This window comes from Nuphar pumila, chromosome 5 (assembly GCF_984573655.1).
Source record: "Nuphar pumila chromosome 5, dmNupPumi1.hap1.1, whole genome shotgun sequence".
In the NCBI taxonomy this organism is placed as follows: Eukaryota; Viridiplantae; Streptophyta; class Magnoliopsida; order Nymphaeales; family Nymphaeaceae; genus Nuphar; species Nuphar pumila.
The window spans coordinates 73,790,470-73,862,558 of NC_143253.1; positions in this window are offsets into that span (position 1 = coordinate 73,790,470).

The following is a 72,089-nucleotide window of genomic DNA, read 5'->3' on the forward strand; positions in this document are numbered from 1 at the left end:
GGGTCAATGCGTATGTGCATTGACTATAGGATGCTGAATCAGGTAACAATCAAAAACAAATATCCTCTTCCCAGGATCGATGATTTGTTTGATCAACTTCGAGAGGCCAAGGTCTTCTCTAAGATTGATCTTCGATCAGGGTACCATCAACTGAAGATCAAAGAATCTGATGTGCAAAAGACAACATTCAGGACGCGATACGGCCATTACGAGTTTTTGGTGATGCCTTTCGGGTTAACAAATGCCCCTGTGGCATTTATGGACCTGATGAATCGGATCTTTCGGCCTTACCTAGACCTTTTCGTGATCGTATTTATAGATGATATCCTAATTTACTCCGAGAGCGAGGAAGATCATAGGGAGCATCTAAGGATTGTCCTCGAAGCACTTCGACAACATCAACTATATGCTAAGTTCTCGAAGTGTGAGTTTTGGCTGAATCAAGTTATGTTCTTGGGTCACGTAATCTTTAAAGATGGGGTGTCAGTCGACCCTGCCAAGGTGGAAGCAGTCATAGATTGGAGACAACCTAAGAGTGTCTCAGATATACGCAGTTTTCTCAGGCTTGCAGGCTATTATCGTCGTTTCATTCAGGATTTTTTGAAGATCGCTTCACCTATGACGAAACTACTTCGTAAAGGAATTAAGTTTGTCTGGACCCAGCAATGTGAAGAAAGCTTTCAAGAGCTGAAGAAGAGGCTTACTACAACCCCTATACTCACATTGCCTTCTGGGCAAGGAGGCTTTGTGATTTATAGTGATGCATCAGGTACTGGTTTGGGATGCGTTTTGATGCAGCACGGCAAGGTGATCGCCTACGCATCACGTCAGCTAAAGGTGCATGAGCGAAACTACCCCACTCACGACTTGGAGCTTGCTGCGGTAGTCTTTGCACTAAAGGTATGGCGACATTATTTATACGGTGAGCAATTTGAGGTCTTCTCAGATCATAAGAGTCTCAAATATATCTTCTCACAAAAGGATTTGAACATGAGGCAGAGATGATGGTTAGAATTTCTAAAAGATTACGACTTCTCCATTTCTTATCATCCAGGCAAAGCCAATATAGTGGTTGATGCTTTGAGTAGAAAGGCAGGGAGCCTTGCGAGTTTTATCAGCAGTGAGTGGAGATTACTCGAAGACCTGATAGACTGGAAGCCTTTTGAAGCAGAACCGGGTCAGATTCAGATTGCTAGCACGGCAGTGCGGACAGAACTCATGGACCGGATCATCGCCCAACAGAAGGATAACCCTGAATTCAATAAGATGATTGCAGCATACAAGCAAGATCAGTCAGCATTGCACTTAGAAGGGGATGGAAGCATTTGGTACGGCAAGAGGCTCTGGGTGCCCGCAGAGCCCCAGTTGAGGAAAGAGTTATTGGATGAGGCGCATCGTACCGAATTCACTATACATCTCGGAAGCACCAAGATGTATAAGGATCTTCAGAGGAATTACTGGTGGCCCGGCATGAAGATAGACGTCGCTGAATACGTGTCGAGATGCTTAATCTGTCAGCAGGTCAAGATAGAGCACCAGAGACCAAGCGGTATGATGCAGTCGATTGAGATTCCGCAGTGGAAGTGGGAAGACATTACCATGGACTTTGTGGTAGGTCTACCCAAGACACGCCAGCAGTATGACACCATTTAGGTGATTGTGGATCGCCTTACAAAGTCGGCACACTTCTTACCGACCAGGGCGAATCAAACCTTTGAGAGTTTGGCGGATTTATATGTCGACGAGATTGTCAGATTACATGGGATACTTGTTTCGATTATCTCAGACAGGGATCCTAGATTCACGTCAAAGTTTTGGGGACAACTTCAGAAAGCTTTGGGGACAACGCTTAAGTTTAGCACAACTTTTCACCCCCAGACGGATGGTCAGTCAGAGAGGACTATTCAAACACTCGAGGATATGTTGCGAGCGTGTGCATTGGAGTGGAAAGGTGACTGGAGTAAGCACCTAAAGTTAGCTGAGTTTGCCTACAATAACAGTTATCATTCGAGTATCGGCATGGCTCCATATGAGGCATTGTACGGGCAACCCTATAGGTCCCCTGATTGTTGGAGCGAGGTAGGTGATCAAACTGTTGAATCGCCTATAGTTTTGCAGCATTATACGGATCAAGTACAGTTGATTCGTAAGAGGCTTTTGACAGCGCAAAGCCGTCAGAAGAGTTATGCAGATCCAAAGAGGCGAGAGGTTTCTTTTGAGGTTGGTAAACATGTGTTTGTCAAAGTATCGCCAACCAAGAGTGTATTTCGGTTCGGTAAGAAAGGGAAATTGAGTCCGAGGTATGTAGGACCGTTCCTCATCCTTGAGAGGATAGGAGGCACCGTGTAAAGATTGGCACTTCCCCTTCAGTTTTCCAACATCCATGATGTTTTCCATGTGTCAATGTTGAGGAAATATGTACCAGATCCTACTCATGTTATTCAGTATGACAAGGTCGAGGTTCAGAGAGATCTCACGTTTGAGGAACGGCCGGTAGAGATAGTAGATCGACAAGAACAAGTGTTGCGACATAAGTCAATTCCACTTGTTAAAGTACGATGGCAGCACCACGAGCTTGAGGAGTTTTCTTGGGAGCCCGAGGCTGATATGAGAGCTAAATATCCAGGCTTGTTCGGTACGTAATGTTAACCAAATTTCGATGACGAATTTTTTTTTAAGGGGGATTGGATGTAATATCCGAAAATTTCTAAGTTCTTTTCTATAGCATTGTGAAATGTCCTGAATTTCGTGCCAATATCAAACCCTAATTTCTTTAAAAATTAATGTTTGAGTATATTCGTAAGGATTAAGGGGTTTAATTATATTGAATTGTAGTAAATATAAACCCTACATGGTTTGGATATCTGAGAAAATTCTAAGTGATGTCTAATTGAAAACGTCTTACATAAAAAGAAAATGTTGATTTTTTTTTAGTAAAATTATTTAAATAAAGTAAATTAACAAAAGTAGATTTTAAAAATATACATATTAATATGCTTAATAAGATGGAATTAACTTATATTCAATTCCTATACATTTTCACATGAGTTGTGGTTATATAAAACAAAAACGATTTTTAATTAGAATTCTATGATTATTCAATAATAGTTTTCCTTTTTATAAATTAAAATCCATTTTTATTAGTTTAGTAGGAGCCCATAGGTGGGCCGTCCCATCCTATGTGGCATCTTACTTCAAATTCAAATTGAAAATAAAGGTATAGTGATTTTCAAGGTTATTTAAAGTCTGAAAAGTCAAAGTGGAGATCAAGGGCTCCAAATGAATTTCATTAATGAGATCAACGGCTGGAATTAATTCCAGCACATAACCTAGTTTAAGAAGGGTTATAAAACCCTCCCATAGCCCTTGCCCTCCTCATTTGTGCTGGAAAAAAAAAGGAGAGCTTCTCTCTCCCCCAAAAACCCTCTTCTCTCTCTCCTCTATTTCCCTTCTCTATTCTCTTCTTTTAGGGTTTCTTTTGGTTCTTGAGTGCAAGATCCAGGCCTCAAGGGGTATGGAGAGGAGATCTAAGGTCCTCACCTTGCTGGAAGGAGGAGCTGATCGGTGGATCGAGCAAAAAGAGTATTCATCTATCAAGAAATACATTTTTTTCAACAAAAGGTAGGGTTTCTATGCTTTTCTTGCAAGAACGGAGTTCTTGGCATGGATTTTGATGTTTTTTCATGAGTTTAGATCATAATCAAACCCTCCTAACCGTGGGTTTGACTCAGATCTAATGATCCATGGCAAAAACACGTTTTCCCCTAAAGAAAACCATTTTTGAAATCGGGTTTCTTATAAAATTCGGTTTCTTAGAAATAGATTCGTAAAATATATTTGTATTTGATTTATTCCATGATTTTTATGCAAATATTAGTTTGGATTGATAGATTATGAAGTGTTTCATCTACTGTAAATATTTTAGAATTTTCAGAATTTTATTTCATGCGTATTCCCTATTTCTTTTAATTTTTCTTGGGATTCGGGTGACTCGGTTTGATTCACCCAAATGCAAATCTCGGAATTTCAGGTTTTCCACTTGACCTCCGTTCAGTAAAATGGTTGTTTCTCCCTCGTCCGGAGAAGTTTTGATGAACGGATTATTGCGTTGGAAAGCTAACTCCATTGTGCATCTACTGTAGAAATTTGGGTTTTGTTTATGGACCGAGCACATCTCTGTGACAGTCAAAACAAAAACAAATAGGTCTGTAGTAAAACATGCATAACTCTCTCATACAGAAGAGTTTTTACGAACGGTTTGCGGCTATAGATAGCTGACAACAATTCCTATATACTGTAAAAATTTCAGCTCTGTTCATCTAGCCAAAAAAATTTGCTGTGAGCTCTGTACCAGTCGGACAGAGTTAAGAAATTGGAAAAATTTAGGGCAAATTCATAAATCAAGTCTCAAAGGGTGCATAGTATATATGTTTTTAATCAAATTTTTTATAGAATTAGTATGCATTATGTGAATGATTATGTAGGTCTGATTGTATGCAATCTTATATGATTATGGCATGAATTGTAAATGGAAGGTTACACATTAAAGATTTAGGATCAAAAGGTCCAATGAATACAAGTTTATGTTTTAAATTCTAAAAATGTGTTGCCTACATGTATGTTCATGATATCGTGATGATATGATTGTTTCATTGATACGGATGTTCATATATATTCTCCTTGTTGCATTGGCCATGTACATGCATATGCATTATATTGTGTGAAAGTGAATAAGATATTTATGCTACGCATGTGCTCTAGTGTCTGTTATAAGTTTAATTATATGACTTTGTCCAATGCTTTATAAGAATGCATCCATGACCATAAAGTGGTTTAAGTTTGATGTTGTATAAAAAGTATGACTGTAAACAAGTAATCATGTGACATTAAACTCAAGATACTTGCTTGGAGAGTAGCAGGTGATACAAAACTTTGTGGGGCAAGTTCTGTTACGGGCACGGAAGGTTGCTCCTCCCCTCCCACGATTTTAGGGGAAAAAACTCTGCATTACACTGCAGCGTAGAGGTTATAGTACTCATGAGGAAAAACTGATGCATCGGGTTGAAAGGTGTTGGGAATCTTTCTCGTATTAACGTCTCTCACCCCGTCTTAGTGAATGGACCTTGCCAGACTAAAGTCACCCCTGTATGTAAAACACGTCATGTGTCATGGTCCTGATCTGAGAATGTCTGCCTGTGTCGTATCAGCAGGGCTAAGAAGTGATAACTTAAATGGTGTGTGCATTAATTTGGCATCGCATGCATCATCTAACTAAGAAAATGCAACTAAAGATAAGAAAATATGCATGCATTGAAAGAGCTTCTGCATATGGTAAGTCATGCATTTTAATGGTTCATGCATTTTGTATTTTGAATATATGAATTTATGTCTTTCTGTTAAATATGAAACTTCTAAACATGCATGATTGTTGTATGATTTTTTTTAAGTTAAATTAAATGTTAAACCATGAAATTTCTATTGAAATCCTTGTCTTGTTATTCTGTCTTACAAGTTTAGCATAATTACTCTACTGAGACATGTTGTCTGACCCTATATGGTTTAAAAATTTTCAGGTAATGAGTAGGTACTTACGTGCGAAGGCAGAAGGTTGTGACGGGGACTGAGCCCACCTTTCCTCTGCTTCATGAATTCTGAACTCTGATTTTACTTTAATTCAATTCAATGACAAATGTGATAAATTTTGGATATTATGGAACTTGATTTTATTTCATGCATGGTTAATTAGTTGTTAAAGTTTAAATTCCATAAGTATATGTTTGCAAGCATTCATCTGAAGTAGCACGCCAAGTTTTATGCCCAATGTGTTTTTTCGCTGTTAACTGCTAAAAGATTTAAATGTATTTCAAAAAAAAAAAAAAAATTCCACCAATTTCGGGTTATAAAAATTGAGGTGTTACAACTTAAGTATTTGCGATGGCACCAAATTACGATGCTATGTGATGCGAACACACATGGGGATACTAGTCGGTCTGCATCTTATACGTGGCGCTCTTTGGGAATCCCCGAACATGAGATGGAGCTACCGACCCTGTTCGGGGGGTAACATATAACCTGCTTCGCCCATGGTGTGTTTAGTTAATTTCTTGAGCAATGTAGTGCAATTGAAAATTCTTTATCCAAAGCTTTCCCATAATTAGATAATCCTAGTGTTTGGGTTTTATTGGAATTCCATTGCAAACAACATTACAAGCAAGCCCATCTGATTGCACATTGGCTGGCCTCCGGTTGGTAAAACCCTTGATGTCCCCCTGTCCACCGGGGAGTTGTACACTCAGCTTCGACACATCCGATAACGATAGTGAAGAAGAGCATGGCTCTTGCACCAAAGAGCGAGTTAGTCGTTACTTTGTGGTGCATCACCAATCCCACGACAGAACAAGAGCAGATTCAGTACTCTGCCAAATACCTTTACAAGGTACTTGGACCAGTGAATTGGATGTCATGCATCCATTCATGGGGAAGCCGAGTCCCAGTGATTATTGGACCGAGTACATTGCAATGTACTCAGTCGGGTCACTGGATCTCCTATTCTAGAGGGCATGCACAAATTATGGTTTTATTATTGATATGGCCTACATATATAACATATTTTTGTGGACCGGAAGTGTTGAAGATGAATTTAAATACAATTTTTATCCATTGTTTCTATATTCCATTCAATCCCATTCTCGCTTCTTTGCTTATCCTTATCCTTACCGTTTGGATGACTCCTAAAACCCAGTTGTAAACTGAGTTTTGGGCATAAACTCAATTTTGAGGGTAAAACAAAGTTTTGGTGCCCGTGGCTGACCGAAAAACTTTCTTTTTCTTTTTTTAACATTTCATCGCCATCCGGTCATTTTTTCAGCCACCCAATGAATGTCGCCTGCCATGGGAAGCACCATCTCGGCCATTTTCGATCAGGTGGCTGGCCGAAAAATGGCCAGCCATATTTTCTTTTTTCTTTAGTTCTTTTTTTTTTAGTTATTGTGCTAGCAGGATATTTCCAGCCAGCAACTAGTGGGAAAATGGCTGGGCCAGTGCCACCCGGCAAGGGCAACCAATCCATTTTCTGACCAGAAAATGACCGACATTTGTTTTTCTTGATTTTTTTTATTTTGGTTTTGGTGACCAAAAACCTGAAAACCAGATTTTGGTCACCCAAACAGCTTAAGAACCTGGTGTTTTCAAAACCAGGTTTTGCCCCCCTCTCATCTAAAAGTACTTCAAGTTTCACATGTTAAGGCATTTTTCAAACATTCACTTGTTGCTTCTCGAATTACATATCACAATCAGTATTACTTTGGCTTTAAGTGCAACTAAAAAAGTAAAAACTTTTCTCATGAAAAAAAAAATTAGCATAGTGTAGACATACTTAAAGGTTATATCATAGCACTTACATTGGGAATAGAGTTTGTTAATGGGTACCATCAGGTGCAATTAGGGGTGGGCAATGGGCCAGACAGCTCGGTGGGCCAAGCCGACCTGGCCCACCATGGGCCGGGTTTGGGTCAAAGTTTTGGGCCCTGACTTGTTAGCTATTGGGCCAAAACCTGACCCGTTATATACATGGGCTGGGCCCAGGTCAGCCCATGAGCTACCAGCCCGACCCAATGGACCAGAGCTACTTAATTATTTTTTTAGTAGTTGGTTGCATACTAACTTGCTAACTATTACTGTTTACTTAATTATTGCATTGATTGAATGGGAAATAAAAAAGATAATTAGATGGATGCATTAATCTTTTATTTAATTCATTACTTTTAGAATTATAAGAATTAATTTATGAACTTCATTCGAAAATAACCTACAAATGGGTTTGAGCTGAACTGGATCGACCCACTGAACATTGGCCCATGAGCTGTTGTTCAAACCTGAGCCCATTAAGAAATGCACCATCTTCAGGCCTGGTTGCACTTAAAACCTGATGAGCTGAGCTCTTAACGAGTTTGGGCCGGCCCGATGCCCACCCCTAAGAGAAATGTGATTGCACACTTTTAATGTGCTACTGCACGATCACCCACCATCTTTAGGATGTAGACTGTCAATTGTGATGCCCAATAGTGGATGGTGGGTAATGGGGTGCAGTGTGCAATCACCTTGCACTTGATCTCGATTTGTTTCGCTGTGTAATATATATTTTTTACAATAATCAAACGGTTAAACAATTTAAAAATCTTTGAAATGTCCAGCTTAGTGTCATGTCATTTTTATTTTTAAAAAAAAATTGCAAAGGCATTAATTTTTTTAATTGGTGAAAGAACATGAATGATATATATAGGCCTATAAAGATAAAGGAGATTGGGTTCGTGAGAAATATTTGAGGTTGGACGTTGGTAAGTTCATCGAAGGGTGAGAAGTACATTATAGAGTGTTACACAAAATTGATCTCTACCTAATAATTGTTTCAAATACAAAGTTGAGAAACAGTTTTTAATTGCTTCAGGAGTGATAATTATCAAACTTATTTCTTTTCTTGAGACGAACAATATTTGTTTATCGTTTTCGTCTCCCTCTCGCTTTCTCCCTTTATCTGTCTTCTTTTATTGATACGAGCAATATTTGTTTGTCTGTCTCTCTGTTTAATTAGCTATCATCAACGTATCGAAGCAGTATCGAAGTAGGTTGTATGTTCTCCCCGAAGATTCACTGTTTGCTACCGTGCGTGTTCGGAGTCTGAATGAGCGCAACGTATATATGCACGTGGGGCTCGTATCTCCGTGTGTGTCGGTATCACTTAGCATTGGAGTCTGGTGCGGTTGCAAAGACTTAAGTACCTTTTCCTGCCATGAAATGATGGTTCGAGAAAAGGACAAAAATGTCCTCCATTCAAAAAAGGGAAAGGACGGTTCGAGATCCTCCATCTAGAAAAGTGAAACGCCGGTTCGAGAATGATGCTAACTCTTCAAAGTCCAAACATTTCATTTTCGCCCTAAGCAGTAAACTTTTGCGCTATTTGCTGTAACAGGAGCTCCTTTTGATGACATACTCTGTCTTCGTCTGCTACCACCGGACCTTCCTTTGCAGTCGTTTGCTTCCACCGGAGCACCCTTGGAACTACTCTCAATCGACTAGAGTAATTCTAGTCAATTAGAGGGATTTACACTAAACAAATGCTAAAAAAATTGCTAACACTCACTAACCCAAATTATCTAAATTACTTGATGTACTGCCTACTAACTAATGACGACCTAACCATGTGCTGCAAGTATAAATCTAAAAGAAAGTTAAGAGGACTACTTAACTACACATGGCTAATCATCAATTAATATGTAATGAATTCTAACACTTCCTAACACCTTAGCTAATTAAGCCAAAATGAAGCGAAGCTAAGCAATTATGTCACCTGTTAAATTACTGCAAAAGCTTACAGAAAAACTACTAAAATTTTGTTGCTAGATACAATCTACCCAAGTATCCCTAAGTACACTAACTGCCTAACTCGGCTAGATGGAAATTAATTCGATTAGTACTAAGACACTAATCAACTACTCTATATAAGTAAAACTCAATAACTTAAACTTATTAACAACAATTCTACAGAAATTGCACACCTAAATCTACTGCTCAAGGTAATCAAATCATCTACGGAAGGCTAATTTGTACAAGAAGCAAGGTACAAAAATCGGGTAATAGGGAAACAACACAAGTGAATTCTGAACCCAATCAAACTAAGTATCTCAACAGAACATAGTGAAACAAACCTAATAACACCTATTGATTACAGAAAAAGTAGCAAAATCTAATGCTATAAACAAATTTCAGCAAATTAAGATATGTTAATATAAAACTCATAAACCGCAATACGTCTAAAACCTATCAAAACAGCCTTAAACTAACATTTAGTTAATGTTATACTAATTTAACCTAACTAAACTCATTAATCAACAGTGCAATACCAGCATAAAAACTGTTAACACCGCTAATAACCAAACATTGCTAACAATGAAACTAATTAACTATACCCTATAAACTATTTGAAAAATCTACTCAAATCAGTTAGAGGACTGCTAACCGATTATGAGCATGATGAATGGAACAAATCTGAGCATGGATTTCAAATTAAACCATAGCAAATTAGCTAAATCTAACTTTTACTAAATGCTTAGAACAACACTACTTTACGCCTAATAGACAGAACTAAATGCCTATGTTAATCACACCACGACCGGCTAGAGTTCTAACCGGTTTAGAGCAAATAGCTAAATTGATTCAAATGAATCCCAAAAGTGCAAAACAATCCAAAATATCAAAAGACAATCTACTTAAACTCGATCTAAGTTGTTGTTCTAAGCACGAACAGAGTTATACTAAGGCTGGAAAACAGAATAAAACGCAGACAGTAAAAGTAAAAACAGAAAATCACACACACTATGGGTTTTAACTAAATGAAGGGAAAAGGAAAACAAACATCGTGAGGCCGTTCGACGAGTGAGGGGGTAGAGGGTGAGCGGTTCAAGATCCAAAAAATGTGTTTCCCAGGCTGCTAAGGGTGTTGCTATCCCTGTTTATGGCTACATGATGCTGGAGTTGCTGCTTAAGAGGGCAATGCCGAAGATAGAGAGTGATCCAAGCCTATTTCGGTTGGGGAAGGAAACCAGCAAGAAGAGACCGGTCTTCTTTGTGATGCAGTGTAAAACCAAGAAAAAAAAATCTGGACCCGGGACGGATTCGGATCCGACCTGGATCCGAGCCCCGTAAAGAGGAGGGCTATCGGTGGGTCGTAAGGGCCTACCGAGCAGCGCCCGCCCCCTTTGCTGCTTATAAATGAAGCAGGGGGGAGCGGGGGGAAGCATCAAATGCTTTCCCCTCCCCATCACCTCTCTGTAAACACCCCAAATTTTCACTCACCAACCTGACACTTACACCAGTCATCATGATCTATCCTCTAAGGTCATCAGGAGGGCAAAATGGTCATTTTCTGAGATGAGACCTTGCAAAAATTTATTCTCAATTCTCAAAATTTCTCTATTTAGGCTCAGAAATATCTTCAAATCGCAAATTTTCAAAATCCTACATTTGACAAGAAGCTAGAATTTCCAATTCCTGATTCAGAGTGGCATTTCATGAGATATGTCTTTGCATATCATCACATGAACATTTCATATCATTCCACTGCACAGCATGTCATCTCGAGATCCAGAATTTCTGATTTTCAAAATTATCAATCCAAATTTGAATTTTAACTCTTTCAAAATTGATTTCAAATCCTTGGAATTTTCAAAATTGTCAGTTTCCCTCGTTTTAACCACCAGGGCTCTGAATTACAAAAGTTTTCTCAATAAAACAATCTGGATGGTTTTTTATATTGATTTTAAAATTTCGTCAATTGGAAATAAGGGGACATAATTTTAAATTTAGAAGATTTTATTTCAAACTTTTACAAAAAGACTTTGATTTTCTTTACAAAATCTCTGCATTTTTTTATGTATTTTGCCCGAAAGGACCATCTTCCTTCTAAATTTTTGAAAAATTTTACTTCGTATTTTTTTTAACTAGCCTACTGTTATAAAAATCTCAAAAAGAATTTATTTATTTTTATTTTGATTTTTATTTCAAATAAATGATGTGGGACCCACCCTGAAGTGGCGTCACACTTAAATTCCCAGACATTTCTCTTATTTTCAAGAAGGGCTCGCCCTGGGGTGGCACAAATTTACAAATCCTTTTTATTTATTTTACAAAATAAGATCAGTGAGCCCACGCATAGGTGGCGCCTCACTATGGCTCCCTGTAGAGAAAAAGCAAATAAAATTTTATTTCAAAAAGTTTTTTTTTAATCCGACTGAGGTGGCACCACCTTAAAAAAAAAAGGAGAACCTGTTTTACCCATTTTTTTCTGTTTTTTCAGCACCCAAGTGGCGCCATAGCCGAATCCCCCTCTAAAATGTTCAGTTTACCTAAATTATAGGTAAATGAACCAAAGTTTTCAAATAGGCTAGGAGCCGTCCCCTTCTCAAGAGGCGCATTTTCAAAATATTTCAAAGTTTCAGTTTTAAAACACTTTCAAAAAATTTCAAAAACCAGTTACGAAGCCTCAAAAAGCTCTGATCTCTTCGATGAAAATCTTTAAAAAGAGGGTTTCTCGCTGGCTATGGAGGCCCGTTGGCTCTTCGATCGCCTCCCCATTTTTTTCTCATCCACTCTCCCCTCACAGTTTCCTATCTTCCATCTTCTTTAAGCCAAAGAATCGGGCGATCTTCAACTTCTTCTCTCCCCATCCCTCGAATTCCACCAGCTTTTTCCTCTTCTTTTCCAGTTCTAGTCCCTTCCCCTGGGACCTTCCTCTCTCCATCGTCCTTCAGTGGATCATTCAAGGATAGTCAAAGAGAGTGTGATCCCCCGCTCCCCTTGAAGATTTGATCCACCACAGAAAGGATCACTTCTCTCAATCGATTAACGATATGTTTCTTTCTCTATTCCTCTTTGCTTTTTCTTACTCTCTTTCCCTTCTCTGCTTTCTCCGTTCACCCCTTCTTCATTTCTTATTGATGCAATAGAAAGCATCTTCTGTAATATCGAACTGCTTATATAGCAGCCTCGAATTACAGATGCTATATATCAAGGGAATGAGCACATTCCAACATCCGAGTTTCCTCTCATATTAGTCCATGTGTCCAATTGACCTCTCACATGTCTCGGATTTCATATTTCATATTTCATATTTCATTCTGCTCATCATCTTATATCCATTGAGCCAACATTGGATTTGTTGGTTCAAAGTTCCTGAAAGATGATATTTAAACCCCTTTATGAGTGGTTTTTTTTTTGTTCTGTGTATAACTGCTATATGGACATTCGGTGATGCTAATGCAGTTTTGCAATGCCGGATTGGGTTAAAACCATATCATCACTGTGTAAATGTTCTCTCTATATCGTGAAAGTATGTTATTAGTGGACCAAAAGGGTGAATTATTGAACAGAGGTCGATTCGGACCTCTGTCACTAGCAGCTTGTTATTAATCTTCCATGAGAATTGGCTCAATTTTATAGTGGTTGATATACCAAGTTTAATTTTGTTTTGTTTTGTTTTGTTTTGTCTGGAAGTAATTTAGGATTGATTGAGATACAGAAATTCAGTCTCTCTAGGTTATGTAGCCTTCCCATTATTCATTTTACCTTTTTCTAAGCACCCATCACATGTCTCTTTAATCTCTGCATTTAGTCATTTTCATTAAATTTGGCTGATAAGGTAAGATTTATCTTTCCATTAATAACAATTCCTTTACATTAACATATAGTTCATCTATGCATCTTCGTTGTTTATTTATTTTTATCTAACTGAATTAAATTCATGATGTATACCTATTGTTTGTATGTTGTTATTCAAGTAATAGAGATTTATGAGTGGCTAAGCTAAATATTCCATTCCTTTGCATCCTGTTTTTGTCATTTCAGTTTACTGTCATACCACAGTATCAACATTTTTCATATCTTGTATTCATTAAGTTCTCTTTCTTATGCATCTGCAAAATCACATACATTTTTTTCTGTGTTTCATTATCAACATTTAGCCTCTATCCCATCCTCATTCCTAATACATCATGGATGTATTGTAGGAACCCATTGGTGATTCCCTACCTTATTTGTGCTTTTCCTACTCTTAAACCTATGCCATCATAAACCAGTGTCAGCAGTATCGTCTAAATTTTTATTGATAACCTAGGGTGGCAGTGATCATTCATACTGAAAATAGTTTACATGAAAGGGCACTATGGGCACTAACAGTTCATCAGTTGATTGTGTTTAAAAACCACCTTGATTGAAATTAGTCTGATATGATGTCATCATCCATCAATCAACTTCATTGACTACTGTTGAATGTTTTGTTGTAGCTTCGCTTGTTATGGCCTAAGATTGACTGTTCTGAGAGGTTTGTATCGGTTTGCATCTGCTGCAGTTTATGTCCAATATTGCATTATTTTTTTATTTTTTTTGTTTGTTTGATCCATTCATCACAGCCCCTTGCCATTTGATTTTTTTCTTTCATCTACCTTATCTAGCTATGTATTAGTGTATCATCCAACATAAACATTCATTTCCATTCAGGCAGTGCGTATGGCGCATGCCTATCATATATGCATATTTAATTCTCAGAGGGGTTTTCAGGAATATATATATATATATATATATTCCTCTCATACACATCCAGGTAAATGCACTCTCCTATATATTTTCATTTTCCAATCATTTAGGCCTACATATGTATATTTCCCATTTAGCTTAAGCATTGCATATAGGCATTTTCACATGCATTCCATTCATGCTTTAGACATTAAATTGTGCATTTCTATTGTAACCTATACATAATCGTAGGTGTTTTGCCATTAATGTGAGACCTTACATTCTCTATATATTGTATTTCTTGTGCCAGATCTCACTCGCAGGGAAAATCTAGAGGATGTTGATTCTTTTAGCTCTATATTTATTTATTTATTTATTTTGCTTTATGTCAGCAATGTAACAATTAGGTGTAATCTTGGAATAAGAGATTTAATTTCTTGCTTAGATTAGGATGCATATCATATAGTTTGAGTTTCGGCAATATCCTGATTATGTGATTCATGCATTTTATTTAGAAAATCACTGTGTATGAACACAAATGGCATGTGCACCAACTCTTAGGGAGTTGATGAACTCGGTGGAGTCCATATTTACGGCCCTAGTCGGAATATGGACGAGACCCAGATTCAACATCTTTCTACTAGTCACACCAAGCCTACACTCTTAGGCTATCTTCAAAATTGCACATCATATTTTACAAAATATTGTGAATTAAATCAATTAAATTCTAAACATATCCACGGCCACAGTCAGAATATGTGAAGAATTTATTTTGGTTTTTAATACACATTTTCCAACAAATTCTTCAGAAGATCTTCTAGATATCTTTATCAAAGTGCATTCATCCCTTCAAATCATTTGCATCATGAAATTACCTGCATTTTCACACTTCTCTCAAGAAATTTTCATTCTAAGGAAATCAATTCTTCAAGAGACTCTGAAAATTTTCAAAGTCAGATTTTCTCAAGTTATGTTTCTTGCGATTTTCTTGGAAAATATTCTTTTCTTAAAATTCATTTTCAATTATTCAAAAGGAGTTCTTCATCATTCTCAAACACTCAAAATCGATTTTCAAAAATTTCAAGGCTAAGATTTTCATAATTTCAATTTCCTGAGTTTTGATTTCCCTTCCTCAAAGAGTTCTCCTATGAATTTTCAATCATTTTCCAAAGAAAATTTTCAAAGCTGGAGTTCTCCTTGCAAACATTTTCTCTTTCATTATTTATCTTTTCTCAAGAATTCTCTCTGATTTCCTAGGATTTTCTCACATCCTTATAAACTTTCTTATGATTTTCAAATCCTTTTATCTGAGTTTTCCTAAGAATTTGATTTTCATCTTTTGCCTTAGAAATATTTTCCAACTCCAAAGCATTCTCTAAGCATACATCATGTTTTCCAACCTACATTTTACAAAGTTTCATAGCACATGCCTGAATTCTCTGTGCATTTAGGATAAAACACAATTTTGATGATTTAACTAAGTCCAGCACACATTTGATCCTTGGTTCAATTACCCCTGTTAAAGGTGGCAGGAATGGTCGAACCTCGTACTGACAGGTCAAGCCAAATCCTATGGATTTTCCCATTATTTTCAAAAACAGAGGCGAGTATTTCAAAACAATTTTCAAACTCTGGTCAAGTTTGACTCGCGAAATCGTTTCCACATCTCTCCCGTAGGGAAGGGAAAAATTTTGCGACGATAACAGGTTTGGTGACTGAGATGGGACCTGTCCTTGTCTGATCAAAAGTGTACTTGACATACTTTAATTATCAAAACTGTGTTTTCAAAATGTCAGCTCTTTTACTTTCTGATATCATGCGAACCTAGGAGCCTAGATTCTGACCTAGCTGACATTGATTGCATATAGCTTAGGCATGGTTTGGTAGGACCAGATTGAGGAGATATTTTCATGCTCACATAGACTTAGGTCTAAACACAACTCTCCTCAATTTAGGATCTGAATACAAACAATGTATGCTTCTTCAAAAGTTTTCAAAAATCTATCTCTCTAGGACTTAGAGCCCTCTATTTCTTGCATGTGATCATTTTTTTAAAAAAAAAACTTTTACCTATCTTTACCCGGTCTTCACGTTGTTGGGCTCTCTTCCAGAACCCTAGTTTGGGACAGAGCCTCACAACTAGGCCACTTATTTGGGTTGACGCCCCCCTACCACGTACTAAGGGTCACAGTCCGAAGTATATCGGTAGGCACTCAAGGATGTTGAAAAACCTTACCTTAGAACTGGAGTTGAAATTCTATGCCCCATACTTCGAGTCTCAACTAGAGTATATCGGCATAACCAGATTGAACAAAGATGATCTGAACCTAGAGTTAGGATTAGGATCCTACAACTATTTTCAAAATGATGCATCTAGAATCAGCCTTTTGGGGAGTGTTGTATGTGCATAAATGTTTGTGCAAGATGTGACTGTTTGTATTATCGTATTTTCCCCAAAAATATTTTTCTAAATATCCCTATTCTCATATTTTCCTTTTTTCTCAAACCCTGGACGATTTTCCCAAACATCTAATTTCTTTCAAAACTCCAAGTGATTTTACATTCTCCCGTTCTACTGGATCTCAAATTTTCAACTGCATTTTCTATCCTGCCTGCAAATTTTTCAAAATTTCCATATTTTTCCTAAGTTTGATTCTAAATCTCTCTTTATTTTCAGTTCGATAGCATCCAGTCAAATCGATCCTATTTTTTCTGAAGGTCACATCTCCTACGAGGTGTGACAAGGTCATCCTGAACATCGAGCCCTTAGCACCAGAATTTGCATTCCTCGGTGGTATTATTCATGGCTCAAACGCTTTTCTCGCATGTTCCCAGACCATTTGAGCGAGTGCGGATTAGAATTGGCATAAGCAGACCATCAACGACAACCTGATCCACGCAATGGCAGAGCGATGAAATCTACGAACCTGTACCTTCTAATTCCCATGGGGAGAGATGACCATTTTAATGGATAAATTTTCAGAGATTATGGGATTACCAGAACCAGCCGGTCAACCAGGAGATTTGTTGGAGCATCAGTTTCTGATCAATGTTAAGGGTTTGGACCCCCGAGATTCCTTAGCTCCTATGACAGGCCACCAATCTTGGCCCCTGATTCAAATGGATGGAAATGAATATGTCAATCAGCTTGAGTTATACCGTCAGTACGGGACATTCGTCGAAGTCGACTCACTATCAAGGACAGCCAGAAAAAGAATCCAGAATGCAATGGTTCTATGCACTGTAGGATTAGCCCTTTTCTCAAAAGGACAAAACTACATGGATATTGGAATAATCTAGCTCATGAGAAGATGGGGAAGTCAACAGACCAACCGTCTCTCCATAGCTATGGCAGCACTCGCTTTCCTATATCGGGGTTTGACCGTTTTTCAGTTAGAGAGTCTATTCTCGTCGAAGGATGCATCTACGCGCTTCAATCTTGGTTCTTCCAGCACGTTCCAGCCCGAGTGAATTCTTTCATATACAATGGTCAAGAACTCCTTCCAGTGATACAGTATCAGTCCATGATCAACAACATTCAAGAAGATGACATCGTCTGGGACTACTTTGATCGACAATTGTCTCCTCCCAGATACACGTACGCTTATGGCAAGCAATTCAAGTTACTGGGACCATTCTTCTGCACTTACTACCAACCAGAGCGATATGTTTGGCAGTTTTCCCAAAGATAGCAGTACATTGAAGCTCGACTACTATCAGGGGCTATGGAAAAATTCGATCTCACTTCCGCACAATGGTCTGGGGCATATCACTCTGCCCGCTACGGCTGGGATTCCTTTGTTACTCTTAAATTCTTTTTTGGTCCTAAAGTGTCTACCGACTATCATGAATGGTGGCGAATTGTTTGTCCTCCACCTCTTTGTCAAGATCAATAAAATCATATTTTTCTCATTCCAATAAAATTTTCTCTCTTTTATCATGGTTTGACGACCTTGCCTAGGTAACAAGGCACATTTTCCGTTGTTTATTTCTCTTGCAAAGGAATGACAACATAATTGTCGTGATTCCGCGACGACTCAATCCCTAGTAATGAGATACTTTTTTCAATTGTCTACCATATTTTCAGCAAATATTTCTTCCAAGAAACAAATTCCTTCATAATCTAATCGAGTCTTTGTCCTGCAGAGAGCATTTGTAGCATTTAATGGTTCAGACAAGATCAGGAAGAAAAACAATATCATCTCATTACTCATCGGCTTCAGAAGAAGAGATGGACTCTGCGCGTTCAGTCAGGAGCCAGGGTCAACAAGAGGACAATGGCATAGATCCGCAGATGTATGCCATGTTTTAGAAGATGATGAACAAAATGATGAGCGAGCAGGCCGGGACCAGTTCTGAGAAGAATCCATTTAGGCAGAAGTTCCATGGTCACAATGCTAAGAAATCCATAAAGACTTCCAAGAAGCAGGTTCAGCTAGAAGAAATCTCAGATGGAACAGAATCAGCGGAAGACACCGACAAAGAATATGAGGTGCCCCCAACATTTCATAAATATGGCCGGGAGCAAAGGGGTGCCTGCAAACTAAAAAGTCGGGTCATAGAAGATCCACTGCAAGCACAGTTCAGGGAAATAGATAGAGTTGTCAAAGATTTACAAGCCCGGGACAAAGGCAAGAAAGTCTTCACTAGCGAGGACTTTTATGATGGCCTAGAAGGGGATGATGATCTCGAAAATCTTTCTCGTAAATTCATCAAGTTTGATGGTTCTGGCGACCCCAAAGCACATCTCCCCATGTTCTTTGCTGAATGTTCTAAGTTCAAGAGGGACAACAGAGCACTATTTTTATGCTTCCCTCGCAGCTTGGAAGGAGTTGCAGCTAAATGGTATGCTGAACATATCAATCCCATCGAGCTCAAAGAATTCGATAAAGTTGTGAATTTGTTTATTGAACGCTTCATGTTCAATACGAAGGCGCTCCCAACATTAAGCCATCTCTGCAATCTAAGGCAGAATAAAAATGAAAAGACAAGGGATTTCATTCATAGATGGAGGTTAGTTTGCAACAAAATGAGGGACCCTATATCAGAAAGGCATGCCTTATCCCTGATCCTCAACAATTTTTCGCAGCCTCTGTGAGGATTAATCTCCACTGCACCATCCAAAACTTTTATTGAGCTGACTGAACGAGCCGAATGGCTCAAGCTAAGCGTGGAGAATGGAGTCTATGAGGGCTTCACATTTTCCAAGAATAACCCCCAAGGTGAGCAGAAAAGGAAAACTCACTTCACCTACTCTGCCAACAACAACAACAATAGTTGAAATCATTACAAAGGGCAGAAGAAAGATTACTGCTATGGCACAGGAAATTCAAACAACAAAGGTGATCAGAAAGAAAAGTCGGCTCCTCAATACAACAAGCCCCCTTAGCAAGATCAAGGGTCGAAACTGCGTGAAAAGACTAAACATGAAGGATGTAGATACGACAGGAAATTCACTCCTCTTGAACAATCACTCGAAGACGTGCTCGAGTATATGCTGTCGAAGGAAATGATCAAATTGCCTAGACTGGTCGATCCCCATGTGCCTATGGGGAAGTGGAAAGACCAATTTTTCAAGTTCCACAGGACAGTGGGACACAAGACTGAGAACTGTTTCGTTCTTAAGAATATTATGCAGGATTACATTGACAAAAATCTCTTGGTGGAAGGAGATGAAGAAAAAAAAATGAACATTCTTAATCAGTCATTTTCTTCGCACACCATAGCAGTAATATATGAACAGCCATTCCTACCTCAAGAACATATCAAGTCATGTTCCCTTCAAGATCTCCAAGTTCAGCATCAGGTGTTAGTGCTACGTCAAGCAGCCGCCACCACTAAGAAGATGGATATAATTTCAGCATTTGACAAACTGAAAGTATCTGAAGAACCTATAAGGTTATCCCCTAAGAAAGTAAACGGAATTCCCGAATTCCTTAATCAGTTCATCAAGCCCATGCCAAAAAAGGGAGAAATGTCAACTCAAAAGCCACTAACTGTTTTGTCCAATGTTTCAATTTTGGACTTAGCTAAAAGTTCTTGCAAGCACCAACAAGTACTAGACGATTTGCTCAGAAAAAATAAAGTTAAGCCCAGTATCACACTCGAAGACATGGAACAAATTGTGAATTCAGCCATGACTAATGCACCAATCACCTTCTCGGACGAAGACCTTTCAAAGCCTCACGCCTTCCATAACAATGCCCTATACATTGTTGTTCGAGCAAGGGGAATGATAGTCCATGTGTTGGTTGATGGAGGCAGTAGCCTCAACATATGTCCTGAGATGACAGCAAAGGCGCTAGGCATCAAAGAGGAGGAGTGTATTCCAGATCCTATCACCATATATGGATTTGACAACCATGGTCAGATGGCGAAAGGAAAGATCTTCTTAGAAGTATTCATCAATTACTCAGTGCATTCAGTGCTCTTTCATGTGGTTAATGTACCACCCACCTATAATCTGCTTCTTGGGAGACCCTGGATCCATAATACAAATGTGATGTCTTCCACTCTTCACCAGTGTATAAAGTGGTCCAAAGGTGGGATGATCACAACGGTATTGGGAGAGGACCCAGAAGAAAGGCTCTCACAACCCATGATTCCTAGACTCGCATTCACTGCAGATATCCCTAGCATCAGGGAAAGAGAAGAAGTCAATCTCGGAGAAAGTCTAGAAATACTCCAGACATTAGAATCATCTCTGCACACTGTAGTCATGACCCGATGGAGAGGTCCTAAATTCTTTATGATTGGAGGTCGGATCGACTACAACACTCTCAAAGATCATTCATTGTTTCCTTAGTTCATGAAAGCAAAGAAAGGATTTGTTCTGCTTCTAAAGAATGGTTATCAACCCTTCAAAGGACTGGGCAAAAATGAAGACGGTCGCATTGAACCTATGATTCAAGAGCATCTTCCCGACAGAGCAGGATTAGGGTTTTTCGGCGAAAGCCAATAAAAGAAGACTGTTTTCGTTAAAGGAGCACATTGAGAACCATTTTTTTATTTCCTTTTTTATTCTCTCCAAAATAAATGTCTCATTCTATCAATGTCTTTGATCAAGTCAAAATCAATAAAATTTCAAGTTTCTTTGCCTATCTGGATGCCATCTATTTCCTTTCTCTATCTCCTCATTTTATAATTCCAATGTCATTTTATGCATGATTCTTTTCAAATGTTGTTTGTCTTATGATGGGCGATTTTACCTGAATCAAATTTCTTATCCAAAATTTCAGAATGTCTTCCCGAGCAATCAAGAAGTTCATTCTCAATTCAAAAGCTTTCCAGAAATCGACAACAATTCACCGAGTCAAAGCGAGCACAGAAGATGGCGAAATTGCAAAATAGCCAGATGAATATGCAGAATTCGATCAGTCTCTTCAGGAATTACCAGAGTTCACCTCAGTTCAGAGGCAGGATGAACCATCAGCTATAGTTCAAGATCCGACTGAAGATGTCAATATCGGTTCAGAAGACAACCCCAAAATTCTCAAGATCGGAATCAGTTTGAGTCCGAAAGAAAAGAAAAGACTCACTAATTTTCTCAAGCAACATGAAGAAATATTCGCATGGACATATGAGGATATGCCAGGTTTAGATCCCAAATTAGTCGAACACTGTCTCATTTTGAAGCCAGATGCTAAGCCAGTTAAGCAGAAATTAAGAAAAATGGATCCCAGAATAGAACAACAAGTCAAAGAAGGACTCAAAGATTTGCTCAAAGCAGGGTTCATCCGAACTATTGACTACCCAGATTGGTTAGCCAATATTATCGTTGTTCCAAAGAAAAGTGACAAAGTGAGGATTTGTATAGACTTCAGAGATCTCAATAAAGCAACTCCTAAGGATGATTATATGCTTCCTAATATTGATCTTTTGATCGATAGCACGGTAGGACATTGTGAACACCCCAAATTTTTCAAAATGTTGTAAATATCCCCTTTCTGCCCTTTGCCCCCATTTTCTGGGTAATTGAGTCAGTTTTAAATCTAAACTCCATTTTGTTTCTCAAAATTTGGTTGAAATTAAATTCATTTTCCATATCTGACTCAATTTCAGATCCGGAACCATTATCCAAATCCAAATCTGAGCTTCATTGTCCAAATGTTTATCAAATTCTCGGAATTTCCAAAATAACTTTTGAAAAGCTCAGACAGTTCGCTCGGTATCCGTTTGGATCCATCAAATTGTATTTCTCGATTTGAGGTTTAAAACTCGAATATTTTCTCAACATCTAGGTCCAAACCCATTTTTTAAAGAAATCAAACCCAAACTTTCAAAAACTTCTCTTTTTGTAAGTTTTTATTAAGAAAATGCAAAAAAAAAAAAATAGTTTCATCTCTCATGCTGCTTAGGTTTTCTTTCCAAAAGTAACAAAAAAAAAATCAGAAAATATAGAAAAGAAAGATATATATATAGTCTTTTTTTTTTTTTGAAAGGCCTCTTTCTGAAGAACCTTTTTTTAGAAAATCGGGTAAGGACCCCCCGCTTTATTTAAAATCTTGAAACTAAGGGGCCCTTTGGCGGAAATTTTCTCTTAGGGTTTTCAAGGAAACCCTTGGCAAAAAAAAAGGGGGGGGACGGAGGCGGCACCTCTCGCCTCTCCCACAAAAAACCCGCCACAAACCCTCCAATCGCCTGAGCTCCTCCTCCTTCGTTCATCACCAACAAACTCGCACGCTTCCATCGCCCGAGCTCATCCACCCTCCGATGACTGGCCTCTCACGCGAACCATCGATCGGCAACAGAATCCTTCCCTCTCGAAGTTTCTCCTTTCCTCTATAAAGGAAGGCCAACAAGAAGCGAAAAAGGGGGATCCACTGGCCAGATAACCATTTCTCTTTCAGTATCATTCATTTTTTTTCTTTCTTCTCCATTTTCTTGGTAAACAATCGTCCATCTCCTTTCAGCTGGACTCCCTCGGTAAAGTGCCAAAGCTTCAAGCAGTCTGGGGGGAGGAGGTTTGATCCAATCGATTTCCTATTCCGGAGTCTACACAGTACGAAGAGAGGAAAAGTTTCCTTTCTTCTCGAGGCCATCGCAGCCGCCCGCTGCACGCATCGTTTCCCCCCCCCCCCCCCCCATTTCGGGTTTCTGCAGAGTTGATGGGATCAGTCAAGTATCGGCAGAATCACCAAACTTCGGTGGGCAAGGAGTTTTAGGCAAGTCGGTAAGATCCCTTTTCTATATTTTCTTTTGATTTTCTTGCCTTCCCTTAGTTTTTTTTTTTATCGATTGTCCCATTATAGCATCCACGCGGCATCGATCTTGCATATAGCAAGTACCGATCTGTGTAAGTATGCAAGAATAAAAGGAATGAAAATGTTCCAACACGTCTTTTCTTTCTTTCTTTCTTTTTTTTTCTTTCTCTTTCTCTTTTTCTCTCCATATTATATCGATTTAGTTTCCATCTCTCGGTTCAGTGTAGTATCATCGATCCTTCGTCTGATTTTGGCTTTGTCAGGCCCTTCCTAATTCAATGGATGGAAGTAGCGTCATCTTTTATCATATTTTAGGTTTCGTCTGTTACATAATGAATGATTTCTCTAGTTGAATACTGATTTGTCGCTGTCTTCTTCAATCTCTGATTTGCTTTGAAATATGATTATTTCCTATGCTGTTTGTTATTTCATATCACCTCAGATTATCAATCTAGTCTCGTGATCGCATCAGTAGCTAATGTTCTCTTTCTCTCCCTCTCTCGGTGACGTGATTCTGTGGCTACATTATATCTGAGCCTGATACTCTCCGATTTGTCGTATGTTTTGATCTGTATTTCATTAAGATATTAAACATCTCGTATATGATAAATCTTGCGCATGGACCCACATTTGTGCATCATAGCAAGGACCCCAAAAAATTTTTTTTCTCAAAATCGCATGATCAGAGGATATTCGAAAAATCAGGCCTCTTGGTGACTTGTCTCAGCTATCTATTGAGGGGTCTCAAAGAGATGCTATCTGCTGGAACGAAGTGGACACGCAGCTCTGTCTGATCCAAGTTTAGCCCTTCGGCGTTTCTGAGCTTCCCATTCGTGATTTAGCGAGGCACAGTTGTTTGATCTCAGGTAAGCTTGCAGATGATTCCTACTTTGGATCCCTTCTGTTGGGCTTCTACATCGGATTTTGCGAGTTCAACAAAGATGCCCAGCCCTTGAATCGACTGATGAGGGAGAATCTGCTTTGATTCAACATTGTGATTTTATTTACGAATGGTGAAAGTTTTTTTTTTTTTTTTATGATCTGTCCTATGATATTTATCAGAATTAGTTATGCTCATCGTAGATAGAATTTTATTGTCAGCATCTTATTCATGTTTAGCATCAACACATTCCCCATGTGAGGCAATTTATGGTCGAGCATTTGGGATCATCAGTTCCATTAATAAATTTAGTTACGTTTTTTTTTTATCAGCTGGTGTCACACTCCATTGAAAATTCCTACACAGCGAGATATTTTGCATCTGCTTTCCAAGAAGAGGGAAAGATATGTATAATCCTGCGAAATCCGATTGGGGTTTAACACTCCAGTTTGGAAATCACAAATATTCTGTTCAAGAAGTTTATGGATTAAGTGGGGTATTTTATTAATAGCCAAAATGTATTTTGAACGGCTGATACTGGTTGCTCTTGGAGGATCGTATGATCTGTTGCTTCTAAGGGATATTCCCTTCACTAGAAGCTCATGTCATTTCGTAACCATGGCCATTGGGTCCTTCGCCAAGTCGACCAAAAGGTACGCTGGGAGGTCTATGGTCGCGTTTGGAATTGCTGAAGAATGTTATTCCTTGAAATATACTTTCACCATCAAGAATCGCATCGCTAATAACCTTTCACACAAGGAATCGATTCTCATCAGATCTGTGGAGGTCCTGTACAGAACGCGGCCTCTGTGAGTGATAAAGTAGTGAGCCACTGCAGGATATATATATATATTTTTTTAGCATTCTGTTAATAATGCCTTGCTAAATTTTTTTTTCTCTTCTAGCGTTCGCTATACTTGTTATATTGCTACAATTTCATTTGCTCACTCATCTTATTCTTTCCTCATCGTCATGCTTACCACTAACCTGTATGCACACCCACCATGTCATCCTTCACATGATTAAGGGTATAGAAGTTACTGAAATCATTACCAATGTCGCTTTGCTTATTTCCTGTCATGTATATTGCTCAGCTGGAGAGCAAAGTTGGGGCAAAAGGGGACTGAGATTCTTGAAACAATGAAGTTCTAGCATTGACCTAATAACAAGGCCAAATCATTGCAGGAGAGATATGTTACTGTCAAAAGCTAATCAAAGAAGAATTCAGGGGTGCCTCAATACAGAATTTTCTTATTGATTGTCACATATAAATTCTTGAATCCAGAAGCCCTGTCTCCCAATAAGATTGGAAGTCTCCAGTAAAATTCAGTCCACCCAGACTTAGCGGCCACAGGATGATCACCTCGACAACTGTTGTCGCTAGTCTGTTATGACCACAACTGAATTATGACCCATGATTGACGATTATATATCCGGATTTTGAAATTGGTACATCCTCATTTTTTTTTTCTTTTCTTTTTAGGTATAATCTTACCGGCCTCCGCCCATCTACACACTGCCCAGCTACCTGATCATCAGTGTCACCACCTACCAGTAAGGTATGTTGAGTAGTCATGTTTCTACATCTGTGTTCGGGATCATGATAATCGGTCACTCCTGAGCCCCATACCTAAGTCATACCATGTTATTTTAATCTGCTCTTTCATTAAGATTTCTATACATAAATGTTAAACACTATTCCTGCTGATAATCATACTGACAGATCAATTTAATGTTTAAACTCAGCTTGGACCAAGTGCCATATTTTAAAATAACTGTCATTAATTGGCTTGATGGATATTAGATTAAATGGTGCATATTGCTTGTTTAGGTAGCCAATAAGTTTGTAGGATCTGTTTTAGTGAGTCAACGGTAAAATTGAATTCTAGAAGGTGTTAAACAGTAGATATGTCAATCCTTGCCAAATGGACTGTAGGTTGATAGGTGTTGACGGCTCAATACTAGTAAATATCAGTGTTGTCAACTTTGTGGAGATCAAAAGTTATCAGATATAGCATGGGCATTAATGATTGAATAAGGGCATATCTAAGCATATGGCATGTATCATAATCACCCCATACCACTTGCTGTGAATGTCTCAACAACATCCTTTTGTTCCCACTAACAGCACTCCAAAGTACAACAGAACTGGACTTCTTCTTTTTGCAAAGGAACATTGTGGTCTCTTCTTCTTGCCTTTACAGGACCTGCCAACATATTAATGACTATTGTAGCTCCCTGGGTTCCCAGTTGAGCTCTCAAGTATTTGAATCTGAAAGCTCAAGGAATGTTAAACGTGTAGTCTATCCTGTAAAACAGTAAGTGATTGTTAGATATTTGGGCTGTCACATTACAAATTGGCCCTTTTCATGGAACACTCTCAAATGTCTTAGAGATGGGCATAAAGATTAGGAGATTTTTGCATTTTACCACTATGATCATAATAAGCTCAACACATTGCTACATTCCTGTGTGATCTCAAGGATCAACGGCTAGGAAATCATGGTAAATTTTTTTAGACCTACGTGTCACCATGTATCATATTCCCCATGCTCACTGCCATATCTACAATGGCATACCAAACAGCATATCTCCTGTACATTTGAATATCATGATTAGCATCTCACTTATTACAGTAGCTTTATTTCCTTTACTCTATTTACTGACATATTCATATGATTTAGCCTATCACAGTTGTGATCATCGCAAAAATTTTCCTATTCTCTTGTGGTTTCTCTCTCTTCCTTCTCTTTTCCTTTTCTAACCTCTATTCTCCTCCTTTTTGAAGGGAGAAAAATAAAAGAAAGAAAAGAAATAGAGAAGAGAAAAGAAGAGAAAGAAAGAGAAGAGAAGAGGAACTATTTTGCGGCTTTTCACTTGACCTTTATTTGAAAAATATTTAGAAAATTACTCGCCTTCGTTTTGAAAATTTGTGGGAAAAAAAGATGGAGAGACGGGATTTGCTCGTCGGTACGAGGTTCGACCGTTCCTGGCGCCTTTACCAGGGGTAATCGAACCAAGGATCGAATCTATACCTTTTGCTTTGCCTAAATATAATCTAAGAATTTATTCTAACTCTAAATGCACAAAGAATCATGCTTGTGCAATGCAAGGATGTATGCTCTTTTGAAAATTGGTTTAGAAATTTCCAAGTATTTCTGAGATAAACTTGGTAAGGGAGTGAAGAAATGTTTGAATCTCACTTAGAACTTGAGATAGATCAGAGAAGTTCTAAGTCTTTGAAGTAGATCAGAACTTGGAAGAATAAATGAGAGAGAATGATTTGAAGCTTTGAAATGGAAGGAAATAAAGTTTCAAAGTAAAAAAAAATGGACTTTGAATTTGAATTTGAATTTAGGAAAGGAAATGAATACTTGAGATGGAATTGAATTTGGATTTTTAAGTTTGGAATGGATCTGAGAAATCCGGATGGTATTTAAGAATAGAAATGGATTTAAGAGATTCAGATTAGATCCGAAAATGGAATTGAAATCTAGAATTGGAATTGGATTCCGGATCCTAGACAGAATGGGATCCGAGATTTGCAATCCAAGATGGACTTGGGTTCTGGATCCTAAAATGGAGTGGATCTGAAGTCTAACATCCAATGTGAAATTGGATTCTGGATCCTAAAGGGGATTTGTATCTAAAGTCTAAGATCCGATGTAGAGTTGGACTCTGGACCCTAAGATAGATTGTGGATCTGAAGTCTGAGATCCAATGTAGACTTGGGTTCTGAATCCTAGAATAGAATTTGGATCTGAAATCTGAGATCCAAATATAGAGTTGGGCTCTAGATCCTAAAAAAAAATGGAATTGGATCTGGAGCCTGAGATCCAATGTAGAGTTGGATTCTGGATCCTAAAGGGGAATTGGATCTGAAGCCTGAGATATGATATAAATGTTGAATCTTGGATCCTAGAATGGGTTTTGGATCTGAATTTGAGACCCAAAAGGTGGGGATTTATACTTGGAAATCTGGATCCTAAAGGGGATTTAGGATCTAACTTTGGATTTGGAATTCCAAAATTTGATTTGAAAATTTTGAACTTGGAATATGAATTTCAAAGTCAAATTGGACTTTGATTTTGAAGTTTGAATCTGGAATTTAGAAGATGAATCAAGAATTTCTAAGTTTGAATGAAATCTAGGAATTGAATCTTGAATATACAAATGAATTTCAAAGTCAAGTTAGACTTTAAATTTTGAATTTGAAATTTAGAAGATGAAGAGGATCTCAAAGTTAATTTGAACTTTGGATTTGATTTGGAGTCTTGAATATAAAATGAATTTCAAAGTCAATTTGGACTTTGAATTTGAAGTTAGAATTTGAATTTTGGATATAAGTTGATTCTTAAGTTTTCAAAGTCAAATGGGACCTTGAAATTGGATTCTTAAATCCTTTTGAATTTAAATAGGATGTGATCTGAAGGAAAGAATTACTTGGATTTATGAAAAAGAATTTTAAAATATGATGCAATTTTATCCTAAATGATGAATGAATTTAAATTTTTGAATGGGACTTTGAAAAGCTATTTCATTCTTTAAATGAATTTAAAATAAGATTGAAGATATAATACATCCTTGACTATGGTCATTGAATGTATTATATAATAATCTATATTTAAATTCAGGTGAAGAATGAAACACATTTGGTGCTTTTATAGAATTTAAAATGAAATTAATTCTCAACATACCCTGACTATGGCCATTGGTATATATTTTGAATTAATTTTAAGTTAAATTCTGATAAAAGAAAAATATTTAAGGAAAATATGATGAGTTTTGAAAAACGGATCCAGTGTGGATCCGATATTATTTTGTAAAAGATAAAAATACTAAGTTTTGTCCACACCCTGACTATGGCCATTGATATGGATCATCAACTTAGGATTAATTTACCTCTTACGAAATGGTGCACGTGTCATTCGTGTTTCACCATTGTGAGAATTTGAGAAATAAAGGCAAAAATGCATGAGAACAAGTAATTTATGACATTTATCATGCTCATTCATTCTATCTAAAACAAGAAATGTAAATTCTCATTTAAAATCTAACTATTACAACATATTTTGAATTCACCATTCCAAGTAGTGATATTCTTCATGTATTCCCTACAAAAAGATGCTTGGTTAGTATGAAAATTTAGAGGAGATTTTGTACATGTCACATGTATCTCAAAAGATGCCAATGGTAAAATTGATCATAGGCAAAGATATTTAAGACCTAAAGTGTAGAAAGATGAAAATGATATACACTTATATACATACATTTATATATATATATATATATATATGTATATATATATTTATATGTATATATATATGCGTACAGATATACATATATGAATGTACATACATATATATACGCATGTGTACATAGGTGAAAATGGCAAATAAGAAGGAACTATACAAGTGCAGCGATACTAGTAGTGAGCTATATCTACATGGGAACACAAAAGCACTGTGCGAGGGATGTTATTGGGCTGGTAACAGCAGAGTGTCGTTTGAGACACTCATGGCAGGGGGTATGGAAAGGGGAACAATGTATAGTGCCTTTTGCAGAAAATTCTGCAAACTGCTATGAAGGCCCTGCATGTTGTGAGGCCTGAAATGGGAAATGTTGCCACATGATAACAATGGTGATGAATGGATGGTAAGTGCTGGAGTGCAAAACAGAGACAAATTTAGCCCAACAGCCAAGAAAAATGGTTGTCTTTGGCACTCAACAATCGACACATATGATGGCAAGGGAAAATCAGAGATTCCTTTAAGCAGCAGGATGACTAGTGAAAGAGTGATTATCAGCAACTTCTCAGATGGCAAAACATGAGACTGTCAGGACCAGTATTCACATAGTAAACATATAGTGACAACAAAGTACCCGTACCTTGTTAAGTTGGATGGACTTCCCTGTGAAAAGGTGGTGTAGGTGTACAAGGGGTGGCATTTAAAAAAAAAAAATGATGCCTAAATACATACAGATTACCAATAATGAAACACATTAAAAGGTGTGCTATGATGGATTAGAGAAAGGAAATACATGAACATAAAAATTTATCTAATTTAGTAAAAGAGGCAAAAGTGTTAACCAAATCAGAGCATATCTAATTGGGCCAATGGCGAGATTTCTCATTACTTGATCAATGTCGTCCTAACCATTCATCTCTTCCAATGAACTTGCTCCATATACGTTGCTTTCCTAGCGCAAATTCCAGGTAAAGCATAAGCCCCATCTCCATATATGCCTCCACTTCGTGAATCACCCATTAATCCCCTTTTTTTTTTTTGAACTCCAGCAGTCATAATGTCCTGTTCTGAATGCAGTGACTCTTTTGACATTGCCCCACTTGTAGTAGGAAAAAAAATGATGCCCTTTGGACATTTCATGAGACAAAACCAGATGCAGCACACATAATGATTTGATTACAGGAAAGATGAAATGATGTTAAGAAAAGAAAAAAAAAAATTTGCAGTTGCAAGGATGGTTAAGACTTAGAATATGCGTGAGATGGGATCTGGTGAATATAACACAAACCTACATGATACAAGAATTGTCGTGAGATGAAGGAAATGCGAAATGAGAGAAAAACATGAAGAGGCACAGACATGCACAACCAACATGAGATGTCACGAAGCAACAATATATTATAAAAAACTGATAATACCAGGCGATATTTACAGGATCAACTTATTGACTATGAAAGTCTGGCTTGGATGAAGACCTGTGGGTGAAAATGCGAAATAAGATGGGGACCTAATTGAGACAACATCTTTAAAGTTGTGGAATACAAAATCAACAGAACAAAGGATATCTCCCCATCACAAGTTGTGGAAACGTGATCTCGGGAGAGACGATTTTGCAAAAATGAATTAGCAGATTCAAGTTGCCATATGCAGAAATGCAACTCAGAAAACACAAATTGCTATAACGGATCAACGATCCCAGATCCCCGAGTGCAGAAATGTAAGAAATCCATGGATAATAAATAGAAGAGAAAAAAAAATTGCCATTAATTGGGAATCAGAGCTCTAAAAGTATAAATGGGAAATCAAATAAGAAAATCAAGTATGAACAAATATTTGATCCAAGAATCAAAGAAAATTCAATAATGTAAAAGGGAGGTGTCAGAGCAGATATTTCGCTACGTACGCAGGTCGATCTTGTTATAAACAGATCGATTCTGCGTGGGCGTCTTGATTAAAAGAAAATCAGTAAACAAGATGAAAGATGAAAACCAAAAGAGATAAAGGAAACGGACAGAAATCAACAGGAATTTCGGGGAAAAGCAAAAGAGGAAGAATGATATTTACCGAAACTCTGCTACAACAGCAAATTGCAGATACGATTTCAAAAATAAATAATTAAGTTTCAAAAGGAGAAATGATTGTTGGATTGGGATAAACAGAAAATGCAACCTACTATGGAGCTCAAAATAAGATTTAAGATGAATTAAATGTCAAGAACAAACGACAATAAATTGTAGTTAGACCAGAACGCAGTAAAAACAACAAACTCATCACTGTCAAAGTGAAAATTCGAAAGTGTACATCTAATCACGACTAACAGAAAAGCAAAAATGCAGAGCCGAACCCAAAACCCACATCGATTCATCAGGAAGGGATTGAGATTCCGATGTAAACCGAGAATAACAAATGAACATCAAAGATAAATCGACTATAAACTGAGATCATGAAGAAAACAACAGAATATTTAAAGAAAAACTGGAAATATGTTGGAATCGGTCATTCCTTTAATGTGGCAATGAGTAGATCGATGCTGTTATACACAGATCGATTCTACTCTTGTGCTTAACTGTAAACAAGGAAGCATACCACGACAAATATTTATGAAAGGAAAACCGATGGGAAGGAAAAAGCAATGAGAGAGACTCTTACCGTAGCCCTTTTATCAAAAATGGCCGACTTTAGCTGATGAATCGGGCTTTCGTAGCAGGGATTCTCTAGCTCTACAAGGTGTTGGAATTTCTTTTGGATGACTGCAGGAGAAATGTCTTTTGTAAGGGGATTCTTCTTCTACTCTTGCAGAGGAAGCTTCCAGGGAGAAAGGGCGAGTTTCATTCGTTGGATGTATATTCTGAAGGTAGCCTTGAAGAAGGAGAGGCAGAAAATCACGACGCTAAAAAAAGAAGATCGATCTTTTTCAAGATGAAGTGGATATCCGATCTTAATGAAAACCATGGGCCTCTCCTCCTTTTTTGTTTCTTTGCAGAAGCGATGGAGGCTCATTCTTAAAGGGGAACAGAGGGTTCGGGAAGAAAGATTGGTTGAAGATCGACGGTGTGGAGAAGATGGGTTTGTTGCTAATCGGATGGTGGAGAGGGAAGGGAAGAGCATGCGGGAGAGGGGTCGTTACATATTTTTAAGTTTTCCAGAAAGAGGACCCCTTTTTAGGATTTTTTAGAAAAATGGTTAAGAAATGAGGTTTTTGGCAAAAGGGCTTCAAGAAGCTTGGAAATCCTTCGTTTTTCTTGTAGCTTTTTCTCAAAATTTTTTTTTTGGTTTTTATGTCATTTTTCTATTTTTTTGTACTTTTAGAATAAAGTCCTAAAGCTTTACGAGAAATCAAAGACTAAAACTATTTTTTTTTGTGTTTTTGTAAAAAAAAAAAAAATATTTACAAAAGAAAATTTTTTTTCTGAGAATTTTAAATCTATTTTGAGAAAATTTCTTCAGAAATAGGTTTCGATCCGGATTTTAAGAAAATATGGATTTAAAGTACTAGATTCGGATCCGGAGTTGATTTTGAATATATCAATACGAATTTTAATTCAGAAAATCTAAAGAAATGACTTGATTTTCTCAAAAAATGGAGTTAGGGGCAAAAAGGGTCATTTTTATAAAATCTTTTGAAAAATTTGGGGTGTTCACAGATGCCCCTCTTTGCTACTAAGCCGGTTGAAAGCCGAGCTTAGTGGCAAAGAAACACTCCAAATTTTGAAAAATGCCCCAGTCAGCTGATCCGAGCTGGGTGTGGAAGAATTATTTTGAAAATACGGCTTTTCGGGCTTGAAACCTTATCCTGAATGGTCCCGGGGGGATGAAATCCTCGACAACGATACGACTGAATGATAGAAATGAGGAAATCGTGATGGGACTTTGGGTGAAAATCCCAGGGATGATGAAAGATAAGAATTTTGATCAAGTTTCATGGGTGAGATAAGATCAGCCTTTTGAAATGACTCAGGTTTAGCCCTTAACCTGGATGGGACGAAGATAGATCAGGATAATTTGGATGGGGGATGGTGAACATAAACGGACCTCGATGGGACATTTTGAGAGAAATGCCTCGTGAGGTGAAACTCAAGGACGATCCTTTCCTGGATGGATGTACAACGAGCACGGATCCCTTGGTGGGGGAAAAACCATGATGGGACGGGAAGGATTACCTCGTCTAAACGAGAAACCTCATTAGAACGAGACTCAGGTTTAACCCAAACCTGAAAAAGGAAGATACCTCGATGCACGAGGTTCAGGCTTCACCCTTATCCTGAAAGGGATGACCATACGGACTCTTTAAACAAAGAAATCGTGATGGGACAGGAAGGAATATATCATCAGAAGAAGATTTAAGATTTTAATCCTTGACTTGAGTGGGGGATGATACGGAATCTTCAGATGAAGAAACCGTGATGGAACCTTCAGAATTTGGACGAACAAATCCGAAAGGGGTTTGCGAGAAGAGAAAAACAAGGGATTCCCTAAAGCTTGGAAAGGGGATGATCTTGGGCGCCTCATTGCTGAGACTAAAATCAGCTTTCTAAAAACAGACGACCCCTCGCGGAAGGTTTGGGTGGTACCTCGAGGAGCGAGGTAACAGGTTTAATCCTTAGCCTGAATGGATAGAGAATCCTCGAGGAGCGAGGAAACGGTGATGGGACTATAAAGGATATCTAGTCGGAACGGGACTCAGGTTTAACCCTAACCTGAACGGAAGGTACCTCGTGGAGCGAGGTTCAGGCTTAACCCTTAACCTGAAAGGGACGACCATACGGAATCCTCGGATGAAGAAACTATGATGGGGCCTTCGGAATTTGGACGAACAAATCCAAAAGGGGTTTGCGAGAAGAGAAAATCAAGGGATTCCCTAAAGCTTGGAAAAGGGATGATCTTGGGCGCCTCATTGCTGAGACTAAAATCAGCTTTCTAAAAACAGACGACCTCTCGCGGAAGGTTTTTGGGTTACACCTCGAGGAGCGAGGTGACAGGTTTAATCCTTAGCCTGAATGGATACAGAATCCTCGAGGAGCGAGGAAAACTGTGATGGGCCTCTAGACTTTGCACAACAAATCCAAGAGGGGTTTTTGCAAAAGGATAAAAATGGGGGTCCCTAAAGCTTGAAAAGGGGTTGTTCTTGGGCGCCTCATTGCTGAGACTGAAAATAGCTTTTGACAATAACAGATCTTTTGCAAAAAGTTCAGGTTTAACCCTTATCCTGAGCGGGAACTGTCTATGGCGGGACAGTGGGGAGCACAGGGAAGGGTGCGAATTTGAGAGCGCTCAGATCAGACGGAAGGGAAGGGCTTTTCAGTTCTAAGGAGGGATGACGTCCGGATACGTCAAAACGATCTTCAAGTTCATACTTCATGTTGGGATAATCAGAAAATATTGCCAATAAGATGCCAAAAGTTGTAGTTGATTCGGAATGATTGAATTGTGCTCATGTGTGAAAATATCACCTCTTTCTACCTAGAGTATTGGCTTCAATAGGGCTAACTCTGTAGAATTTGAGAACTAAAATTCGAATTTGTTGCTGTTGAGTTTCTTCAAGGGAGATATCAATTTCCCTGATATGAAAAGAGAGGAAACATTCTTAGCTTCATAAAAGCAATTAAGTGGAAAGATATTGATAAAGAATTTCGCATAGATAAAGATGATTCTTGACAGTTTCGGGCAGTTTGATATCCTGGGCATTTCCCATGATGATCTGTTTGCACTCTTTTGAACCATGGAGCTTTCTTGGCTTCTTTCACATCATCCTTTACTTTGGAGATGTCCTGACTTTTCTCTCTTTTTCGAGGAAGGGTATGTCACAAACTCCTTCATCTTGGAGATGCTCCGATCCTTCTTTTCTTTCTCAGGGATTATGACATTGGTCTTTGGGTTGAAATCTCTAAATGATAGCAGAAATCAAATATCTTTTAGGGTTTGTCGGTAGGTTCATCGCATCCGCCTTCATCTCGATGGTGATCCAAACTTTCCCTGGAAGGATCCGTCACAAACTCCGTCATCTTGGAGATGTTTCAAATCTTCTTTGGCCCCGGGGGTACACTCGCTTAATTCGCCTTCATCTTGATGACAATTGAGAGATCCCTTTTGCGGATATTTGATTGTAGCTTAGCCTGGATGACTGAGGATATATGGATTGGGTAGGTTTTTTTTACTGCCCAGGATATTTCCACTGTCTTACCGCCAAAAGAATAATCTTTAAGAATGCGCCACAGCTATGATCAATATCAGTTCACTTATGGCTTTTCAACATCATTGAATTTTCCTTTGCCGGTCATATCGAGGATTTTTCCTTCATCCTCTTGGTCGACCAACAGAACAGCTTGAATTTAGTTCTTATTTCGCAAGAGCCTTGCTCTTTTGAAAATGATACTGAAGGTAGTTTGAGATAATTCTTTGTATGATGAAAACTTTCGAGATCAACACTGACTTTTGATAGCAAATTGGCAACATATTCTAGAAAATCCTTGACGAGAGTCGCTTGATATCGAGTCGACACGTCCGTGACAAAATTCTCCTCTCTTTTTCCCCAAAAGAGAGACTCAGGCTTAAACCCTTACCTGAATGGGAAGTTGGAAATACTCCTCTCTTCCCTGAAAGAGGAGGTGTTTGCAAAACGGAACTTTCGAAGAGAAATTAAGTTTTCGTCAAAACTCCCTATCTCTAGGCTTCTCTTATGGAAAGGTGGCCGAAAAACAAAGTTGAGAAAGTATCACAGAGGAACGAGTCCATCACACTCTCCCTAGAAGAGGGTCCTCTGTGAAGGGGTTGGCCAAAGATGATAAAACAGGGGCCACAAAAGAAACGAGCTTCCGTCGAAGCTCTCCCCAGAAAAAGGGTTCTCTTGTGTAAAGTTGGTTGTTGTTTTGCAAACTGTTCGCGAAGAAAACGAGTCCCTTCAAACTCTCCCTGGAAGAGGGTCCTTGCGAACGAAAGATGGTTGCATGCGAAAAGAATGAGCTCCCTCGAACTCTCCCTGAAGAGGGTCCTTTGCAAGAGAAAAAGATTGATTCTTGATAAAATGGTGACCTGAAGGTCGAAATTGAGAATTTAGAACTTGAAATGATGATGCTTGGTTAGCACAAAGACTGAACCTGGAGGGCTAACTGATTAGTCAGCCAAACACTAGCACGAGCGCTAGATGTGCCAGCACGAGCACTGGATTTCGAAAAATGCCTCAGTATGAGCGCTGGGTTTTCAAAAAATGCACACCAGTACGAGCACTGGGTTTTCGAAAAATGCCCCAGTACGAGCACTGGGTTTTCAAAAAAATGCACACCAGTACGAGCACTAGATTTTCGAAATGCACACCAGTACGAGCAATGGTTGGTTCAATAGGAGAATTTGAAAATGAGACCGACATTCAAAGATACTTGAGAATTAAGCGAGAATGATTACCGGTGTTTCAGGATTATCCCTTATCCTGAAGGGGAATTTAAGGAGGAACTTTGAGAAAATAGGGATATACAAAAGCGAAAATCCAAGTCGGAACTCAGTTTTTCAAATATAAGAAAATGAGTGAGAATCGAGTTTGAAAACTCTAAACTCGAATTCTCAACCCAACAATTTTGTCCAACACGAGCATTGGATTCAAAAGAAAGTTCAAGTAGGGACTTGAGACTTCAAATGATATATAAAAGGAAAAACCCGAGTCGGAACCCGGATCTTTTAAAAATGATGATAAAGATGGGGAATCCGAGTTTCGAAAACTTGAATCTTCAAGGGTACGATCGGTTCCAACACGAGCGTTGAATCCGATAGGAAGTTCGAGTCGGAACTCGAAACTTCAAATGATATATAAAAGGGAAAACCCGAGTCGGAACCCGGATCTTTAAAAATAATGATAAAAAAAGGAAGAACCTGAGTTTTAAAAAACTCGAATCTTCAAGGGTACGATCGGTTCCAACACGAGCGTTGAATCCGATAGGAAGTCCAAGTCGGAACTCGAGACTTCAAACGATATATAAAGAAGGGAAAACCCGAGTCGGAACCCGGATCTTTAAAAATAATGATAAAAAAAAAAAAAGAACCCGAGTTTTGAAAAAATCGAATCTTCAAGGGTACGATCGGTTCCAACACGAGCGTTGAATCCGATAGGAAGTCCGAGTCGGAACTCGAGACTTTAAACGATATATAAAGAAGGGAAAACCCGAGTCGGAACCCGGATCTTTAAAAATAATGATAAAAAAAAGGAAGAACCCGAGTTTTGAAAAACTCGAATCTTCAAGGGTACGATCGGTTCCAACACGAGCGTTGAATCCGATAGGAAGTCCGAGTCGGAACTCGAGACTTCAAACGATATATAAAGAAGGGAAAACCCGAGTCGGAACCCGGATCTTCAAAAATAATGATAAAAAAAGGAAGAACCCGAGTTTTGAAAAACTCGAATCTTCAAGGGTACGATCGGTTCCAACACGAGCGGTAAATCCGATAGGAAGTCCGAGTTGGAACTCGAGACTTCAAACGATATATAAAGAAGGGAAAACCCGAGTCGGAACCCGGATCTTTAAAAATAATGATAAAAAAAGGAAGAACCCGAGTTTTGAAAAACTCGAATTTTCGAGGGTACGATCGGTTCCAACACGAGCGTTGAATCCGATAGGAATCCGAGTCGGAACTCGAGACTTCAAACGATATATAAAGAAGGGAAAACCCGAGTCGGAACCCGGATCTTCAAAAATAATGATAAAAAAGGAAGAACCCGAGTTTTGAAAAACTCGAATCTTCAAGGGTACGATCGGTTCCAACACGAGAGTTGAATCCGATAGGAAGTCCGAGTCGGAACTCGAGACTTCAAACGATATATAAAGAAGGGAAAACCCGAGTCGGAACCCGGATCTTCAAAAATAATGATAAAAAAAGGAAGAACCCGAGTTTTGAAAAACTCGAATCTTCAAGGGTACGATCGGTTCCAACACGAGCGTTGAATCCGATAGGAAGTCCGAGTCGGAACTCGAGACTTCAAACGATATATAAAGAAGGGAAAACCCGAGTCGGAACCCGGATCTTCAAAAATAATGATAAAAAAAGAAAGAACCCGAGTTTTGAAAAACTTGAATCTTCAAGGGTACGATCGGTTCCAACACGAGCGTTGAATCTGATAGGAAGTCCGAGTCGGAACTCGAGACTTCAAACGATATATAAAGAAGGGAAAACCCGAGTCGGAACCCGGATCTTCAAAAATAATGATAAAAAAAGGAAGAACCCGAGTTTTGAAAAACTCGAATCTTCAAGGGTACGATCGGTTCCAACACGAGCGTTGAATCTGATAGGAAGTCTGAGTCGGAACTCGAGACTTCAAACGATATATAAAGAAGGGAAAACCCGAGTCGGAACCCGGATCTTCAAAAATAATGATAAAAAAAGGAAGAACCCGAGTTTTGAAAAACTCGAATCTTCAAGGGTACGATCTGTTCCAACACGAGCGTTGAATCCGATAGGAAGTCCGAGTCGGAACTCGAAACTTCAAATGATATATAAATATGAAAAGGGAAGACCCGAGTCGGAACCCGGATCTTTAAAAATAAAAATGGAAACAAAAAACAAAAACAAAAACCTGAGTCGGAACTCAGACGGGAAGGAAATAATTTCTACCCAAGAGTCGGAACTTGAAGGATTGACAGAAGCATGAGTAGATTTTGATGATGAAGATGAGGGATTTATTCGAGATCCTAGACCCAAGATGGCCTAAGGTTCGAACGGCTTCAGGATCTCCTCCTATCCTAAAGGAGTATGGAATAAAAATTGATGAGAATTGAAAAATTTTTTTTTTGGGGGGGAATAATCCAGATTTATCCCTTAATTTGAAGAAGAATAAAATTTATAAACATGGAGAGGAATTTAAATAGATTTATTTGGAAATTTGTTTTTGGAAAAGAATTCTCACGGGTAGCAACGATGCTCCTATGAGGGGTATCAGGATTATCACTTATCCTGAATGGGAAAAGAATAGAATTTAAGAAAAATTTAAATGAAGAGAAATTGATATAAATTTAAAAAATAAAATGAAGGTTGATAAAACTTGTTATTTACAAAAGAATCCTCATAGGTAGCACTATCGCTCCTGCGAGGGGTTTCAGGATTATCCCTTATCCTGAATGGAAAGAAGAATAGAATTTAAAGGGATTTAATAAAGAGAAACTGATATAAATCTAGAAAATCAACAAAGATTAAAAAAAACTTGTATTTACAAAAGAATCCTCATAGGTAGCACTATCACTCCTGCGAGGGGTTTCAGGATTATCCCTTATCCTGAATGGAAAGAAGAATAGAATTTAAAGGGATTTAATAAAGAGAAACTGATATAAATCTAGAAAATCAACAAAGATTAAAAAAAACTTGTATTTACAAAAGAATCCTCATAGGTAGAGTTGTGGCTCCTACGAGGGATTTCAGGATTATCCCTTATTCTGAATGGGAGCACCTCGAACAACGAGGGTCAGGTTTATCCCTTAACCTGAAAGGGCGGGACACCTCGGACAACGAGGGTTAGGTTTTTCCCTTAACCTGAAAGGGCCAAAAGAAGATTTTTAGAAAATACCTCATGGGAAAGAGGCATCAGGTTTATCCCTTAACCTGAAAGGGTTATGAAAATTTGACGAAAATTTGATAAAGATAACGAACTGACGAAAATTTGATTAAATTGAAGATGAATGCAACTAATAAAGATAACGAGATTAACTGAAAAAATTGAGAAGATTTTTTTTTTTTTTTTTGAAAAAGAGTTTGTCTGATCCTGCCTGCACGTGGGATCTTTAAAGGAAAATGTTTATTTAAGTGAAAAATCATTTTTGGGAAGAAAATCCACCGCAAGAAGAATGATCGGTGCGAGGACTGATCCTTCGAATCAACATGAGAGATCATCATGAGGGTCAATTTTTGAAGGCAATGATTTTGAAATCTAATTTTTGAAAAAGAAGATCAACAACAGATCTGATTTCTAAAAATGACAGTTCAAAATTGATAATAAGATCAACACAAGGGTTGATCGTTGAAGGTAATGCTTAAAAACCAATCTTGAAAGATAAGACCAACACAGGGTCGATCTTTGAATATAATGATTTAAAACCCATTTTTGGAAGATAAGACCAATGCAATGATTGATCTTTGAATATGATGATTTCTAACCCTTTTTAAAAGATAAGAACAACACCAGGGTTGATCTCTGAAAAAGTTTTGAGATCAATTTTGGAGGATAAGATCAACACAAGAGTCAAAACTTTTGAATAAAAAGATTTGAAATCTATTTTGGAAGAGAAGATCAATACCAGGATTGATCTCTGAATATAAGGGTTTTGAAATCCACTTTGAAAGATAAGATCAACATAAGGATTGATCTTTGAAAAGTTTAAAATTCATTTTGGAAGATAAGACCAACACAAGGGTTGATCTTTCAATATAATGGTTTGAAAAACTTATTTTTGAAGACGTGATCAATACGAGGGTTGATTTTTTTGTCAAAGGTTAGACCAAGGAATATTTGAACTCCTTGGTCATAACGAAGATTTTTTTAAAATTTCACGATTTTTGAAAAAGCCCTCATAGGCAATATCATTTCTTTCATGAATGATGTCAGGATTGTCTCGCATTCCGAAAAGAACAAGAATTTAAATGCCCCAGTATGGCAAAAGAAGAAAGTATTTGAATACCAAAGATATAAAGAAAACTTGACATTTCATTGATAAGTAAAGGTTTGATGACAAAAACTGAATATTTACAAGAACTTTTAAAAAGGAAAAGATCTATAGAAGGCTGAACCGACTTGCCCCTACAAGACAACTAACAAAAAGAGACGAAAGCAGGAAACTTTGGCTTTATCAATTCTTCGGGTGATCCGGAAGAGTCTAGGTTGGAACTGCAGGTTGCTCCCCTCCTTCATCTGGTACCAAAATTTCTTTGTTGATGAAATCCTGTATGATGTTTTTGAGGACGAAGCAATGCTCTGTATCGTGCCCCCTTACTTGATGAAATTCGCAAAAACACTCTTTCCATTTTCCCATGGTGACTGAAGGATCAACTCCCCTGGGAAGCTTGATCATATCTTCCGTGAGCAGGTATTCGAGAACCTCCTCGACTGGCTGACCTAAAGGGGAAAACTGGCGATCATAACTCCAGCCAACATGCTTTGTCTCCTTTGGCTTGCCTGATTTTTGTCGAGAGTCGTCCCTTTCCTGAGAGCTGGACTGAGCATGCTTGGTTAGGGGAATCGGGCACTTTTCTTCTTCGTCTTCAACAAAAAGATTCCTATCAATGCAGTCTTGAATAATATTTTTGAAAACAAAGCAATGATCAGTGTCATGTCCTGTTGTCCGATGGAATTTGCAGAATTGGTTCTTGTATTTTCCCAAGATAGTGGAAGGACTCGTGGCTTTTGGGAGCCTGACTAGTCTCTTGGTTAACATATATTCAAGAACTTTATCCAACGGCTCATCCAAGGGAGTGAAATCTCGGTTACTACTCCAATCTTTACGCTTTAGCTTTTCCTGATTCTTCTCCTTCTGCGGAGGATTGGATTGAAGTGGTTCATCTTGGTTTCTGGTGAACTTTCCCTTATGGTTTCTAGATGACTCCAAATTGCTGTTTTGATTGCTCGGGTTGCCTTTGTTGCCACTCCTGCTGATTTTAGAACTTCCTGCATTGCCATCGTTGTGCTTGCTCGTTCGGAAAGTGACAGGTGTCTCTTCCTTGGTGGGAGCTTTTCCAAAACTGGCTTCAGCCTGCTCGGATAATATCTCAACCATCATCTTTTTGAACAACCGATATATGGCAGGATCAATCTCATTCTGGCTGTCCTGACCTCCTTCTCTGGCAAACCTCTGAGAGTCCATTTCTCAATTCTTGCTTCTGACTGGTGCGGCCTCTGATCTTAGTCTGAACCACCCGTTAATACCGAATGCTCTCTCTGGTAGGACAAAATGGGACCCTTTTAGAAAGATTTTGGAGGAAACTTTGATAAAGGAAGAAATCAAATTGACAAAGAGATATCCCACTACTAGGGATTGAGCCCGCACGAGAGGCACGACAGTCGTATTATTTTCCCGTGAGAAGAAATAAACAATTTAGAATATGATTAAAAGGACATCTCTTGATGAAATAGATTTAGAAGATATGGAAAAGAAAATTTTAGAATAATAGATGGTAAATTTTAAAAAGTTGGAAAAATTGCAGGCAGGATCAGAAAAGAATTTAAAGAAATCAAGAAAAGAAGAAGAAAAACAGATACACCTGGGGTTTTAAAAGAGGAAATTTTAAATAATATATACCCGGGGTTTTGGAAAGGTTTGATATATATAAGAAAACATGAGAGACGTTGCATAACCAAAAATCCGCACAAACAAGGATATGCATACAACATTCCCTAAGGGCTGACTCTAAATGCAACATTTGAAAATAGTTTGTAGGACCTTAATCCTAACTCTATGGTTCAGATCATCTGATTCCAATCACGGTATGCCGATATACTCAAGCCGAAGCTCAAAGTACGTGGCATATAAGATATCTCTCTGGTTCTAAGGTAAGGCTTCCCAACATCCTTGAGCACCTACCGATATACCTCGGACTATGACCCTTAGGTACGTGGTAGGGGGGCGCGAACCCAAATAAGTGGTCCAGTTGTGAGGCTCTCTCCCGAACTATGGTTCAGTGAGATAGCCCAGCAACGTGAAGACCGGGACAATATAGGTATGAATGTTTTCAAAATATGATCAACATGCAATAAAATCAGAAGGCTCTAATGCAAGTCCTAAAGAGATAGATTTAAAAAGAGAAGCATACACTTGCATACATTGTTTGCATTCAATCCCTAAAAATTGAGGAGAGTTGTATTTAAGACCTAAGTCTAATGTGAACATGGATAATCTCCTCAATATGGTCCTACCAAACCATACTTAGATCCTATATGCAAATAATGTCAGCTTTAGAACAGAGTCTAGGCTCCTAAGGTTTGCATGAAAAATGAAGTTGACATATGTTAGAATAAATTTCTTAGATTATATAAAAGCAAAGCAAAGGCATAGATCCAACCGGACGAAGACGGGTCCCATCTCGGTCGCCAAAACTGTGATCATCGCAAAAATTTTCCTATTCTCTTGTGGTTTCTCTCTCTTCCTTCTCTTTTCCTTTTCTAACCTCTATTCTCCTCCTTTTTGAAGGGAGAAAAATAAAAGAAAGAAAAGAAATAGAGAAGAGAAAAGAAGAGAAAGAAAGAGAAGAGAAGAGGAACTATTTTGCGGGTTTTCACTTGACCTTTATTTGAAAAATATTTAGAAAATTACTCGCCTCCGTTTTGAAAATTTGCGGGAAAAAAAGATGGAGAGACGGGATTCACTCGTCGGTACGAGGTTCGACCGTTCCTGGTGCCTTTACCAGGGGTAATCGAACCAAGGATCGAATCTATACCTTTTGCTTTGCCTAAATATAATCTAAGAATTTATTCTAACTCTAAATACACAAAGAATCATGCTTGTGCAATGCAAGGATGTATGCTCTTTTGAAAATTGGTTTAGAAATTTCCAAGTATTTCTGAGATAAACTTGGTAAGGGAGTGAAGAAATGTTTGAATCTCACTTAGAACTTGAGATAGATCAGAGAAGTTCTAAGTCTTTGAAGTAGATCAGAACTTGGAAGAATAAATGAGAGAGAATGATTTGAAGCTTTGAAATGGAAGGAAATAAAGTTTCAAAGTCAAAAAAAATGGACTTTGAATTTGAATTTGAATTTAGGAAAGGAAATGAATACTTGAGATGGAATTGAATTTGGATTTTTAAGTTTGGAATGGATCTGAGAAATCCGGATGGTATTTAAGAATAGAAATGGATTTAAGAGATTCAGATTAGATCCGAAAATGGAATGGAAATCTAGAATTGGAATTGGATTCCGGATCCTAGACAGAATGGGATCCGAGATTTGGAATCCAAGATGGACTTGGGTTCTGGATCCTAAAATGGAGTGGATCTGAAGTCTAACATCCAATGTGAAATTGGATTCTGGATCCTAAAGGGGATTTGGATCTAAAGTCTAAGATCCGATGTAGAGTTGGACTCTGGACCCTAAGATAGATTGTGGATCTAAAGTCTGAGATCCAATGTAGACTTGGGTTCTGAATCCTAGAATAGAATTTGGATCTGAAATCTGAGATCCAAATGTAGAGTTGGGCTCTAGATCCTAAAAAAAAATGGAATTGGATCTGCAGCCTGAGATCCAATGTAGAGTTGGATTCTGGATCCTAAAGGGGAATTGGATCTGAAGCCTGAGATCTGATATGAATGTTGAATCTTGGATCCTAGAATGGGTTTTGGATCTGAATTTGAGACCCAAAAGGTGGGGATTTATACTTGGAAATCTGGATCCTAAAGGAGATTTAGGATCTAACTTTGGATTTGGAATTCCAAAATTTGATTTGAAAATTTTGAACTTGGAATATGAATTTCAAAGTCAAATTGGACTTTGATTTTGAAGTTTGAATCTGGAATTTAGAAAATGAATCAAGAATTTCTAAGTTTGAATGAAATCTAGGAATTGAATCTTGAATATACAAATGAATTTCAAAGTCAAGTTAGACTTTGAATTTTGAATTTGAAATTTAGAAGATGAAGAGGATCTCAAAGTTAATTTGAACTTTGGATTTGATTTGGAGTCTTGAATATAAAATGAATTTCAAAGTCAATTTGGACTTTGAATTTGAAGTTAGAATTTGAATTTTTGATATAAGTTGATTCTAAAGTTTTCAAAGTCAAATGGGACCTTGAAATTGGATTCTTAAATCCTTTTGAATTTAAATAGGATGTGATCTGAAGGAAAGAATTACTTGGATTTATGAAAAAGAATTTTAAAATATGATGCAATTTTATCCTAAATGATGAATGAATTTAAATTTTTGAATGGGACTTTGAAAAGCTATTTCATTCTTTAAATGAATTTAAAATAAGATTGAAGATATAATACATCCTTGACTATGGTCATTGAATGTATTATATAATAATCTATATTTAAATTCAGGTGAAGAATGAAACACATTTGGTGCTTTTATAGAATTTAAAATGAAATTAATTCTCAACATACCCTGACTATGGCCATTGGTATATATTTTGAATTAATTTTAAGTTAAATTCTGATAAAAGAAAAATATTTAAGGAAAATATGATGAGTTTTGAAAAACGGATCCAGTGTGGATCCGATGTTATTTTGTAAAAGATAAAAATACTAAGTTTTGTCCACACCCTGACTATGGCCATTGATATGGATCATCAACTTAGGATTAATTTACCTCTTACGAAATGGTGCACATGTCATTCGTGTTTCACCATTGTGAGAATTTGAGAAATAAAGGCAAAATTGCATGAGAACAAGTAATTTATGACATTTATCATGCTCATTCATTCTATCTAAAACAAGAAATGTAAATTCTCATTTAAAATCTAACTATTACAACATATTTTGAATTCACCATTCCAAGTAGTGATATTCTTCATGCATTCCCTACAAAAAGACGCTTGGTTAGTATGAAAATTTAGAGGAGATTTTGTACATGTCACATGTATCTCAAAAGATGCCAATGGTAAAATTGATCATAGGCAAAGATATTTAAGACCTAAAGTGTAGAAAGATGAAAATGATATACACTTATATACATACATTTATATATATATATATATATGTATATATATATTTATATGTATATTTATATGCGTACAGATATACATATATGAATGTACATACATATATATACGCATGTGTACATAGGTGAAAATGGCAAATAAGAAGGAACTATACAAGTGCAGCGATACTAGTAGTGAGCTATATCTACATGGGAACACAAAAGCACTGTGCGAGGGATGTTATTGGGCTGGTAACAGCAGAGTGTCGTTTGAGACACTCATGGCAGGGGGTATGAAAAGGGGAACAATGCATAGTGCCTTTTGAAGAAAATTCTGCAAACTGCTATGAAGGCCCTGCATGTTGTGAGGCCTGAAATGGGAAATGTTGCCACATGATAACAATGGTGATGAATGGATGGTAAGTGCTGGAGTGCAAAACAGAGACAAATTTAGCCCAACAGCCAAGAAAAATGGTTGTCTTTGGCACTCAACAATCGACACATATGATGGCAAGGGAAAATCAGAGATTCCTTTAAGCATCAGGATGACTAGTGAAAGAGTGATTATCAGCAACTTCTCAGATGGCAAAACATGAGACTGTCAGGACCAGTATTCACATAGCGAACATATAGTGACAACAAAGTACCCGTACCTTGTTAAGTTGGATGGACTTCCCTGTGAAAAGGTGGTGTAGGTGTACAAGGGGTGGCATTTAAAAAAAAAAATGATGCCTAAATACATACAGATTACCAATAATGAAACACATTAAAAGGTGTGCTATGATGGATTAGAGAAAGGAAATACATGAACATAAAAATTTATCTAATTTAGTAAAAGAGGCAAAAGTGTTAACCAAATCAGAGCATATCTAATTGGGCCAATGGCGAGATTTCTCATTACTTGATCAATGTCGTCCTAACCATTCATCTCTTCCAATGAACTTGCTCCATATACGTTGCTTTCCTAGCGCAAATTCCAGGTAAAGCATAAGCCCCATCTCCATATATGCCTCCACTTCGTGAATCACCCATTAATCCCCTTTTTTTTTTTTGAACTCCAGCAGTCATAATGTCCTGTTCTGAATGCAGTGACTCTTTTGGCATTGCCCCACTTGTAGTAGGAAAAAAAATGATGCCCTTTGGACATTTCATGAGACAAAACCAGATGCAGCACACATAATGATTTGATTACAGGAAAGATGAAATGATGTTAAGAAAAGAAAAAAAAAATTGCAGTTGCAAGGATGGTTAAGACTTAGAATATGCGTGAGATGGGATCTGGTGAATATAACACAAACCTACATGATACAAGAATTGTCGTGAGATGAAGGAAATGCGAAATGAGAGAAAAACATGAAGAGGCACAGACATGCACAACCAACATGAGATGTCACGAAGCAACAATATATTATAAAAAACTGATAATACCAGGCGATATTTACAGGATCAACTTATTGATTATGAAAGTCTGGCTTGGATGAAGACCTGTGGGTGAAAATGCGAAATAAGATGGGGACCTAATTGAGACAACATCTTTAAAGTTGTGGAATACAAAATCAACAGAACAAAGGATATCTCCCCATCACAAGTTGTGGAAACGTGATCTCGGGAGAGACGATTTTGCAAAAATGAATTAGCAGATTCAAGTTGCCATATGCAGAAATGCAACTCAGAAAACACAAATTGCTATAACGGATCAACGATCCCAGATCCCCGAGTGCAGAAATGTAAGAAATCCATGGATAATAAATAGAAGAGAAAAAAAAAATTTGCCATTAATTAGGAATCAGAGCTCTAAAAGTATAAATGGGAAATCAAATAAGAAAATCAAGTATGAACAAATATTTGATCCAAGAATCAAAGAAAATTCAATAATGTAAAAGGGAGGTGTCAGAGCAGATATTTCGCTACGTACGCAGGTCGAACTTGTTATAAACAGATCGATTCTGCGTGGGCGTCTTGATTAAAAGAAAATCAGTAAACAAGATGAAAGATGAAAACCAAAAGAGATAAAGGAAACGGACAGAAATCAACAGGAATTTCGGGGAAAAGCAAAAGAGGAAGAATGATATTTACCGAAACTCTGCTACAACAGCAAATTGCAGATGCGATTTCAAAAATAAATAATTAAGTTTCAAAAGGAGAAATGATTGTTGGATTGGGATAAACAGAAAATGCAACCTACTATGGAGCTCAAAATAAGATTTAAGATGAATTAAATGTCAAGAACAAACGACAATAAATTGTAGTTAGACCAGAACGCAGTAAAAACAACAAACTCATCACTGTCAAAGTGAAAATTCGAAAGTGTACATCTAATCACGACTAACAGAAAAGCAAAAATGCAGAGCCGAACCCAAAACCCACATCGATTCATCAGGAAGGGATTGAGATTCTGATGTAAACCGAGAATAACAAATGAACATCAAAGATAAATCGACTATAAACTGAGATCATGAAGAAAACAACAGAATATTTAAAGAAAAACTGGAAATATGTTGGAATCGGTCATTCCTTTAATGTGGCAATGAGTAGATCGATGCTGTTATACACAGATCGATTCTACTCTTGTGCTTAACTGTAAACAAGGAAGCATACCACGACAAATATTTATGAAAGGAAAACCGATGGGAAGGAAAAAGCAATGAGAGAGACTCTTACCGTAGCCCTTTTATAAAAAATGGCCAACTTTAGCTGATGAATCGGGCTTTCGTAGCAGGGATTCTCTAGCTCTACAAGGTGTTGGAATTTCTTTTGGATGACTGCAGGAGAAATGTCTTTTGTAAGGGGATTCTTCTTCTACTCTTGCAGGGGAAGCTTCCAGGGAGAAAGGGCGAGTTTCATTCGTTGGATGTATATTCTGAAGGTAGCCTTGAAGAAGGAGAGGCAGAAAATCACGACGCTAAAAAAAGAAGATCGATCTTTTTCAAGATGAAGTGGATATCCGATCTTAATGAAAACCATGGGCCTCTCCTCCTTTTTTTTTTCTTTTCAGAAGCGATGGAGGCTCATTCTTAAAGGGGAACAGAGGGTTCGGGAAGAAAGATTGGTTGAAGATCGACGGTGTGGAGAAGATGGGTTTGTTGCTAATCGGATGGTGGAGAGGGAAGGGAAGAGCATGCGGTAGAGGGGTCGTTACATATTTTTAAGTTTTCCAGAAAGAGGACCCCTTTTTAGGATTTTTTAGAAAAATGGTTAAGAAATGAGGTTTTTGGCAAAAGGGCTTCAAGAAGCTTGGAAATCCTTCGTTTTTCTTGTAGCTTTTTCTCAAATTTTTTTTTTTGGTTTTTATGTCATTTTTCTATTTTTTTGTACTTTTAGAATAAAGTCCTAAAGCTTTACGAGAAATCAAAGACTAAAACTATTTTTTTTGTGTGTTTTTTGTAAAAAAAAAAAATATTTACAAAAGAAAAATTTTTTTTTGAGAATTTTAAATCTATTTTGAGAAAATTTCTTCAGAAATAGGTTTCGATCCGGATTTTGAGAAAATATGAATTTAAAGTACTGGATTCGGATCCGGAGTTGATTTTGAATATATCAATACGAATTTTAATTCAGAAAATCTAAAGAAATGACTTGATTTTCTCAGAAAATGGAGTTAGGGGCAAAAAGGGTCATTTTTATAAAATCTTTTGAAAAATTTGGGGTGTTCACAACAGTGTAACATATTCTTCATATTTTTCTATGTTTTATATCTTACTTGTGTTAACTTAAAATTTTGCAGAAATCAGGTAGAAATATCATTAGTCTAGAATTTTGTGAGAATTCAAGATTGTAATAGCTAGACTTAAATGAGAATTTACGTTTCCAGTCTTAGATTAGAATGAATGAGCATTGTAAAATACCATGAATTACTTGTTTCCACGCATCTTTTCCTTTATTTCTCAAAATTTCTCACGAATGGTGAAACACGAATGGCACGTGCACCATTTTGTAAGAGGTAATTAATCCTAAGTTGATGATCCATATCAATGGCCATAGTCAGGGTATGGACAAAACTTAGTATTTTTATCTTTTACGAAATAACACTGGATCCACACTGGATCCGTTTTCAAAATTCATCATATTTCCTCAAGTATTTTCTTCTTTTATCAGAATTCAACTTAAAATTAACTCAAAATATATACCAATGACCAGAGTCAGGGTATATTGAGAGTTAATTTCATTTTAAATTCTATAAAAGCACCAAATGTGTTTCATTCTTCACCTGAATTTAAATATAGATTATTATATAATACATTTAATGACCATAGTCAAGGATGTATTATATCTTCAATCTTATTTTAATTCATTTAAAGAATGGAATAGCTTTTAAAAAAATTCAAAATCAAAAATTTAAATTCATTCATCATTTAGATAGATTTGCATCATATTTCTAAATTCTTTTTCATAAAATCCAAGTAATCCTTTCCTTTCTCAGATCAAATCCTATTTATAAATTCAAATTTCAATTCTATTTCTCGATGGGATTCAAGAATTCAATTTCAAAGTCCCATTTGACTTTGAAACTTCAGAATCATCTTGTATTCCAAATTCCAAATTCTATCTTAAATTTAAAATCCAATTCAACTTTGAAATTCATCTGTATATTCAAGATTCAATTTCTAAAATTCATTTTCCAAGTTCAAATTAAACTTGGAAGTTATTGATTCATCTCCTGAATTTAACTCTAAATCAATCTTAGGATCCAAGATTCAACACTCATATTGGATCTCAGACCTCAGATCCAATTCCTCTTTAGGATCCAGGATTCAACACTCATATTGGATCTCAGACTTCAGATCCAATCCATCTTAGGATCCAAGATTCAACACTCATATTGGATCTCAGACTTCAGATCCAATTCCTCTTTAGGATCCAGAATTCAACACTCATATTGGATCTCAGACTTCAGATCCAATTCCTCTTTAGGATCCAAAATCCAATTCCACTTTTGGATCTCAGACTTCAGATCCAATTCCTCTTTAGGATCCAGGCTTCAATTTCACTTTGGATCTTAGACTTCAGATCCAAATCCATCTTAGGATCCAGAACCCAAATTTACATCGGATCTCAGATTTCAAATTTTAAATCCATTTTAATATCCAATTTCATTCCCAAATTCTAGATTTCAAATCCAATTCCATTTTCAGATCTCATCTGAATTCCCTAAATCCATTTCTATTCTTAAATACCAATTTGATTATCTCAGATCCATTCCAAACTTAAAAATCCAAAATTCAATTTCATCTCAAATATTCATTTCCTTTTCTAAATTCAAATCCAAATTCAAAGTCGATTTTGACTTTGAAACTTCATTTCCTTTCATTTCAAAGCTTCAAGTCATTCTTTCTCATTTATTCTTCCAAATCCTGATTTACTTCAAAAAGCTTAGAACTTCTCTGATCTATCTCAAGCTCTAAATTAAATTCAATCATTTCTTCATTCCTTTACCAAGTTCACCTCAGAATACTTGGAAATTTCTAAATCAATTTTTCAAAAGAGCATACATCCTTGCATTGCACAAGCATGATTCTTTGTGTATTTAGAGTTAGAATAAAATTCTTAGGTTATATTTAGGCAAAGCAAAAGGCATAGATTCGATCCTTGGTTCGATTACCCCTGGTAAAGGCGCCAAGAATGGTCGAACCTCGTACCGACGAGCGAATCCCATCTCTCCATTTTCCCGCAATATTTTCAAAAACGGAGGCGAGTTAAATTTCTAAACTAAGGTCAAGTGAGACCGCTCAAAATAGTTCCTCTTCTCTCTTTCTTTCTTTTCTCCTCTCTTTCTCTTTTTCTTCTTTTATTCTTTCCCTTCAAAAAGGAGGAAAATAGCGGTTAGAAAAGGAAAAAAGAAGGAAGAGAGAGAAACCACAAGAGAGGAAAAATTTTGCGATGATCACAGGTTTGGCGACCGTGATGGGACCCGTCTTCGTCCGGTTGAATCTATGCCTTTGCTTTGCTTTTATATAATCTAAGTCTTTATTCTAACATATGTCAGCTACATTTTTCATGCAAACCTTAGGAAGCCTAGATTTTGTCCTAAGCTGACATCATTGCATATAGGATCTAAGTATGGTTTGGTAGGACCATATTGAGGAGATTATCCATGTTCACATTAGACTTAGGTCTTAAATACAACTCTCCTCAATTTTAGGGATTGAATGCAAACAATGTATGCAAGTGTATGCTTCTTCTTTATTTAGATCTATCTCTTTAGGACTTGCATTAGAGCCTTCTGATTTTATTTTATGTTGATCATATTTTGAAAACATCCCTACCTATATTGTCCCGGTCTTCACGTTGCTAGGCTGTCTCACTGAACCATAGTTTGGGAGAGAGCCTCACAACTGGACCACTTATTTGGGTTCGCGCCCCCCTACCACGTACCTAAGGGCCATAGTCCGAGGTATATCGGTAGGTGCTCAAGGATGTTGGGAAGCCATTACCTTAGAACCGGAGAGATATCTTTATATGCCACGTATTTCGAGCTTCGGCTTGAGTATATCGGCATACCTTGATTGGAATCAGATGATATAAATCTTAGAGTTAGGATTAAGGTCCTATCTGCCATTTCAAATATTGCATTTAGAGTCAGCCTTTAAAGAATGCTGTGTGCACATCTTTGTTGATATGACTTTAGTTATGCAATGTCTCTCATATTTTCTTATATATATATATATATCAAACCTTTCCAAAACCCTGGGCATATTATTCAAAATTTCCTTCTCTTCAGAAACCCCAGGTGTATTTTTCTTTTCCTTTCTTGATTTCTTTAAATTCTTTTCTGATCCTGCCTGCAATTTTTTCCAATTTTTCGAAATTTACCATCTATTCTAAAAATTTTCTTCTACATATCTTCTAAATCTATTTTGTAACAAAAATCTCTTCCATCAAGAGATGTCCTTTTAATCATATTCTAAATTGTTTATTTCTTCTTGCGGGAAAATAACACAATTGTCATACCTCTCGTACGGGCTCAATCCCTAGTAGTGGGATATCTCTTTATCAATTTGATTTCTTCCTTTATCAAAGTTTCCTCCAAAATCTTTCTAAAAGGGTCCCATTTTGTCCTGCAGAAAAAGCATTTGGTATTAACGAGTGGTCCAGACTGAGATCAGAGACCGTACCAGTTAGAAGCAAGAATTGAGAAATGGACTCTCAGAGGTTTGCCAGAGAAGGAGGTCAGGACAGCCAGAATGAGATTGATCCTGCCATATATCGGTTGTTCAAAAAGATGATGGTTGAGATATTATCCGAGCAGGCTGAAGCCAGTTTTGGAAAAGCTCCCACCAAGGAAGAGGCACCTGTCACTTTCAGAACGAGCAAGCACAACGATGGCAGTACAGGAAGTTCTAAAACCAGCAGGAGTGGCAACAAAGGCAACCCGGGCAATCGAGACAACAATTTGGAGTCATCTAGGAACCAGAAGGGAAAGTTCAGCAGAAACCAAGATGAACCACTTCAATCCAATCCTCCGCAGAAGGAGAAGAATCAGGAAAAGCTAAAGCGTAAAGATTGGGATAGTAACCGAGATTTCACTCCGTTGGATGAGCCGCTGGATAAAGTTCTTGAATACATGTTAACCAAGAGACTAGTCAGGCTCCCAAAAGCCACGAGTCCTTCCACTATCTTGGGAAAATACAAGAACCAATTCTGCAAATTCCATCGGACAACAAGACATGACACCGATCATTGCTTTGTTTTCAAAAATATTATTCAAGACTGCATTGATAGGAATCTTTTTGTTGAAGACAAAGAACAAAAGTGCCCGTTTCCCCTAACCAAGCACGCTCAGTCTAGCTCTCAGAAATGGGACGGCTCTCGACAAAAATCAGGCAAGCCAAAGGAGACAAAGCATGTTGGCTGGAGTTATGATCGCGAGTTTTCCCCTTTAGGTCAGCCAGTCGAGGAGGTTCTCGAATACCTGCTCACGGAAGATATGATCAAGCTTCCCAGGGGAGTTGATCCTTCAGTCACCATGGGAAAATGGAAAGAATGTTTTTGCAAATTCCATCAAGTAAGGGGGCACGATACAGAGCATTGCTTCGTCCTCAAAAACATCATACAGGATTTCATCGACAAAGAAATTTTGGTACTAGATGAAGGAAGGGAACAACCTGCAGTTCCAACCTAGACCATTCCCGGACCACTCAAAGAATTGATAAATCCAAAGTTTTGTTTGCTTTCGTCACTTTTTTTCAGTTGTCCTATAGGGGCTAGTCAGCCCAATCTTCTATGAGTCTTTTTCCTTTTCAAGTTCTTGTAAATATTCAGTTGTTATCAAACCTTTGCTTATCAAATGAAATGTCAATTTCCTTTTATATCCACTGCTTCTTTTCTCTTTGCCATACTGGGGCATTTTAATTCCCGTTCTTTTTCAGAATGCAGGGCAATCCTGAAATCATTCATGAGAGAAATGATATTACCTATGAGGGCCTTTTCAAAAAAATCATGAAATTTTAAAAATCTTCGTCAGGACCAAGGAGTTCACATATTCCTTGGTCTAACCTTTGACAAAAAATCAACCCTCGTGTTGATCATGTCTTCAAAAATAAGTTTTTCAAACCATTGTATTGAAAGATCAACCCTGGTGTTGGTCTTATTTTCCAAAATGAATTTTAAACTTTTATATTCAAAAATCAATCCTTGTGTTGATCTTATCTTTCAAAAAGGATTTTAAAATCTTTATATTCAAAGATCAATCCTTGTATTGATCTTATCTTCCAAAAATGGATTTCAAATCTTTTCAAAAGATCAACCCTTGCGTTGGTCTTATCTTCCAAAATTGATCTCAAAACTTTTCAAAGATCAACCCTGGCGTCGTTCCTATCTTTTAAAATGGGTTATAAATCATCATATTCAAAGATCAATCATTGCATTTGTCTTATCTTCCAAAAATGGGTTTTAAATCATTATATTCAAAGATCGACCCTGTGTTGGTCTTATCTTCCAAGATTGGTTTTTAAGCATTACCTTCAAAGATCAACCCTTGTGTTGATCTTATTATCAATTTCAAACTGTTATTTTTAGAAATCAGATCTATTCTTCAAAAATAGGTTTTAAAAAAAAAAAAAACCATTGCCTTCAAAAATTGACCCTCATGATGATCTCTCATGTTGATTCGAAGGATCAGTCCTCGCACCGATCATTCTTCTTACAGTAGATTTTCTTCCCAAAAATGATTTTCCTTTAAAGATCCCACGTGCAGGCAGGATCAGACAAACTCTTTTTAAAAAAAAAAAAAAAAATCTTCTCAACTTTTCAGTTAATCTTGTTATCTTTATTAGTTGCATTCATTTCATCTTCAATTTAATCAAATTTTCGTCAGTTCATTATCTTTATCAATTTTTTCGTCAAGTTTTCATCAATGTCATTAAATTCTATCAATTTTTATTCTTTAACCCTTTCAGGTTAAGGGATAAACCTGATGCCTCTTTCCCATGAGGTATTTTCTAAATCTTCTTTTTTTCGCCCTTTCAGGTTAAGGGATAAACCTGACCCTCGTTGTCCGAGGTGTTCCCATTCAGGATAAGGGAAAATCCTAAGACCCCTTGTAGGAGCAACAACGCTACCTATGAGGATTCGTTTGTAAATACAAGTTTTGTTAATCTTTATTGATTTTCTAGATTTATATCAACTTGACTTCGCTAAATTTTCTTAAATTCTATTCATTTCCCATGCAGGATAAGGGAAAATCCTGAGACCCCTTGTAGGAGCAACAGCGCTACCTATGAGGATTCGTTTGTAAATACAAGTTTTGTTAATCTTTATTGATTTTCTAGATTTATATCAACTTGACTTCGCTAAATTTTCTTAAATTCTATTCATCTCCCATTCAGGATAAGGGAAAATCCTGAGACCCCTTGTAGGAGCAACAACGCTACCTACGAGAATTCTTTTGTAAATACAAGTTTCATCAAGCTTTATTGATTTTCCAAATTTATATCAATTTCTCTTTATTTAAATATTCTTTTCCCTCTCAGGTTAAGGGATAAACCTAAATTATTTCTCATAAATTCCTCAATTCACATCAAATTCTATTCTATACTCCTTCAGGATAAAGGAAAATCCTGAAGCCATCATAAATAGATTCGAATCTTAGGCCATCTTGGGTCAAGGATCTCGAGTAAATCTCTCCTCTTCATTGTCGGAATCTAGTCATACATCTTGTCAATCCTTCTAAAATCCGACTCTTGGGTAGAAATTATCTCCTTCCTGTCCGAGTTCCGACTCAGGTTTTTGTTTTGTTTTTGTTTTCATTTTTATTTTAAAGATCCGGGTTTCGACTCGGGTTTTTCCTTTTTATATATCGTTTGAAGTTTCGAGTTCCGACTCGGACTTCCTATCGGATTCAACGCTCGTGTTGGAACCGATCGTACCCTTGAAGATTCGAGTTGTTCAAAACTCGGGTTCTTCCATTTTTATCATTATTTTAAAGATCCGGGTTCCGACTCGGGTTTTCCCTTTTTATATATCGTTTGAAGTTTCGAGTTCCGACTCGGACTTCCTATCGGATTCAACGCTCGTATTGGAACCGATCGTACCCTTGAAGATTCGAGTTGTTCAAAACTCGGGTTCTTCCATTTTTATCATTATTTTAAAGATCCGGGTTCCGACTCGGGTTTTTCCTTTTTATATATCATTTGAAGTTTCGAGTTCCGACTTGGACTTCCTATCGGATTCAACGCTCGTGTTGGAACCGATCGTACCCTTGAAGATTCGAGTTGTTCAAAACTCGGGTTCTTCCATTTTTATCATTATTTTAAAGATCCGGGTTCCGACTCGGGTTTTTCCTTTTTATATATCGTTTGAAGTTTCGAGTTCCGACTCGGACTTCCTATCGGATTCAACGCTCGTGTTGGAACCGATCGTACCCTTGAAGATTCGAGTTGTTCAAAACTCGGGTTCTTACATTTTTATCATTATTTTAAAGATCCGGGTTCCGACTCGGGTTTCCCTTTTTATATATCGTTTGAAGTTTCGAGTTCCGACTCGGACTTCCTATCGGATTCAACACTCGTGTTGGAACCGATCGTACCCTTGAAGATTCGAGTTTTTCAAAACTCGGGTTCTTCCATTTTTATCATTATTTTAAAGATCCGGGTTCCGACTCGGGTTTTTCCTTTTTATATATCGTGTGAAGTTTCGAGTTCCGACTCGGACTTCCTATCAGATTCAACGCTCGTGATTGGAACCGATCGTACCCTTGAAGATCTGAGTTTTTCGAAACTCGGATTCCCTATTTTTATCATTGTTTTAAAGATCCGGGTTCCGACTCGGGTTTTTCCTTTTATATATCATTTGAAGTCTCAAGTTCCTACTTGAACTTTCTTTTGAATCCAATGCTCATGTTGGACAAAATTGTTGGGTTGAGAATTCGAGTTTTCAAACTCGATTCTCACTCATTTTCTTATATTTGAAAAACCGAGTTCCGACTTGGATTTTCGCTTTTGTATATCCTTATTTTCTCAAAGTTCCTCCTTAAATTCTCCTTCAGGATAAGGGATAATCCTGAAACACCGGCAATCATTCTCGCTCAATTCTCAAATATCTTCGAATGTCGGTCTCATTTTTCAAATCCTCCTTTTGGAAAATCCAGTGCTCGTACTGGTGTGCATTTTTCAAAAACCCAGCGCTAGTACTAGGGCTTTCTTTTTGAAATCCAGTACTCGTGCTGGTGCATCTAGCGCTTGCGCTAGTGTTTGGCTGACTAATCAGTTAGCCCTCCAGGTTCAGTCTTTGTGCTAACCAAGCATCATCATTTCAAGTTCTAAATTCTCAATTTCGACCTCCAGGTCATCATTTTATCAAAAAAATCAATCTTTTTTTTCTGGCGAAGGACCCTCTTCAGGGAGAGTTCGAGGGAGCTCGTTCCTTTCGCATGCAACCATATTCCATTCGCAAGAACCCTCTTCCAGGGAGAGTTTGAAGGGACTTGTTTTCTTCGCGAACAGTTTGCAAAACAACAACCAACTTTACACAAAAGAACCTTTTTTCTAGGGAGGGCTTCGACGGAAGCTCGTTTCTTTTATGGCCCCTGTTTTTATCATCTTTGGCCAACCCCTTCACAGAGGACCCTCTTCTAGGGAGAGTGTGATGGACTTGTTCCTCTGTGATACTTTCTCAACTTTGTTTTTCGGCCGCCTTTCCATAAGAGAAGCCTAGAGATAGAGAGTTTTGACGAAAACTTAATTTCTCTTCGAAAGTTCCATTTTGCAAACACCTCCTCTTTCAGGGAAGAGAGGAGTATTTCCAACTTCCCATTCAGGTAAGGGCTTAAGCCTGAGTCTCTCTTTTTGGGGAAAAAGAGAGGAGAATTTTGTCATGGATGTGTCGACTCGATGTCAAGCGACCTTCGTCAAGGATCTTTCTAGAATACGTTGCCAATTTGCTGCAAAAGGTCATTGTTGATCTCAAAAGTTTTCATCGCACAAAAGAATTATCTCAAACTACCTTCAGTATCATTTTCAAAAGAGCAAGACTCTTGCGAAGTAAGAGCTAAATTCAAGCTTATTCTGTTGGTCAACCGAGAGGATGAAGAAAAATCTTCGATATGATCGGCAAAGGAAAATTCGATGATGTTGAGAAGCCATAAGGGAACTGATATTAATCATAGCAGTGGCACATTCTTAAAGATTATTCTTTTGGCGGTAAGACCGTGGAAATATCCTGGGCAGTAAGAAGAACCAACCCAATCCATATATCCTCAGCCATCCAAGCTAAGCTGCAATCAAATATCCGCAAAAGAGATCTCTCAATTGTTGTCGAGATGAAGGCAAATTAAGCGAGTAGACCCCCGGGGCCAAAGAAGATTTGAAACATCTCCAAGATGACGGAGTTTGCGACAGATCCTTCCAGGGAAAGTTCGGATCACCGTCAAGATGAAGGCGGATGCGATGAACCTACCAACAAACCCTAAAAGATATTTGATTTATGCTATCATTTAGAGATTTCAACCCAAGAACCAATGTCATAATCCCTGAGAAAGAAAAGAAGGATCGGAGCATCTCCAAGATGAAGGAGTTTGTGACGTACCCTTCCTCGAAAAAGAGAGAAAAGTTAGGACATCTCCAAAATAAAGGATGATGTGAAAGAAGCCCAGAAAAGATCCATGGTTCAAAAGTGTGCAAACAGATCATCATGGGAAATGCCCAGGATATCAAACTGCCCGAAACTGTCAAGAATCATCTTTATCTATGTGAAATTCTTTGTCAATGTCTTTTCACTTAATTGCTTTTATGAAGCTAAGAATATTTTCCTCTCTTTTCATGTCAAGGAAATTGATATCTTCCTTAAAGGAGCTCAACAGCAACAAATTTGAATTTTAGATCTCAAAATCTACAGAGTTAGCCCAATTGAAGCTAATACTCTAGGTAGAAAGAGGTGATATCGTCACACATGAGCACAATTCAATCATTCTGAATCAACTACAACTTTTGGCATCTTATTGGCAATACTTTCTGATTATCCCAACATGAAGTGTGAACTTGAAGATCGTTTTTGACATATCCTGACGTCATCCCTCCTTAGGACTGAAAAGTCCTTTCCTTCCGTCTGATCTGAGCGCTCTTAGATTCGCACACTTCCCTGTGCTCCCCACTGTCCCGCCATAGACAGTATCCGCTCAGGATAAGGGTTAAACCTAAACTTTTTGCAAAAGATCTGTTATTGTCAAAAGCTATTTTCAGTCTCAGCAATGAGGCGCCCAAAAACAACCCCTTTTTAAGCTTTAGGGACCCCCATTTTTATCCTTTTGCAAAAACCCCTCGCGGACTTGTTGTGCAAAGTCTAGAGGCCCATCACCGTTTCCTCGCTCCTCGAGGATTCTGTATCCATTCAGGCTAAGGATTAAACCTGTTACCTCGCTCCTCGAGGTACCACCTCAAACCTTCTGCGAGAGGTCATCTGTTTTTAGAAAGCTGACTTTTAGTCTCAGCAATGAGGCGCCCAAGATCATCTCTTTTCCAAGCTTTAGGGAATCCCTTGTTTTTCTCTTCTCGCAAACCCCTTTCAGGAATTATTCGTCCAAATTCTGAAGGCTCCATCACAGTTTCTTCATCCGAAGATTCCGTATCATCCCCCACTCAGGTCAAGGATTAAAATCTTAAATCTTCTTCTGATGATATGTTCCTTCCTGTCCCATCACGATTTCTTTTGTTTAAAGAGTCCGTATGGTCATCCCTTTCAGGATAAGGGTGAAGCCTGAATCTCACTCCGTGAGGTACCTTCCTTTCAGGTTTGGGTTAAACCTGAGCCTCATTTTGATGAGGCAATCTTCCTGTCCCATCATGGCTTTCCCCACAAAAGAATCTGTGCTCGTTGTACATCCATCCAGGAAAGGATCGTCCTTGAGTTTCATGTCACGAGGCATTTCTCTCAAAATGTCCCATCGAGGTCTGCTTATATTCCTCCCCATCCAAATTATCTTGATCTATCTTCTTCCCATCCAGGTTAAGGGCTAAAACCTGAGTCATTCCAAAGGGCTGATCTTGTCTCACCCATGAGACTTGATCGAAATTCTTATCTCTCACCATCCCTGGAATTTTTTCACCCAAAGTCCCATCACGATTTCCTCATTTCTATCATTCAGTCGTATCATTGTCGAGGATTTCATCCCCCAGGACCATTCAAGATAAGGTTTCAAGCCCAAAGAGGCGTGTTTTCAAAATAAGTCTTCCACACCCAGCTCGGATCAGCTGACTGGGGCATTTTTCAAAATTTGGAGTGTTTCTTTGCCACTAAGCTTGGCTTTCAACCAGCTTAGTAGCAAAGAGGGGCATCTGTGAACACCCCAAATTTTTCAAAATGTTGTAAATATCCCCTTTCTGCCCTTTGCCCCCATTTTCTGGGTAATTGAGTCAGTTTTAAATCTAAATTCCATTTTGTTTCTCAAAATTTGGTTGAAATTAAATTCATTTTCCATATCTGACTCAATTTCGGATCTGGAACCATTATCCAAATCCAAATCCAAATCTGAGCTTCGTTGTCCAAATGTTTATCAAATTCTCAGAATTTCCAAAATAACTTTTGAAAAGCTCAGACAGTTCGCTCGGTATCCGTTTGGATCCATCAAATTGTATTTCTCGATTCGAGGTTTAAAACTCGAATATTTTCTCAACACCTAGGTCCAAACCCATTTTTTAAAGAAATCAAACCCAAACTTTCAAAAACTTCTCTTTTTGTAAGTTTTTATTAAGAAAATGCAAAAAAAAAAAAAATAGTTTCATCTCTGCTGCTTAGGTTTTATTTCCAAAAGTAACAAAAAAAAAATCAGAAAATATAGAAAAGAAAGATATATATATAGTCTTTTTTTTTTTTGAAAGACCTCTTTCTGAAGAACCTTTTTTTAGAAAATCGGGTAAGGACCCCCCGCTTTATTTAAAATCTTGAAACTAAGGGGCCCTTTGGCGGAAATTTTCTCTTAGGGTTTTCAAGGAAACCCTTGGCAAAAAAAAAATGGGGGGGGGGGACGGAGGCGGCACCTCTCGCCTCTCCCACAAAAAACCCGCCACAAACCCTCCAATCGCCTGAGCTCCTCCTCCTTCGTTCATCACCAACGAACTCGCACGCTTCCATCGCCCGAGCTCATCCACCCTCCGATGACTGGCCTCTCACGCGAACCATCGATCGGCAACAGAATCCTTCCCTCTCGAAGTTTCTCCTTTCCTCTATAAAGGAAGGCCAACAAGAAGCGAAAAAGGGGGATCCACTGGCCAGATAACCATTTCTCTTTCAGTATCATTCGTTTTATTTCTTTCTTCTCCATTTTTTTGGTAAACAATCGTCCATCTCCTTTCAGCTGGACTCCCACGGTAAAGTGCCAAAGCTTCAAGCAGTCTGGGGGGAGGAGGTTTGATCCGATCGATTTCCTATTCCGGAGTCTACACAGTACGAAGAGAGGAAAAGTTTCCTTTCTTCTCGAGGCCATCGCAGCCGCCTGCTGCACGCATCGTTTCCCCCCCCATTTCGGGTTTCTGCAGAGTTGATGGGATCAGTCAAGTATCGGCAGAATCACCAAACTTCGGTGGGCAAGGAGTTTTAGGCAAGTCGTTAAGATCCCTTTTCTACATTTTCTTTTGATTTTCTTGCCTTCCCTTAGTTTTTTTTTTTATCGATTGTCCCATTATAGCATCCACGCGGCATCGATCTTGCATATAGCAAGTACCGATCTGTGTAAGTATGCAAGAATAAAAGGAATGAAAATGTTCCAACACGTCTTTTCTTTCTTTTCTTTTTTTTTTCTTTCTCTTTCTCTTTTTCTCTCCATATTATATCGATTTAGTTTCCATCTCTCGGTTCAGTGTAGTATCATCGATCCTTCGTCTGATTTTGGCTTTGTCAGGCCCTTCCTAATTCAATGGATGGAAGTAGCGTCATCTTTTATCATATTTTAGGTTTCGTCTGTTACATAATGAATGATTTCTCTAGTTGAATACTGATTTGTCGTTGTCTTCTTCAATCTCTGATTTGCTTTGAAATATGATTATTTCCTATGCTGTTTGTTATTTCATATCACCTCAGATTATCAATCTAGTCTCGTGATCGCATCAGTAGCTAATGTTCTCTTTCTCTCCCTCTCTCGGTGACGTGATTCTGTGGCTACATTATATCTGAGCCTGATACTCTCCGATTTGTCGTATGTTTTGATCTGTATTTCATTAAGATATTAAACATCTCATATATGATAAATCTTGCGCATGGACCCACATTTGTGCATCATAGCAAGGACCCCAAAATTTTTTTTTCTCAAAATCGCATGATCAGGGGATATTCGAAAAATCAGGCCTCTTCGTGACCCGTCTCAGCTATCTGTTGAGGGGTCTCAAAGAGATGCTATCTGCTGGAACGAAGTGGACACGCAGCTCTGTCCGATCCAAGTTTAGCCCTTCGGCGTTTCTGAGCTTCCCATTCGTGATTTAGCGAGGCACAGTTGTTTGATCTCAGGTAAGCTTGCAAATGATTCCTACTTTGGATCCTTTCTGTTGGGCTTCTACATCGGATTTCGCGAGTTCAACAAAGATGCCCAGCCCTTGAATCGACTGATGAGGGAGAATCTGCTTTGATTCAACATTGTGGTTTTATTTACGAATGGTGAAAGTTTTTTTTTTTATGATCTGTCCTATGATATTTATCAGAATTAGTTATGCTCATCGTAGATAGAATTTTATTGTCAGCATCTTATTCATGTTTAGCATCAGCACATTCCCCATGTGAGGCAATTTGTGGTCGAGCATTTGGGATCATCAGTTCCATTAATAAATATAGTTACATTTTTTTTTTTATCAGCTGGTGTCACACTCCATTGAAAATTCCTACACAGCGAGATATTTTGCATCTGCTTTCCAAGAAGAGGGAAAGATATGTATAATTCTGCGAAATCCGATTGGGGTTTAACACTCCAGTTTGGAAATCACAAATATTCTGTTCAAGAAGTTTATGGATTAAGTGGGGTATTTTATTAATAGCCAAAATGTATTTTGAACGGCTGATACTGGTTGCTCTTGGAGGATCGTATGATCTGTTGCTTCTAAGGGATATTCCCTTCACTAGAAGCTCATGTCATTTCGTAACCATGGCCATTGGGTCCTTCGCCAAGTCGACCAAAAGGTACGCTGGGAGGTCTATGGTCGCGTTTGGAATTGCTGAAGAATGTTATTCCTTGAAATATACTTTCACCATCAAGAATCGCATCGCTAATAACCTTTCACACAGGGAATCGATTCTCATCAGATCTGTGGAGGTCCTGTACAGAACACGGCCTCTGTGAGTGATAAAGTAGTGAGCCACTGCAGGATATATATATATATATATATATATATATTTAGCATTCTGTTAATAATGCCTTGCTAAAAATTTTTTTCTCTTCTAGCGTTCGCTATACTTGTTATATTGCTACAATTTCATTTGCTCACTCATCTTATTCTTTCCTCATCGTCATGCTTACCACTAACCTGTATGCACACCCACCATGTCATCCTTCACATGATTAAGGGTATAGAAGTTACTGAAATCATTACCAATGTCGCTTTGCTTATTTCCTGTCATGTATATTGCTCAGCTGGAGAGCAAAGTTGGGGCAAAAGGGGACTGAGATTCTTGAAACAATGAAGTTCTAGCATTGACCTAATAACAAGGCCAAATCGTTGCAGGAGAGATACGTTACTGTCAGAAGCTAATCAAAGAAGAATTCAGGGGTGCCTCAATACAGAATTTTCTTATTGATTGTCACATATAAATTCTTGAATCCAGAAGCCCTGTCTCCCAATAAGATTGGAAGTCTCCAGTAAAATTCAGTCCACCCAGACTTAGCGGCCACAGGATGATCACCTCGACAACTGCTGTCGCTAGTCTGTTATGACCACAACTGAATTATGACCCATGATTGACGATTATATATCCTGATTTTGAAATTGGTACATCCTCATTTTTTTTTTCTTTTTAGGTATAATCTTACCGGCCTCCGCCCATCTACACACTGCCCAGCTACCTGATCATCAGTGTCACCACCTACCAGTAAGGTATGTTGAGTAGTCATGTTTCTACATCTGTGTTCGGGATCATGATAATCGGTCACTCCTGAGCCCCATACCTAAGTCATACCATGTTATTTTAATCTGCTCTTTCATTAAGATTTCTATACATAAATGTTAAACATTGTTCCTGCTGATAATCATACTGACAAATCAATTTAATGCTTAAACTCAGCTTGGACCAAGTGCCATATTTTAAAATAACTGTCATTAATTGGCTTGATGGATATTAGATTAAATGGTGCATATTGCTTGTTTAGGTAGCCAATAAGTTTGTAGGATCTGTTTTAGTGAGTCAACGGTAAAATTGAATTCTAGAAGGTGTTAAACAGTAGATATGTCAATCCTTGCCAAATGGACTATAGGTTGATAGGTGTTGACGGCTCAATACTAGTAAATATCAGTGTTGTCAACTTTGTGGAGATCAAAAGTTATCAGATATTGCATGGGCATTAATGATTGAATAAGGGCATATCTAAGCATATGGCATGTATCATAATCACCCCCATACCACTTGCTGTGAATGTCTCAACAACATCCTTTTGTTCCCACTAACAGCGCTCCAAAGTACAACAGAACTGGACTTCTTCTTTTTGCAAAGGAACATTGTGGTCTCTTCTTCCTGCCTTTACAGGACCTTCCAACATATTAATGACTATTGTAGCTCCCTGGGTTCCCAGTTGAGCTCTCAAGTATTTGAATCTGAAAGCTCAAGGAATGTTAAACGTGTAGTCTATCCTGTAAAACAGTAAGTGATTGTTAGATATTTGGGCTGTCACATTACAAATTGGCCCTTTTCATGGAACACTCTCAAATGTCTTAGAGATGGGCATAAAGATTAGGAGATTTTTGCATTTTACCACTATGATCATAATAAGCTCAACACATTGCTACATTCCTGTGTGATCTCAAGGATCAACGGCTAGGAAATCATGGTAAATTTTTTTAGACCTACGTGTCACCATGTATCATATTCCCCATGCTCACTGCTATATCTACAATGGCATACCAAACAGCATATCTCTTGTACATTTGAATATCATGATTAGCATCTCACTGTGATCATCGCAAAATTTTTCCTCTCGTAATATTCTCTCTCTTCCTTCTCTTTTCCTTTTCTAACATCTATTTTCCTTCTCTTTGAAGGGAGAAAAATAAAAGAAAGAAAAGAAAGAGAGAAGAGAAAAGAAAGAAGAGAAGAGAAGTGAGAAGTGAGAAGAGGAACTATTTTACGCTGTCTCACTTGACCTTGATTCGAAAAGATTTAAAAGATTACTCGCCTCCGTTTTTGAAAATTTGCGGGAAAACTGGGAGACGAGATCCGCTCGTTGGTACGAGGTTCGACCGTTCCTGGCGCCTTTACCAGGGGTAATCGAACCAAGGATCGAATCTATGCCTTTTGCTTTGCCTAAATATAATCTAAGAATTTATTCTAACTCTAAATGCACAAAGAATCATGCTTGTGCAATGCAAGGATGTATGCTCTTTTGAAAAGAATGTTTTGGAAATTTCTAAGTATTCTGAGATGAACTTGTAAAAGGTATGAAGAAATGATTGAATTTTAACTTAGAGCTTGAGATAGATCAGAGAAGTTCTAAGCTTTTAAAGTAAATCAGGATGAGAAAGAATGACTTGAGGCTTTAAAATGAAGGGAAATGAAGTTTCAAAGTCAAAATCGACTTTGAATTTGGATTTGGATTTGAATTTAGAATACTTGAGATGGAATTGAATTTAGATTTTTAAGTTTGGAATGGATGTGAGATAATCAAATGGTATTTAAGAATAGAAATGGATTTAGGGAGTTTTTGGATGAGATCTAAAAATGGATTTGGATTTGAAATCTAGAATTGGGAATGGAATTTGATCTAAAGATGGACTTAAAATCTGAGATCTGAGATCCGATATAAAATTGGGTTCTGGATCCTAAGATGGATTTGGGTCTGAAATCCAAGATTCGAAGTAGAACTGGATTTTGGATCCTAAGATGGATTTGGATCTGAAGTCTGAGATCCAAAAGTAGAATTGGTTCTGGATCCTAAGATGGGTTGTGGATCTGAAGTCTGAGACCCAAAGTGAAATTGGAGTCTAGATCCTAAAGGAGAATTGGATCCGAAGTCTGAGATCCAAAAGTGAATTGGACTCTGGATCCTAAAGAGGAATTGGATCTGAAGTCTGAGATCCAATATGAGTGTTGAATCCCGGATCCTAAAATGGATTTGGAGTTAAATTCAGAAGATGAATCAAGAACTTCCAAGTTTAATTTGAACTTGGAAAATGAATTTCAGAAATTGAATCTTGAATATACAAATGAATTCCAAAATTGAATTGGATTTTAAATTTAAGATAGAATTTGGAATTTGAAATACAAGATGATTCTAAAGTTTCAAGGTCAAATGAAACTTTGAAATTGAATTCTTGAATCCTTTTGAGAAATAGAATTGAATTTGAATTTATAAATAGAATTTGATCTGAGAAATGAAGGAAAGAATTACTTGGATTTTTATGAAAAAGAATTTTAAAAATATGATGCAAATCTATCCTAAATGATGAATGAATTTAAATTTTTGAATTTTGGATTTTGAAAAGCTATTCCATTCTTTAAATGAATTAAAACAAGATTGAGGATATAATACATCCTTGACTATGGTCATTGAATGTATTATGTAATAATCTATATTTAAATTCAAGAGAAGAATAAAATGCATTTGGTGCTTTTATAGAATTTAAAGTGGAATTAACTCTCAATATACCCTGACTATGGCCATTGGTATATATTGGGTCAATTTTAAGTTAAATTCTAATAAAAGGAGAAAATATTTAAGGAAATATGATGAATTTTGAAAATGGATCCAGTGTGGATCCAGTGTTATTTCGTAAAAGATAAAATCCTAAGTTTTGTCCACACCCTGACTATGGCCATTGATGTGGATCATCAACTTAGGATTGATTTACCTCTTACGAAATGGTGCACGTGCCATTCGTGTTTCACCATTGTGAGAATTTTGAGGAATAAAGGAAGAAATGCATGAATACAAGTAGTTCAATGCTTTTTACAATGCTCATTCATTCTATCTAAGACTGGAAATGTAGAGTTTTCATCATCTTATTTACAACAATTGGATTTGAGAACATCAAATATTTTTTATCCCAGACTTCCTTATATTCCTATCAGAGAGAATTTGCACAAAAGGAGATTTAAAATATGAATGAAAATGACTATCCACAATCTTACATAAGGTGCTTAGTTTATATTTGAAGGAGAAAGGCATATGGTCTACCCTATATTTATGAGAAACACACATATATGTAGGAATATATATCTACACGTATATACAAAGAGAGAAGGAATTTACAGTGGTTTCTGTGAACCACTTGTAAAAAAATATGATGATTATGATAGTTCAAGAATGAACTATCATAAAGATAAGAGAAGAATTTACAGTGGTTCCTGTGAACCACTTGTAAAAGAATGATAAAAATATGGTGATTATGATAGTTCAAGAGTGAACTATCACAAAAAGAAGAGAAGAATTTACAGCGGTTCCTGGGAACCACTTGTAAAAAGAATGATAAAAATATGATGATTATGATAGTTCAAAAGTGAACTATCACAAAAAGAAGAGAAGAATTTACAGCGGTTCCTGGGAACCACTTGTAAAAAGAATGATAAAAATATGATGATTATGATAGTTCAAAAGTGAACTATCATAAAAAAAAAGAAGAATTTACAACGGTTCCTGGGAACCACTTGTAAAAAGAATGATAAAAATATGATGATTATGATAGTTCAAAAGTGAACTATCATAAAAAGAAAAAGGGATTACAGTAGGAATTAGTAATGGACATCATATTGTTGTGGCACTTGGCATGATTATGAAAATGTGATGAATCACCGCAGTGGTGCGGTGAAGGTGGCTGTAGGAAATTACAGCAACTGCTATTAATATGAATGGTGGTGGCTGTATGTAGCAATGCCATGGTGACAGCATGCTGAAGATGGCGACAATGTGCTCTAAGTGGGAATTACACAGCAATGCAGAGGTGTTATTATGAGTGGGAGGTTCAAATGAGTCACAGCTGTGAAAATCGCAGCAGATGGAGGTGGTTTGTAGAGGCTAATGATGCAAAAGGGTAGGTGCCTACATGATATTCTGGTAAATGAGGGCATGCATTGGATGCCCTAGATTAATGGATAGGCTGCTAGATGCTATGACGTACCAACACAGTGAGTGTGGTAAACTGCTGAAGGTTATTGGATGATAATGAAGGGTGATTTCAGTTTAGCTGTTACAGAGACACATTTGGATGCCCAGGTTGTTGTGGCTTCACAAATGGGGAGCCTTGGGGACCTAATACTACTGTTGTTGATATGCAGAAGCAAAGAAATCCGCTCCAGAATTAAGTATGCTAATCAGCTCAAGGTGATGACTTTGTAAAAAAAAAAATCTCTAGCCTATCCAGTGTTATATAGAGGCAATGCCAAGCTACCAAAACAGTAAGATATTGTAGAACAAGTTGCATATTCTCCAAATGCTGATGAGCGAGCCTTAGTCTGCTTGCTAAGCGAATTCATGCTCCTTACAAATTATGTTGCTTCAATTGTGGAAGCCCATAAGCAAAAAGGACACTAATTTTCTCCTGGACATCTATGAAGAAATTGATTAAATCTAATGTCTGGGAAGAGGATTCAACATCACCAATGTATATACAGGAAAACAGCTGCTTAATTTTGACACATGGCTTGAAACGACCTGTTTCCAGTCAATTCTGCTTGCTAAAGAAAACGTGAAGCAGCATCACTATATCACTTTAGGGAACATACATACTGGGGTTGTGAGGGGATGCTGTATATATTGGTGGCGATGTGAGGTAATCAATGGATGGGATAGAACATATAAATGATGGTAATATGCAGAAACAGAGAGTACCACGAAATAAACTGTACGTAAGCACATGATATTTATGAACATGTGAGGAAAACGTGGATTGCACTAATTGATCACTACAGCTAATTCTCAAGATTGTTTTCTTGCTTCAGGTACATGAGATTTATATCACTACTGCCAATGTTTAAACTTATTTATATCTAATTTAACTTATGTAGAAGCTTACAAAGCATACTAAACCATGGCTTCAATTCTAATTCCATAAGAAAAATAGCAGGTTCACATGCTTCATCACGGTGGCCATCTAATTTAAAATGAAGGAAAACTTGGAATCAGGATTTTATCAAAGAAGGCCATCCATATGGATATGGACGATCTCAAGGATATTTGTAAATCCATAAAAAAAGAAAAAAATATTTTAAAAGCTAAGAAAGACCTGATGGTTTGTTTGAATTAGCAATCTTCTTTTCAACTGGAGATACTGGCGCTAATTGAACCACTGCATTCTTAACAGAAGTTAGATCCACAAGCCACCCATGAATGCAGAAGAGAGAAAGAGAGAGGCCAGTAGCCCTTCTGAACAAAATCATGACAAAAAAAAAAGCAAAGAGATACAGAAGGAGGCTTTTATCCCCTCATTTAATCCTCTGAACTAAACAGAAGAAAGCTGGAAACGTTAGTAGTGATAACAAAACAAAACACAGAAAAAAAAAGGGAGATGATATGCCTACACGGTGAACTAAGGGATGTGATTTTTAATATTTGGTTTAGCCTAATGTATAGGATATATATAGTGAGAATGAATGGTTTTAGCATACATAAGAAATCTGTGGAAGAAAGGGCAAGGTTTACGATGCTAAAAGAGAAAGAAAATCAGCTGCAAGGATGTATACATGCTGAAAAAAAGAAAATGTTAGATAAAACATGAACGAATAATAGTGGATGTTAAGGCCAAATTTAAATAAACAATGCTGAGAAAGTAAACAAAGAAAAGCATGAATGAAAGGGATAATGTAAATAACTATTTCAAACAAACACAACACAAGATCGGACGAAAATGATGCAACATAGTTCACGTTTCATTGAATCTAAACCTGACATCATGTTGCTGCTGCTGCGTAAATGAAACGTATAATATAACATCCAGAAACAAGGGTCGAGCATTCTCTAATGCAATGATTCTGACGCTACGTGTATAAAAAAAAAATGGATTGTAACAGATGACTAAAGAAAGGGGGCGGGAAATCAAAACGATTTGCAGAACCTGGGTCTATGAAAAAGTATAAACTCACTTACAATAGGTAATCAAACTGAAAATGATGTAAGAAAGTAAATAAATGAAAATGGTGATGAAATCAATCTAATGCATCAGAATGGGACTAAAATAGCAAAATAGATAGGAATGCAAACGAAAGAAAGAAAGAAAAAAAAAATGTCGGGACACCTTGGTTCCCCTTTTATATTGCTTGCCTGTGATCTCGATTTGCTATATGCAAATCGAGATTGCAGAGGGTGCATCAATAGGATCAAAAAAAAATAAGAAAATCAAAAGATCGATAAAAAAAAAGAAAAATAAAAGGGAAGGGGAAATGATCGGAAGAAAACCTTCGAACAATAAAGAGAAAATGCAATAAATGGAAGGAGGATTTAGCGGGGAATTAAATGGAATGAGAAGTATTCACTTACCTGTAATTCCTGGGAATCAATCGGCTTCTTTCGGTTGGTTGGGGAAGATCGGAAAAAAAGAACTAGAAGTTATGCCGTGGAAAAGCAGAAGAAGGAGCTGCTGGATCTCGTAGATGGGGCTCTCTTCAGAAGGTTTGATCGATCGGGTGATGCTCCTTCCAGATTTGCCTCGGTGGTATTTCTGCTACAGGGTCGACTCCCCTTAGTCGATGGGGATAAATTTAGAAGGAAAGATCAAGAAGAAGAAATGAAAGAGAGAGGGGAAGAAGAGAAAGGGAAAAGAAGAGAGGAAAGAAGGCAGAGCCAGAGGGGTGGAGGGGTGAAGGCAATGGATAGGGTTTTCGTCGTTTGGCTCCTTTATAGGGGAGAAGGAGGAGGTTCGGTTGAAGATGGGAGGCTGAGAAAGGGGTTGTTGTGGATGGGTGGCTCGGGAGGTTTCCAGAAGGTAGTGCGGGAGGGGAAGAGTCGATCTCAACCGAGACGCCATCGCCACTGCTCCGCCGAGTCTGATCGTGTGCCCTAGAGAGAGAGAAGGCTTGCGGCTTTCATAAAGGAAGTCCTTTTATCCAAGAACGGGTCTTTCACTTTTTAATATTTTCAAAAAGGTGGTTCTACAAAGTAATCTTTCACGAAAATGGTTTTTCAAAAAGAGGTTTAGCAAAACAAGTTTATTTGTTTGCATGTTTTCCGAAAAAAAAAAATCTATGATTTAAGAAACTCAAGAAGGATTTTGAGGGAAACAGGATCCGAATGAGGTTTTGAAAGATTTGTGAATTTATTATGTTTTTTTTTAAAATATCCAAGATTTTCTGAAATGAGGCTCTTTGAGAAAAGCAGGGTAAATTTTGGCATTTGGATTTCAGAAATAGATCCGGATCTGATTTGGATCGGAAAATGGGTCAAGCATAAAAATCGAGTTTGGGTTCCAGTGAACCCGAGAAATAAAAAAAAAAAAATTAACCCAATTGTTTCAAAAGACGGAGGTCAGGGGCAAAGAAAGAATTTTTGGATT